The 60,948-nt window shown below is 44.2% G+C and overlaps 1 long non-coding RNA gene and 1 pseudogene across 1 annotated transcript; both read left to right on the forward strand.

Moving 5' to 3' along the window:
- Positions 1–5,228: 5,228 nt before the first annotated feature.
- Positions 5,229–36,197, forward strand: LOC130040707 (RNA polymerase II-associated protein 3-like; annotated as a pseudogene).
- A 10,359-nt stretch (positions 36,198–46,556) lies between these two features.
- LOC130040869 (uncharacterized) lies at positions 46,557–59,488 on the forward strand. The gene is made up of 4 exons (XR_008795029.1): positions 46,557–46,695; positions 54,856–54,953; positions 55,838–55,938; positions 59,405–59,488. It is a non-coding gene; the product is annotated as an uncharacterized LOC130040869 (long non-coding RNA).
- The last annotated feature ends 1,460 nt before the right edge of the window (positions 59,489–60,948 follow it).

Genomic DNA, 60,948 nt, shown 5'->3' on the forward strand with positions numbered 1-60,948 from the left:
TGCCCCGTGCACCCTGAGCCCTGGCCCTACCTCGGGCTGGTGCGAGGCTTTGGCTTGGCTTTGGCAAAGAGCTGGGCAAAGTGGGATGCAGAGGTGGGGTGGGGCTATGGTCTGGTGTGCCGGGTGCTGGCCGTGTCCCGCTGGTGTGACCAGGTGCCTGCCCAGCAGGCCAGCGCCAGCTGCAGCTGCCACTGGGTGTTCTGGTGGCGGGCAGGCGTGCGAGATAACCAGTGGCCCTGTGTCAGGAGACCCGAGTCACGTGGGCAGGCAGGAAGCCTCTCTAGAGGTTGCCAGTGTGGCACCAAATGTGACTTTGTGTTCGACTGGGCCTAACCTAAAAAGCAGCAGCAAAGCTGCTGGTAGAACACGTTATTCTCCCCCAGATCCAGTTTGCAAATGCTGAGAAATCCCGGGGCTGTTGAAAATCGGGGCTAGTTGAACTTGGGCTCACAGAGGCAAGGCCTGTGCACTATTGCTGAGCTACACCATTGGGCCCTCTAGGCCTATTTTTCTGTTTGAAAAACTTTTGGTCCATCCCCAGAGGTGCTCAGGGCTTCCTCCTGGCTCTGTACTCAGGGATGACTCCTGGTAGGGCTCAGGGACCAGTGGTGTTTCCCGGGATTGAACCCGGGCCAGACACATGCCTTACCCACCGTGCTATCACTCCGGCTCCTCGGAGCGTTCTCTCAGGGGCACTGTAGCAGTCTTTCACTTCCGCTATTGTCTGACCCACTCGGCGTGACTGCGGCGGTCTCGTGGAGAGCATGATGCCTCCGTGTCTCCTCTAGGAGCGTGTGTCCGCCTCCCCTGCCCGACTCCCCTGGCCCTGGATGAGGGCAGAGGGAAGCGAGCCCAGACTTGAGGGCCGGAGAGTCCCTTCCCTCCCCTGGAGGCGAGAGCTGGCCCGGGGACGCCTTCAGCATAGGGGTGGCTTCTGTCTCGCAGTTCCTGCAGGCGACCGTGGGGGTGTGAGGATGACGATGGATTCTCTGAAAGACCGTTTTCCTGTGCCTGGTCCCCTGCCCTAGAGGGAGGCTGAGGCTGTTGCGGAGCCAGACACGGGTGCCCCTCGCAGGAACTTTGCGCAGCATAGACGCTCAGGAGACATGAGCCATGGCCGCGGTGGTGGCCTGTCCCCCAGTGGAGGTGGAGACGGTGGCACTCTGCAGTGCGGCTGGAGAGGGGGCCTGGGAGTGGGATCCGCTGTCTGGGCTCTGGGTGGGGAGATTCGGGAGGACGCGCCTCATACTCGGGCTTGGCTGCATGCGACAGGAGGCTTCACCCCTGCGGCGCATAGATGCTCTCGCTTTGTGGGTAGCTGCACATTGAACCGGGGATCAGCCTGGGGGAGATCCCGGGCCCCACCCACAGCCCTCTGAGCACTGCCGGGAGGGATTCCCGAGCTCAGAGCCAGGAACAGCCCCTGAGCAGGAGGAGCTGTGCCCCTCCCCCTCTCCCAGAAATACAGAACATGTGTGTGTGGTTGCGGAAGCTCGGCCTGTCCCTGTCTCTGCTCTAGCTCCTCTCCTCCACGGGGGTCGCACCGTGCTCCTGGTGGGTCCTGGCATCGCCTGCGGTCCCCGAGCACAGCCGGGTGTGCCCAAATACCTCGTCCCTCCTGCGCTACCGTTCTGCGGTCACTCCCCCACCCACCTCCACATCCTCCCCCAGGAATCCCTTTCCTGCTGGTCACCGCTTCTGCCACTTTCTGCAAGGGAGCAGGTTTTCTTATTAAGGAGACATTCATGCTGGTGATTCCCAGCTTCAGGTCTTTTTATTTTCATCCTTTTTTTTTTTTTTTGGCTTTTTGGGTCACACCCAGCAATGCTCAGGGGTTCCTCCTGGCTCTGCACTCAGGAATTACTCCTGGCGGTGCTTGGGGGACCAAATGGGATGCTGGGAATCGAACCCGGGTCGGCTGCGTGCAAGGCAAAAACGCCCTACCCTGTTTTCATCCTTTTTCTGATCTTACTAAAATTCTTTGCCCAGTTGTTGGGTGACTCAATGTAATGCCCTTTCTTCTTCCCTATATGACGTTTCCAGCTTATAACGCTGCTAACTCCTGCCTTTTATTGTTTGCTAGTGGGGCGGGGATCCTCCCCTCGCTGCTGGATTTGCCGGGGTTGGGAGGCGCCTGATGGCTCGGGGCTGGGCCATTCATGTTGTGCTGCTTGGGGAAACAGCTTTCCCTATGTTGCCATCTCTTCCTGTGTACCCTCAACAAACTTTTCACCAGCAATAGACTCACTGTGTGTACCAAAACTTTTGGTGTAGGACGGGAGAGCTAGCACAATGGGTAAGGCATGTACCTTGCATGTGGCTGACCCTTGTGTGGTCCCCCAAGCCCTGCAGGTATGATCCCTTAACACAACCTAAAAATGCCAAAACAACACCTGCTCCCACCCCAAACACTGTGGTTGTAGCTTCCAGTAAGCAAGTGGACCTAAATGTGTGTCTCAAACCTTCTAAAACACTCTGCCTGTAGCCTCCTGAAGAGAAGTACTCCAGGCCAGTACTTTCAGCTGAAATAATCTGTCTTATATTTGTTCTCCAGTTTTGAAATCCTATTGTACTTTGCTGTATTTTATTTTTCCCCTTTATTATGGATTTTATTTTTTGAATTTTTTTTGCATGTGGCTAGTCACTGTTTATTTTTTATTTTAATAAATCATCGTGAGACACAGTTACAGACTTAAAAGTTTTCGTGATTACATTTCAGTCAAACAATGGTCGAATCCCCATCCCTCCACCAGTGCCCATTCTCCACCACCAATGTTCCCAGTGTCCCTCCTGCCACCCCAGTCCCTTCCCACCCCCCTGCTTCAGTGGCAGACACATTCCCCCTTACTCACTCTCTCCTTTTGGGTGTTGTGGTTTGCAACATAGGCACTAAGCAGCCATCATGTTTGGTCGATAGCCTACTTTGAGCCTGCATCTACCATCCCGAGTGATCCCTCCAACCATCATTTGCTTAGTGGTCTCGTCTCCATCCTACCTGTCTTTTCCCCCAGCATATGTGATCAGCTTCCATGCCATGGGACCACTCTCCTGGCCTTTATTTCTACTCTCCTTAGGTGTTATTCTCTTATTATGTTACTTGGTATCCCGGCAAGCTCCCCGTGGCGTATTCAATATGCCAAAAACAGTAACAAGTCTCACAATGGAGCCGTTACTGGTGCCCACTTGAGCAAATCGATGAACAGTGGGAGGACAGTGAAACAGTGATACATTCCACCAATGGGTGCAGTCATTTTGTATCTGTCCCTTTCTTTCTGACTCATTTCGCTTAGCATGATGCTCTCCATGTTGATCCACTTATATGCAAATTTCATGGTTTCATCTCTTCTAACAGCTGCATAGTACTCCATTGTGTGTAGATATGCCAAAGTTTTTTTAGCCGGTCATCTGTTCTTGGACACTTTTTTCCCCCCAGATTCTGGCTATTGTAAATAGTGCTGCAATAAACATACATGTGCCCATGTCATTTCTACAGTAATTTTTTTGCATCTCCGGGATATATTCCTAGGAGTGGTATTACTGGGGGAAATGGAAGCTCAATCTCTAATTTTTTGAGAGACATCCATGTTGTTTTCCAAAAAGGCTGAACCAGTCAGCATTCCTTCCCACCAGCAGTGAAGAAGAGTCTCCTCCCTACATCTATGCCAACACTGGTTGCATTTTTTTGGGGGGATGTGTGCCAGTCTTTGTGGTGTAAGATGATATCTCATTGTTTTGATCTGTATCTCGCTGATGGTTAGTGATGAAGAGCATTTTTTTCATGTGCCATTCGTATTTCTTCTTTGGGGAAATTTCTGTTTATTTCATCACCCCATTTTCTCATGGGATTGGATGTTTTTTCTTCTAGAGTTCAACCAGTGCCTTGTTTATCCTTGATACTAACCCCTTGTCTGAGGGATATTGGATTAGTATCCTTTCCCGTTCTGTATACTGTCTTTGTATTTTAGTCACTTTTTCTCTTGGTGTAGAAGCTTTTATTTTATGTCTTGGTACTTTCTCATGGCTTTAGAGCTGTAGGTAAGGTGTTGTAGACTGGCATTCAAGATGTTGGCATTGGTATCTTCTCTCCCATCACTCTAAGTAGTTCCTCACTCAGCCTGTCACTTCACGTTAACCACTTGTTCAATCATTTTTTAACCCTGGGGAAACATTTCAGTGTCTCGGGGGATTTTTGAGGTCGCCATCATAGCCAGCTAATTTTTGGCTGTCCATTATTTGGCCCGAGTTAGATCTCACCCCAAGAATGAGAAATCAGGCCTGGTGTGATTTTGTTAAAATTTTGCTTTCATTACCAAGTAAGGGACTTTGTCCAACTTCTTTTGCATCTTTGACCCTTTATATAGAGCCAGTCACAGGATTTCAGCGTTTAAAAAAAAAGGAGTAATGGGTTATTAGGACGTGATTTTGAATTTGAGGTGAGCAGCCAGTGTGTGCTTGCTGATTGCAGTATTTTCTTCATTACCTTTCATTCCTGTTACATTGTAGGGATGTCCGAATGGTATTTTTTAAAATTTTTAAAAATTTTTGCTTTTTGGGTCACACCCGGTGATGCACAGGGGTTACTCTTGGCTCTACACTCAGGAATTACTCCTGGCAGTGCTCAGGGGACCCTATGGGATGTTGGGAATCGAGCCTGGGTTGGCCGCGTGCAAGGCAAACGCCCTACCTGCTGTGCTATCGCTCCAGCCCTACCTCCTCTAGTATCTTAAGAGCAATGTTAATGAGCATTCTTATTCCTCTCTTAGAGAGAATGCTACTAGAATTTAACCATCAAAATTTACTGTTTTTTAAGGCAAACGTGCTATTGCGCCAGCCCCACAGGGATGTCCGAATGTTTAAAACAATTTTTTTTCCTTTTGCAAATGTTGATTGATTTATTTAGTAGTGTAAGTTATTTTCAGCATTATTTTAGGCCCTCTTTTATTTGCCTTGGCCATTTATGACCCAGTAAAGAATTTATTAGGTAGGTTTAGAAAAATAAACCAAATTCTGTTTCCCCTCTCTATCTCTCTCCTATTTTGTTTTTTGGGTCAATCCAACTATACTTAGGGATTATTACCAACACTTTGCTCAGGAATCATTCCTAGCTCCTGGGTGGCTTGGGAGACTATTACGGGGTGCCAGGGAACAAAATAGGTCATCCAGGTGTAAGACAGGCTCCTAACCTGCTATACTCTCTTCTCACTCTATTCCGTTTTTATCATAGGTTGGTTGGTCAAAGCTCTACAAGCCATAATGACTTCAACAAGTAAAGCAATTGAATTGCAACTTCAAGTGAAACAAAATGCAGAAGAATTACAAGATTTTATGAGAGATTTAGAACATTGGGAAAAAGACATTAAGCAAAAGGATATGGTACTCAGAAGACAGAATGGGGTTCCTGAAGAGGTAAATTACGTCCCTGTGTTGCATTCGGCAGAGCTGCTCATTTTTAAATAAAGCATGGTTTTTAAAGGGTTTTGTAAAATAGTAAAATTGAAGTAACTTGCTTCCTTGTCCACATTCCAGAAGTTTTATTTTAAAAGTTTTAAATGTGTATTTGTGGGATATTTAGAAAAAGCAGTATGAGAATAATATCCAAAGATATAGGAACGAGGGCCAAGAAGACCGGTCCCTGGTAGAATTTTGCCATAAGTCGTGGGGGAGGGCAGTTAGGCTAGAGAAGGGACCACAGTGACAGTGGTCGTTGGGAATGATCACTCGGGACCAGAACTGAGCGCTGCAAGGAGGTAAAATGTTTATATATCATAACCTTTGAGTAACAGCGTTGCAGACCACAGTGCCTAAAAGAGGAGAGACACACAGGCACTCTCACATCCACATTCACACACTCACCCATGGGGGCAGGGAAACTGGGACAGTGGTGGCAGGATTTGTACACTGGTGAAGGGACAGGTCTTGATTGGGGCCTTGTCTGACCGAAACCCAATCATGAACAACTTTGTAACTATTTCATGGTGATTGAATTTAAAAAAGTGTCAAATGTTTTAGTATAACATTGTTAGGAGTCATAAGTTGCTAATAGACTGATAATTCTCACGGGGTAAATAGCATAAAATATGGATTGTATATGTAGTATGTATCAAATAATTATGTATATTGAATGCCATTAATGTACTGTATTGTATAAAAATGTAACTAGCTCCTACTGTCATTCTGATGGGCATTTAACTCTAAGAAAGAACAGAATCATGCTGTTTGCAGCACCCGGGTGGAACTAGAAGATATGATGCTGCGTGAAGTCAGAAGGAAAGAGGGAGAGGACAGAAAGATGGTACCGGAGGTGAGGAGTGTGCCTTGCATGGATTCAGCAACCTGGCACCACATATGGTCCCTTGAGTTTGCCACAGGTGATCCCTGAGCACCACAGAGTATGGCCCCAAAACCAAAAGAAAAACAAGAAAAATGAAAAAAGCAAAACAAAAAAAGCAACGTTAGATACAGAATGATCTCTCTCATAGGTGAGCTTAAAGCTACATGGCAGGGGGGAGCGGACCACACGACTCTTCTGGGTCATGGTCTCCAGCACCCGCTGGGAGTAACCCCTGAGTGCAGAGCTAGGAGTAAAACCTCAGCGCTGCTGGTGTGGCTCAAAATGGGGTGGAAAAGCGAGGGCTGAAGGTAACCAAGGGGGAGCTGACCTACACAGTTGAGTGATGGAGTGTGGGCTTGGGAGGGAGGTGTATCCTGGGATGAGTGTAGTGTTGAATTATGTTCATGGGAAGCCATTGTCGTTGTAAATCACGGATCTCATATATATGTAAAGTAGAAATGGTTCTTAAAAAGTGCACTTAAATGACTATATTTTCTTGCTGTACTTAATGATAAGAGCCAGTTCAATAGTAATACTGATAATTCATGGGGGTTTTCTTAGGGGGTGGGGGGGAAGTGCACTTTAAGACCACAACCTGCAGTGCTCAGATCTGGCTCTGCTCAGGGAAAGCTCCTGGCAGGGCGTGGGGGACCAGATAGGATGCCAGGGATTGAATCCAGTTTGGTGTTTTGATGAAAGAAGCACCTGGAGGGGATTTTCAGAGTCATTTTATATATGCAGAAGCTCTGTAAGATCCTGCCAGTTTTCCAAGGTAGTGGTATTTTTCATTTTTCTTTTACTGGTTTTTGGGCCATACCTAGCTGTGGGGCTCAAGCGATAGCACAGTGAGTAGGGTGTTTGCCTTGAACGCGGCCAACCCGGCTGACCCAGGTTCGATTCCTCCGCCCCTCTCAGAGAGCCCGGCAAGCTACCGAGAGTATCTCGCTCGCAGGGCAAAGCCTGGCAAGCTGCCCGTGGCGTATTCGACATGCCAAACGCAGTAACAACAAGTTTCACAATGGGGACGTTACTGGGCCTGCTTGAGCAAATCGATGAACAACAGGACAGTGCTACAGTGCTACCTCGCTGTGATGAGGGCTTCCTCCTGGCTCTGTTCGCAGGATTATGCCAGGCAGTGCTGGGGTGCGAGGGGAATCCAGTCTGCAGTGCCAGGATTACCCCTTAGTTGGTCCTGTGCAAAGTGGGTACCTGCCCTCTGGATTCTCTCTGACCCCGTTGTATTTTTCTTATTGAATCAAGACCAATCAACTATATGAGGGAGTTGGCAGTTATTTAAATAGTCTTCATCTACTTTAGTAGGATTCCAGTATTAGAGAAGTAAATTTTTGGTTTTGAATGAATTTCTCTGGAAATCAATTCAGAACATACCATTTTTAGTATGAATCATCTAGTCTGCTTTCAGTGTTTGTGTCTTTTCCTTGTCAGAGGTTAGTATCTTCTTATAATACTCCTTAGTGAAAATCATCATCTAAGATGATTTCTTAGATGTTTTCTGTATAGCTGTTAATTCATTCAACACATAGTGATCATGACACGTTGTGTGGCCAGTGTCGTGACTGCCTTGGTTGTTAAAATCATTTCCGTTATCCTTTAAGATACTGATATTTCTTTACCATTTCCTTCAAAGGTTCAGATCTGAGCAACTGCTTTATTGACGCACGGTTGTTAGTTTTCATATATTTCAGCACAGTAGGGTTGGACAAATATGGATTTAAAGTGGTAGGCTGGTGGTATGTTTATAGTCCTCCTAAACACATAGTTAAATTTCAGTCCATCTTTTAATGTTCATTCAGTGAGTCTAAGCAGATTTTATTGTACCCTTTTTTACTTACAATAAGTAATTAAAATGATCTTATCAAATGCAAACAATTGTTTATATCAGGATCAGGGTTTTTGTTTAGATAAGGAGCTGTGTTCCTCAAGAAGATGTAAGATAAAGGATAATGTTTGTGGCTAGAGAGATAGTACAGTGGGTCTGGCGCTTGCCTTGCATGTGACTGACCTGGGTTGGAGCCCTACCATTGCATATAGTCCGCAAGTGTGACCAGGAATGATCCCAGAGCACCAAGCCAAAAGAAGCCCTGAGCAGCGCTGGGGGTGTCCCAGAAACTAATTCTTTTTTTTTTTTCACATTTATAAAAGCACTGTAGCACGGCAGCACTGTCCTCCCGTTGTTCATTGATTTGCTCGAGTTGGCCCAGTAACGTCTCCCATCGTGAGACTTGTTACTATGTTTGGCATACTGAATACATCACAGGGTAAGATACTCTCAGTAGCTTGCCGGGCTCTTCAAGAGGGGCAGAGGAATCGAACTCGGCTCAGCCGAGCCGGCTGTGCTCAAGGCAAATGCCCTACCTGCTGTGCTATAGCTCCAGCCCATTTTAATATGATATAAGTTTATTATTATTATTATTATTTAAGTTTTTGGGCTTACCCCTGGCTCTGCACTGAGGGATCACTCCCGAAGAGACTTGGGCGACCGTATGTGGGATCAAACCTGGTTTGGAACTTGCCAGGGAAGCACCTTACCTGCTGTACTATCTCTTTGAGCCCACAAGAGGGATTTTTTTTTTAAATTTTGTGTTCCCCTCTCTATCTGAGCTGCCTTTTCCTCCAGCATGTGAGGCCAGCTTCCAAGTCGTGGAGAAAACCTCCTGGTACCTATCTCTACTATTCTTGGGTTCTAGTTTCCCATTCATGTCACCAACTCTTAATTGAGAATGCTTTTTTTCTCTTTCTCAAACCTAAATGACAACTTTGCGGGGCTGGGAACCAAAGTTGAACGTATTTTTTTTTTATTCAGTACTTTTCTTGACTGCAGTTTCTTTTTTTTTTTTTGAATTTTTTTCCTTTATTTTATTTTATTTTTTTTTACAGTTGTAGATTTACAATTTTTTGTGCTTTGGTTTCAATTATACAATGATCAGATACCCATCCCTCCACCAGTGCCCATTTTCCACCACCATGGATAATATCCCCCCCACCCACATCCCCCCATCCCCCCCTGCCTCTGTGGCAGGGCAATCCCCTGTGTTCTCTCTCTCCTTTTGGGTGTTGTGGTCTGCAAAAGAGGCATTGAGTGGCAAACATGTTCAGTCCATAGTCTACTTTCTACATGCATCTCCCCTCCTGGGAGGATCCTCCAAACATCCTTTATTTGGTGGTCCCTTCTCTATCTGAACTGCCCTTTCCTCTCGGATACTCGGCTGGCCTCTAAGTTATGGAGTAATCCTCCTGGTGCTGATCTCAGCTATTCTTGGGTATTAATCTCATACTTTGTTACTTTTTATCCCCCAGATGAATGCAATCTTTCTATGTCTATCCCTCTCTTTCTGACTCATTTCGCTTAGCATGATACTTTCCATATTGTACCACTTGTATGTAAATTTCATGACTTCAACAAGAGGGATTTTTAATAGCAGAAGAGCAAGGAGAAAGAAAGGGTGGGTTGCAAACGGGTGGGTTCTAGAACAATGAATTTCTTGTAGGCTGGCTTCTTGAAGCACACATCTCAAGGTCTAGTCATCCTTGCGTCCTGGCAGTCAGGGTCCTCCGATAAGCCCTCAGGTATTTCTCTTATCACATCTATAAGCCTAAACAAAGTAAGGACAAAATGAGGGACGCTGTCCTCAGCTTTAGACTTTAGGGAACAGAATAGTAAGATAGGGACCCATATGTAGGAGTTTGCTGTTGCTAATTTCTTGGTAGGTTTTTTTTTTTGCAGTATTTTTTAAAAAAATTTATTTATTGAATCACTGTGGGAAAGGTTACAAAGCTTTCAGGTTTAGGTCTCAGTCATGCAAATATCAAACACATTTCCCTTTACCAATACTTATTTTTTACCATGAAGAACCCCAATAAAACCCCACCCCCCACCCCTCCCAGTCCCTGTGAGGCAGATGAATTCTAGTTAACACTCTATCTGCTTTGATTAGATTCATTGTTTCAATAAAAGATTCACCACTATTATTTAGAGTTTACCCCCCGCCCAAATCAGACATGCTGAAAAAGCATTGTGAAGTGATTTGCTTTCTGCAGCTGGGTTCAAGAATTAAATGTTGGTTTTGGATTTCTGCTATTTTACCTATTGACCCTGGAAGTATTTCTACTGAAAGTCAGATAGTTAAGAAATTGGTTTCTGTGTTCTGGAGTCGTGGCCGTGCTGGAGAGCCGCTCGGGGGGGGCAACTGGTGACCTCGGTAGGGCGTGAAGGGTGGACCAGAACGCCCCCCTTCCCATGAGGTTTTAGTCGCCCCCACACCCCCGGCTCATACTTACTGTCCACAAGGCTCCCATGCGGCCGCCATCTTTCTTTCCAGAGAGGAGAGGGCGAATGGGGCAACACCCTTTCCCCTCCGGACAGACATGATGGCCTGGATTAACGCATAGTCCTTTCACTTTTCTGCTCCAAGCTGCTGGTTTCTGCATTAAGTCCTTGTGCTTCTGGGGCTGTGGCTGTGCTGGAGAGCCGCTCGTGGGGGGCAACTGGTGACCTCGGTAGGGCGTGAAGGACGGACTGGAACGCCCCCCTTCCCATGAGGTTTTAGTCGCCCCCACACCCCCGGCTCATACCTGCTGTCCACAAGGCTCCCATGCGGCCGCCATCCTTCTTTCCAGAGAAGAGAGGGCGAATGGGGCAACCCCCTTTCCCCTCCGGCAGACTTGATGGCCTGGATTAACGCATAGTCCGTTCACTTTTCTGCTCCAAGCTGCTGGGTTCTGCATTAAGTCCTTGTGCTTCTGGGGCTGTGACTGCGCTGGAGAGCCACTCGTGGGGTGCTCTTGGTAGGTTTTGATTCTCCTCCACATTCTAATGTGTGGGAGTTTCCTTCCCACACTATCAAACTTGGTATTCTCTAGTTCAGCCCAGTCCTGATCCTGTCTACCCAGAGGTGGCCTCAGATTCCAGAGTTTGAAGCCTCTGCCCAAAGATCGCCCTCCATGTGCCACGCTAGTTGCGCCTGCAGCTTGGGGCGCCCTTCCCAGAGCATCTGCTAATGGCACCTGCAGCCCGTCAGTGTGAGAATTTCTTCTCAGTTGAGTTTATTTGCTAGAGCAGCTCACGGACTGAGTTCTGTGTTTATTCCAAAGAGCATCGCTTGAAGTGGGTGGGGAGAGGGATGTTGATGGAGGGGAACTGGCCCAGGTGGTGGCTTTGGGTTAGAACTTTGGATGCCTTAGACTCTTATCACAGCTTGGTAAATCACGGTGCCTAAATTAAGAGGGTCTTTCTTTCTTTTATGAGGATAACTCATAAGAAGACAGCTAGAGGCATGCCACTGGGCAGGACATGGAAAAAGGTCAAGGGATTTCCATGCTGTCTCAGCACTCCAGTCTCCCCTCTCCTGAGCCAACCTGGAAGCTTCCTGAATCTTACCCTTTTCAGAAGTTATGGAGGCCTGGGACTGGAGCAATAGTCCAGCAGGGAGGGCGCTTGCCTTCCACCCGACTGACCTGGGTTTGATCTGCGGTGTCACAGATGGTCCCCCACGCCTGCCAGGATGGATCTCTGAGCACAGAGCCAGGATTAGTCCCGAGTATAAGCTGGGTGTGTCCTCAAAAAAAATCACTGAGCTGAGTGATTTATGGAGGCCTCTTTCCATAGGCACAGTTGATTAAATCACTGACTCAAGCATTTGATTCTGATGATTAGAGAGATGGGACTTAAGGTTCCAATTCTGACAACTAGCTGCCTGTCTTAGGTACTGTCTCAGGGTCATTTTCTCCAATATAACAAAAGACAGCTTTTGTTCTCATCAGGAAATTCCAAGGGTTTTAGGAACTCTACAAGAATGAAATCGAAGACCAAAACCACTTTTTCTTATCAATCACAGTATCAGCTGATCACTCAACACCTCTAGTATTAGACAGTTCCTTGTAATCGTTCATATCCAGCCCACCAATTATAGTTCCAAGGTCACGGTAACTAGCGCCTATCCCAGCAACTCAGGCACCAGGTGGAAAGCAGCCCTGCACCAAATGCCCGTGTTGCTGGGTGCTCTGATACTCTGCTCCTATTGGGACCACTGCGTATGGGTAGGGTATGGACGGAAGCCAGAATGCCCAGCGGAAACCCAGGCGGATGTGGGGAGGAACTCCAACATTCCACACTGACCGCAATCAATTTTCATTTTCCCTCTTCCCTCTGGTTATGATGTCGACCAGGAATCGCGCGTTTGCGTTTGGTGCTTGTCCTGTTGTTTGTGGTGTGGTGGGCGCTGCACAGCTCGCCGGACCCTCATGCTGGGCTGCCGGGCTTGTGTGGCCTGCACCGCTCCCTGTGGCCCTCACACACTCGACTGAGGGGTTTGCTGGGTATCAGTTCCCTCAGTTGTGCACACTCTTGGTGGTGAGCGTGGACGGGCTTCCTGGGGGCCTCTCCTGGCTGTGGGTGCTTCGCAGGCTTCAGTTTCACGGCTGTGGGCGCCAAACCGCAGAGCCACCAGGACAGCACCAGCCCGGACACGTGGCCTGGTCTTGCCAGACCGGCACTCACTCAGAACCATCCTTTGGACCTCGGTTTTGTGTGTTTTCATTCGTTAGTGTTCTGTTGAATTAACACATTCCAGGACCATCTCTCCTTTCTTGTTTGAGTTTGTCTTTATTTTTTTAGTCGTCTGATGGTGGGCATTATTCTTGTGATTGCAGGACAGTGTCCTGGATGAGCTTCACAAAGAAGACAGTACTCGTGATTCTGTGTCTCCAGAATCAGAGTCAGAAGAAGATGGAATTCACGTAGACTCATAAAAGGCTCTTGCTTTTAAAGAAGAGGTATTCTCTAGGTTGCTTTGTTTTCCTTCAGAGGCGAAAGCTGTGTAAAACGTGGATCCCAAGATTTCTTTCTTCAAAACCATCCAGGGTCTGGTAGGCAGCAGGATGGCTTAGTGGCTGGGGGAATGGGACCTGGTATGGGAAAAGGCTTTTGGGTCACATGTGCCTTTTCTTTCTCCAGTTGTAAAATAAGCTCAATTTTATTATTAAATCTCAGTGGATTCTGACCATAAAGTGAACATTAAGTAATACATAAGTGAATATTAGTGCATAAAGTGCTTAGGACTTAGAAAATTATTCAGGACGATTAGTAGTGGACTGAAGTTAACTTAAAATTCGCATTTGTGCTTTGTCATGAATATTATGTTTCAGTCCCCTATTTTTTTTTCAGTCCCCTATTTTATAGTTCATCTTCGGTTAGGTTTTGGAAGAGTCTCCCTGAGGGATGTCTGCTTGTTTATTAAACTAGTCATTTTGCTTTTCAAAATGGTGGAAATCTCTTAGATTAAACTTTCTTTTATAACTTTCTTTGACTAAACGGTAAGCTGTTACTGACAACGATGAGTTTATCAAGCTGAGTATTTCATTTTTTGGCCAGCGGCTCCTTTAGGTTGTACCCAAGAAATGATTATCTAATGAGTTTAAACTCTTATAAAATGATTATTTTGCTTAGTTTTCTTTCTTGTTAGCCTTGATCAGACAGACAGTGAGTTAGAGAAGCATGATACTGAAGAAAAGAACTCTGGAGTTTTGTGCCACTATATAATTGATTTGTGCTTTTTATAGGGCAATAAATACTTCAAACAAGGAAAATATGATGATGCCATTGAATGCTACACTAAAGGCATGCACGCTGATCCTTATAATCCTGTGTTACCAACAAACAGAGCATCAGCATACTTTAGATTGAAAAAGTAAGGAGTTTTCCACACTATGTGAATGTATTTTTATATATATTTTGTCACACCTTGTGGTAGGCTTACTCCTGGCTCTGCACACAAGAATCAGTCCTGGTGGGCTCAGGAGACCATATGGGATGCTGGGGATCGAACCTGGGTCAGTCATATGCAAGGCAAGCCACCTACCTGCTAAACTATCACTCTGTCTTCGATGTTTTGTGTGTATGTATATTTTTGAAGAGAATTTTATGTGATTTTTATGGGAGAGACTGAAAATTACTTTTTTTAACTCTATAAATTCTTCAAAAGTCATTTTGAACATTATGTGCTCAAACTACTCTCCTGTGATTCACTTTACTGAGGTTTTCCTCTGAAAATTGAGTCATTATGTTGAGTAATTCACACACTGAAATGCTAGTGGACAAAATTTTCAGAAGTTTATTTCCTTCCATTTTGAAAAGTCATTTCACAACTTAACCTACATTTTACTCTTTAACTTTCATTATAGTAAAATATATTCCAACTTTCACTGTCTCACTGTCATCCTGTTCATCAATTTGCTCGAGCAGGTGCCAGTAATGTCTCCATTTGTCCCAGCCCTGAGATTTTAGCAGCCTCTCTTTACTTGTCTTTTCCCAACATATTGGAGGCTCTTTCAGGGTCAGGGGAATGAGACCTGTTATTGTTACTGTTTTTGGCATATTGAATACACCACGGATAGCTTGCCAGACTCTTGCAAATGGCATACTCTTGGTAGCTTGCCGGGCTCTCTCTCTCTCTATATATATATAATTCCCTCTATGATTTGTTGCCTACTGTCTGAACCCCATCAAATGTGCGATCATTTTGGAAAATGGGTAGGGAGTGTCTTAGGATGTGTCCAGGAATATGTTCACTCATGTGTGAGGCTCAGCCCAAGTGTGTGGAAAGCGGCCTGGCGCGTGGTGGTAGTTGGGTAGTGGAGGTCGGCTGCCGGGCTGGGTCCCTTGGGGTGGGGAGGGCTCTCACTTGGCCCCCTCTGGGATGCCCCAAGTGAAAACAGCCTAACACAGAGTTCAGTGGCATGGTTATGGGGTCATTCCAACTTTAAAGAATCATAAACCTTTAAGTTGAAAAACATGATAGTATAATTGGGATACTGTAATGGCATTTAAAAAAAGATAAACATTCTTGGGGCAAGAGAGACAGCGGAATAGGCTGAGTGCGTGCCTTGCATGGGGATGGCCTACCTGGCTTCAGCCCTTGGCGGGAAATGGTACCTTGGAAGACTGCTGGGGGTTGTCAGTGAGCAAAGAGCTAGAAATAGCCCCTGAGCACTGCTGGTCGTGAACCTCCTTCCCCACACCTACCCCAATCCCCCAAAAACAAGAAAGGAAAAGAACAGCAACAAAATACAGTCTTGCTTATTTTTTATTTTGTTTTTGGAGGCATGCCCACTAATTCATGCTATGCCTCGGATCTACCCAGGGCAAAAACATGTGCTCAGTCTTTCGAGTTGGCTCTCCGGCCCCTGCGTTTGATTTTCGTTACTGTTGGTCCACATCTACTGCTGCTGGGCTGTTGGGGCTCTGTGCTCAGGAGTTACTGCTGACAGCGGGTAGGACTGTATGTGGTGCTGGGGATTGAACTGGAATCCTCAGCATGCAAGGCAAAGAAATGCCTTCCCTCCTGTATCATTTCTCACCTCTAATCCCTCTATTTTATTTCTTACCTGGAAACATGAATCATATTGGTATTAGAATTTTTACTATTTGGATCATGTTTGTCTAGGTCTTTGAAATCTATGATATCCTTACCTTTTAAAACATGTGATAGCTGTGACGTAGCAGACAGTTACAAGGAATGATTTTAAGTCTGAATCTATCACGCAGTTTAAGAGTTTGAACATTATGGACCGTACCCATTGGTGTAGGGAGCAACATTGAGCTGTGCTAAGGGATCAGGCCACGTCAGGGATGGAATTGGAGTTGGCTGCATACAAGACAAGCACTTTAATCCCGTACCAGCTCTCTGTTGAGCATTACTGCTATTTTTATTTTGTTTGTTTTGGGGCCACCTCTGGTGGTGCTCAGGGCTCACTCCTGGCTCTGTACTCAGGGCTCACTCTGGCTCTGTGCTCTGGGATCACTCCTGGTTGCTCAGGGCTGTGTATAAGGCAGGTAGGTGCCCTACTGCCTTTTCTCTCTCTCACCCCTGAACATTCATATTTTCCAAGCTCACCTCAGTTTTCCCTTTCCTATTCTGATCCTTGCATCCCACTCTCGGGTAACCGCCAGTTTGTATATTTATCATTCTTTGATTTAAAGAAAAAGAGTGTTTCACTAAATAATGTGTTGTATCGCTTTGCTTTCTTTTGCCCTTTCTCCCAGCAGCCTGAGCACATGCTTTTTCACGCCAGCAGTGGTTTGATTCCCCAGCGTTGCATAGCCTGAGTGCTGTGGGTATTGCCAAAAGTCACGAACGTCATCTTCTGTGACTTGCCGATTTGAGTGTTATTTCTAAGAGACAGATATGTCTCAAATACAGTGGTATGGTAGGTCTTTCATTTTCAGAGCTGCGTCCACTGTCTTCTTTTGCTGCCGGTGGTCTGTTTCTGTTTGGGGGCTGTTCCTAGCTCTGTGCTGCTGGGAACTGAGTCTGGGCCTGCTGCACACAGATGCACTTCCTGCCTCTCGAGCTGTCTCTTCAGCGCTAGATAACTCCCTTTCAGAAGCATACCGTTGTGTGTTCATCCTCCTGTTGGCTGGATTGGTCCTTCGTTCCTTGGTCTCCTGTCCCCCACCCTTCCCTTCCTCCCTGCATACTTGAGACCCACGTTTCCTTTCTGTTTTGAAACTGTGGTGCTATGAATATTTTTGGACATGTTTCTTTCGTGCTGTTTTGCAGCCTATGCATATATATTTTTCTTTAAAGCTTGCTTGTTTTTTGGTATTGGATCAGGCACGGGGGGCACTGCTGGGGTAATCAGGGGAGCACATGCAGGTGCGGATTGAACCGGGCATACAAGCAAACACCTTAACCCCGGCACTCTTTCTTTCTGCCTCAATTGGGGGCTTGTGGGCTATACTCAGTGGTACTCAGGACTTATTCTGCCTCTGTACTTGGGAATTATTCCTGGCCATCTTTGGGACCATATGTGGATCCAGAATCGTACCTGTTTGGCCGTGTGCAAGGCAAAACCACCTAATCTCCTCTAGTATCTTTTTTTTTTTTTTTTTTTTTTTTTGCTTTTTGGGTCATGCCCAGTGATGCACAGGGGATACTCCTGGCTCTGCACTCAGGAATTACCCCTGACGGTGCTCAGGGGACCCTATGGGATGCAGGGAATTGAGCCTGGGTCGGCCGTGTGCAAGGCAAACGCCCTACCCGCTGTGCTATCACTCCAACCCTACCTCCTGTAGTATCTTAATAGCAATGTTAATGAGCATTCTTATTCCTCTCTTAGAGAGAATGCTACTAGAATTTAACCATCAAAATTTACTGTTCTTAGTAGGATTAACTGAATAAAAGGAGGTAGGAAGCAAACTTTCAGTGGAACTTTCATTTGGGAAGTTAATTCCCTTTACAGGAATTTCTGAAGCAAATTTTAAAATCTTGGTTTAATGATATTTCTATTCGCCTCTTTTTTTAAATTTCAGATTTGCTATTGCTGAGTCTGATTGTAATTTAGCAATTGCCTTGAATAGAGATTATACAAAGGCTTATGCCAGACAAGGTGCTGCTCGCTTTGCTTTGCAAAAATTAGAGGATGCCAAAACAGGTATTATATTTTACAGGTCATATTATCTGAAAGTTTCGAACTTTCAATGAAATTGGTTGATTTAACAGATGCTATGCAAATAATACTAGATAGCCATAGTTACTGTATTTGTGTTTGTTTTGGGGCCATCCCCAGCAGTGTTCAGGGGCTACTCCTAGCTAGTGCTCTGGGGTCACTCCTGGGCAGGGATTGGGAAACCATTTGGGGTGCTGGAGATTGAAACTGGTTTTGCTACGTGCAAAGCAAGCACCTTTCCTGCTGTACTATTCCTTTGGCCCCCAGAGTCACTATCTAAAGTGCTCTTAGGGTTCTAAAGATGCTTGTTTTGCCATTTATGTTGTTTATTTGCTTTGGGGCTGCACTCCGCAGTGCTCAGGGCTTACTCCTGACTCTGCACTCAGAGCTCACTTTTGGTGATGCTTGGAGGACCACATGGGATCCCGGGATCAGACCTGGGGCAGGCACACTACCTACTGTCCTATTGCTCCAGCCCATTTTTTGTCATTTAAACGGGATTTTGATGTTTGGGAACAGGACACATTGTTTGACACCAATCAGAATTTGTTCCAAATAGTCATTTTACCGTGTATTAGCTGTATGACCAGGAGAAAGTTACATATCTTCTCTGATTTTTAGTTTCCCATGTGAAAATAGGTAGTAGAACATTGCTCTGCCCCCACCTACAAAACTCTTAACGCTTTTTTATTTGTAAATTCTAAACCCTTTCACAGGTAAAATGGGGTCATGTTAGTGTATGTTACAGAATCCAAGTAAAGCTGTTATCCGGTAGGATTCTGCTGCTTCTTGGCTTTTATAAAATACAGCTTTGATATATACATTTTTTTTTTGGTTTGGGGGGACAACTCAGTGATTACTTCTGTTTTGCACTCAGGAGTCCTGGCAATGCTCAGAGGGCCGTATCGGATGTTGGGAATCAAACCCAGATCAGCTCTGTGCAAAGCAAGTGCCTTCTAAGCCACTGTACTGCTTCTCATCACCAATAACATACAACTTTTAGGGGCTGGAGCCATGGTACAGAGGGTAGGGCGTTTGCATTGCACATGGCGGACCCGGGTTCGATTCCCAGCATCCCATATGGTCCCCTGAGCACTGGCAGGGGTGATTCCTGAATGCAGAGCCAGGAGTAATCCCTGTGCATCGCCAGGTGTGACCCAAAAAGCAAAACAAAAACAAAAACATACAACTTTTTAAAAAAAATTTTTATTAGTGAAACATCATGAGGTACAGTTGTAGATTTATAAATTTTTGGGCTTGGGTTTCAATTATACAATGATCAAACACCCATTCCTCCACCAGTGCCCATTTTCCACCACCATGGGGCCCAGTATCCCTCCCACCCCCATCCCCCCATCCCACCCTGCCTCTGTGGCAGGGCATTCCCTTTTGTTCTCTCTCTCCTTTTGGGTGTTGTGGTTTGCAAAAGAGGCACTGGCTGGCAATCGAAAATCATACAACTTTTAAAAGCCACTATCCTTTCTGGGGCTGGTGGGAGAAGGTAGATTTGGTATGTTTTGGGGGAAAAATGTAGAAAGTTCAGTAGGTCTGTCAATGTTCCCTAGTTTCTTTTTATTTTATCATGGTTCATTTGACCTCTTGTCACATGTAGCAAGTGATGTACATTTTTTTTATATCCTATGTCTTTCAAAAATTGTTCATCTTCTTTTTACTAAGATTATGAAAAAGTTTTAGAACTGGAACCAAATAACTTTGAAGCAACGAATGAACTGAGGAAAATTAATCAGGTAATTTAAAAAACTTGTTATATAACTTAAGTGAATTTCTTACTAACTTTATTGGATGATGCCTTTTTACAGACTTCATAGATCCCTCGTAAAGACTTCCTCCCTAGTTTTAATACATTTTATATAGAGTTCTAGAATTAGAGGTAGGATGATGGTACTTTTAATCATCTTAAAAAATGGGGTTTTTTTTTTTTGCTTTTTTTGGTTCACACCTGGCGGTGCTCAAGGGACTATATAGGATGCTGGGAATCGAACCCAGGTCGGCCGTGTGCAAGGCAAACGCTCTACCCGCTGTGTTATCTCTTCAGCCCCCCCAAAATGGTATTTTTAATCATCTTGAAACATGGTAGTTCAATGGTTTTAAACATCTTTCATCTTTTTTTTGGGTGGGGGGCTGTCACACCCGGCGATGCACAGGGGTTACTCCTGGCTTTGCACTAAGGAATTACTCCTGGTGGTGCTTGGGGGACCACATGGGATGCTGGGAATCGAACCCGTGTCGGATGCATGCAAGGCAAATGCCCTGCCCACTATACTATCAGTCCAGCCCATCTTTCATCATCTTAAAAACTTAATCTGAGATTTTTAGATCTGTAAATGACAGAATTATTTTGGGTATTCCACTGATTTTTTTTTAATGCCTTGTAAATTGGTTTCTATAGTAAACTTATGCATATCTCTTTGATTCTGTAATTTTTAAGTTGCCCCATCTTTATATGTTATACCTTAGCAAGAATGATACTAATTTCTCCGGGCTGGAGCAATAGCACAGCAGGTAGGGCGTTTGCCTTGCATGCAGCCAACATGGCCGACACAGGTTCGATTCCCAACATCCCATATGGTCCCCCGAGCACCGCCAGGAGTAATTCCTGAGTGTATGAGCCAGGAGTAACTCCTGAGCATTGCCGGGTGTCACCCAAAAAGCAAAAAAAAAAAAACAATGATACTAATTTCTTAACAATAAGAAAATAGTTACTATTTAACTATAACATTTGTCAGATGATTTAGTTCCATATTCCTTTCATTTTGCATTAAATTGAAATTATATGCTATCTGTTAAAACTTTGAGGAAAAAAAACAATGACTGGGGAAAATTTGCTTTTCTCCAATAAGTAATATTGCCCTTCCTTATTGCACATAAAATCTGTTAGAAAACATTTAATTTAATTATGATCGTAAACTGTTGTATATCTTGTGTTTTGTCTTAGGTCAGTAATAACTAAATTGGAGGATTTTGTGTTGTTTTAATGACCTGCTTTGCCTTTGAAAATCATTCCAAGAATGGTCGTTGGCTTATTCAATAAGTATAGAAATTCAGTCTAAATCACTGTCACAGTCCCCCCATTGTTCATCGATTTGCTCGAGTGGGCCCAGTAACGTATCCATCGTGAGACTTTGTTGTTACTGTGTTTGGCATGTTGAATACGTCATGGATAGGGTGCCAGGCTTTGCCATGCGGGCGAGATACTCTCTGTAGCTTGCCGGGCTCTCCGAGACGGGTGGAGGAATCGAACTCGGGTCGGCCTTGTTGTCTGTGTGCAAGGCAAACGCCCTACCCGCTGTGCTATCGCTGCAGCCCTCAGTCTAAATATGTGTTGAAAAATAAACATCTAGGTACTGGCTCAGTGGAAAAAGTGCAACCCTTGCATGGGGTGAGTCCTTGGCATGGCAAAAGAAAACAGTATTCACTACAGGTGCATTTCTTTAAATTGAAAGATGCACATTAAATTTATTATTCATATTTTCCCTTTTTAGTAAGTCGAAAGACTTTATGATGGGGGGCCAGGCATCAGATCCAGGGCCTCATTCCTTGCTCAGCGTGGCCTCTACCACCGAGCTACCTCCCCGGTCACAGTAGTAGAAAGACTTGCAATCAGAAATAAATATTACTTGACTTGAAATATGATAGAATTTCTAATATATTTGAGTCACTAGACATTTTTAAATGCTGTTAGGTGTTGTTTTATTTGAGTCGATGCTCTATTTCCTAGGCGTTAACAGCCCAAGAAAATCCTTATCCAAAGGAAGTTGATCCTGTCATTAAGTCCACTGAAGAGAAGAAAAAAAGGAAGAAAAACAGAAAAATCAGCAGACGCTGTCACAGAAAGACCTGGTAATACATAGGGATTCCCGCCTAGCACTTATTTGGCTGAATGCTGACTTAGTTTCTTGCATGATTAGTTTCTGGTTTGGTTTTTGGTTTTTAGTTTTGGGCCCCACCCTGCTGTACTCAGGGCTTCCTCCTGGCTTTGCTCTTAGGTTTTGGGGACCAGAGGTGGTGCTGGGGTTCCAACCCGGGCTGTCTGCATGCCAGGTGAGCGCCCTCCTCACTGTTCTGCCACACCAGCCCCACCAGGTTTCTGTCTTTTCGAGTACTATTTTAAAATTCTTCAATAAGAACTGTAAATTCAACATTCCATACCTCTGGAGTCCATGATTTTTTTTTTGTTTTTTTTTTGCTTTTTGGGTCACACCCGGCGACGCTCAGGGGTTACTCCTGGCTCATGCACTCAGGAATTGCTCCTGGCGGTGCTCAGGGGGCCATATGGGGTGCTGGGAATCGAACCTGTGTCGGCCATGTTGCCTGTGTGCAAGGCAAACACCCTACCTGCTGTGCTATCACTCCAGCCACTGGAGTCTGCGAATTTAAATTTCGAGTAATTGAAAAATTAAGTAAATGGCCCTGGAGCGATAGCACAGCGGTAGGGCGTTTGCCTTTCAAGCAGCCAACATGGTCGACCCGAGTTCGATTCCTCTGCCCCTCTCGGAGAGCCCCGCAAGCTACCGAGAGTATCTCGCCCACACGGCAGAGCCTGGCCAGCTGCCCGTGACATATGCCAAAGACAGTAACAACAAGTCTCACGATGGAGACATTAGTGGGCCCACTCGAGCAAATCGATGAACAATGGGAGGACCGGATAAGTAAATGACCATACAGTTTGGGTTTTTTTTTTTTTTGCTTTTTGGGTCACATGTGGCAATGCATAGGGGTTACTCCTGGTTCATGCACTCAGGAATTACTCCTGGCGGTGCTCAGGGGACCATATGGAATGGTGGGAATCGAATCCGGGTCAGCTGCTTGCAAGGCAAACACCCTACCTGCTGTTCTATCGCTCCAGCACCAACCATACATATTTAAAGAGATTTAAGTTTAGGAAAGAAACTGTTTTTGAGTTTTTAAACATATATACGAATTTAGCATGAAAATAATTTGCAATTCTCTACTTATTTTTATTTTTTGCTTTTTGGGTCACACCCAGCAATGCTCAGGAGTTACGCATGGCTCTGCACTCATGAATTACTCCTGGCAGTGCTCAGGGGACCATATGGGATGCTGGGAATCGAACCCAGGTCAGCCGCATACAAGGCAAACGCCCTACCCTCTGTACCACGGCTCCAGCCCCAGTTGTAATTCTTTTAATGTTTGAAACTTTATTTAAATTTACAAAACTGTGATTGACAAAGTTGTTCATAATACAATTGTTCAGGTATTCATTTTTTAAATTTAATTTTGTTTATTACATTCACGATTCCAACACCTTACCCACCACTATTACACCTTCCAACAACTATTGTTTCCAATTTTCCCAACAAACACCCAAGCCTGCCTCAATAGCAGGCCTTAAATAATTTATTTTGTGTTGATTGTTATGAAGAATTTCTTTAGAAGAAAGCATGTGAAGATTATTGTATCTCAGCCTGGAGCCAGTAAGTCCTCGTATAAGCGATTACTAACCTGTTGTTACAGGTTGGGCCTTGTGTGCTGATATTTTCTGAATCAAGATGGGCTGCCTTCTACTTTCCATCCCATCCAGTGTGGTGTGCCTACATATCAGTGGTGTAGAGTAGATGTCGCTCAGGAATTCTAAAAGTTTGAATGGGTTGGTATAGCTGGAGTTGAATTTTTAACTGGATGATGACTTTGGGGTCCAGAAGAATCTCTGCAGTTTGTTGATCTCTTCCAAGATTTATTTATACATCTTTGGATCGTGGTCAGTTAGTGAGCTTATATGGCGCCAAAGATAGTTCATGGGCGTGACTGCCAGGGGCCTGGAAGAACAGAGAGATGGGGGAGGTGGCCTATTCCCACTCCATGAGAGCCTGGAGATTTTATTCACAAAACCCGCATGCCTGAGTTTTTCAACAGATTCATTCCTGGACGAGGCTTGTCCTGAGCCTGTGGGGTCCAGTGGTGAGCATAGAGGCAATTGGGTTCTGGAGCATTTTGGCAGCCGGGGCTCTTTTTGGGCAAGTGGTGGGTTCAACTGCCCCTCCTCCGGGGTGCCCCAAATGAGACTACCTGGTGTGGGGTCTGCTTCAGGTATTCAATGTTCCGACACTAGTCCAACCACTGTGTGACCTTCGCTTCACCAATGTCCCATCCCCTCCCCAAACCTGTTCCCTTAGCAGATACAAAATTATTTATTTTGCTTGTTACGACCATTGTCTCACAATGGTGTTACTAAAGTCATTTCTAAGGGTTTACTCAACTGTTAGGTGCCAGTTGAGCCTTCTGCTGAATGTTTTCACTCACTGAACTTAGTGGGCTTCTGTGCAACGTTCCCATCTAATTTGCTGTCAATGCTATGAAGTTTGGAGTCACCAGGGGCTGTGAAACTGGGGTGATTCAGCAACTTGCCATCTCTTTGGGATTTGCTGTGGAACTGGGCCATTTATTTGCCAGAGGGATTTGGTTGAAGGCGGGGACTCGGCTTGTCCCCCTCCCAGTAAGGCTCCAGAGATCCCGGCCCGGAGACAGAGCCTATCTCTGAGCCGTATCTCTCTTAAGCTTAATCCTGGAGCTGGGCTGTTTGTATGCTGGAGGATTTGGGTTCACCACTCGTTAAGCTGAGCTTCAGTACCTCGGCCAGCTAGGATATGAAGGCATCTACTGCCCCTATGACCTGGTGCAAGGAAGGTGGGCAGGGCTGCTTCAAGGCTGTGCTGCTGCCTCTTCACGCCCTCGCCACAGCTCCAGGTGCCCCAGACACCCTCTGGGTGTCTTGGGAAACTTAAGCCTAATCCCCCGCCCTGGGGCCTAATGTGAATCACAGTTCTTATATTAAGATTCTTAGTTTTGGGGGGAGCATTGGGTCCGACTCTGGTGCTCAGGTCTCACTGCTGGAGGTGCTCAGGGGACTCTCAGGTGGTGCTGGGGCTTATACCATATGCAAAATAAGCACCTTCATCTCTGTATTTTCTCTAGCCCCGTAATTTTTTTTCGCTCCTGAGGTATCTAGAAAAACTGCGTTGAGATTTCACTTAATCACTTAATCACTTAACTTCCCGTTAGTCGTCGATTTGCTCGAGCGGGCGCCAGTAACGTCTCCATTTGTCCCTGTCGCGTGCTAGTGTAGCCCAATGGCATCTCTTCGCTCCGGGAACATGAAGGGCCTCAAACCGATCGTTCATGATCCTGACGAAGAAGTCTGATCATCTGGTAGGTGGGCGGCCACGCTGTCTTTTGACATCCCATGGAATCCAGTCGGTAACAGCTCTAGTCCAGTGGTCGTCTTTAAATCTCATTACGTGACCAGCCCATCTGATTTTCGACACCTTGGCAAATGAGACAGCGTCCTTGATTCTTGATCGTCGACGGATGTCAGAACTCCGGATTCTTTCTCTCATTTGAGTGAAACGTGATATTCCAAGCATAGCTCTTTCTATTCTTCTTTGGGAGACCTGAATAGCATTCTCATCCTGTTTGCGTAGGGCCCAGGTCTCTGAGGCATATGTTAATGCAGGAAGAACAGTGGAATCAAAGAGATGTGCCCGGAGCTGGAGGTTCTTCGTCCTCTTAGCTATTTCTTCGACGTTCTTGAAGGCGTTCCAAGCCGCTCTCTTCCTCCTGCGCAGCTCGGGTGCCAGGACATTTGTCATGTTGACCTCTCGACCTAGGTACACATAGCTGTTGCATTCGGAGATGGTGGTTCCATTGAGAGCGAATGGGGCGTCAGGAACAAGGCTGTTTCTCATAAACATTGTCTTTGTAAGATTCAGCTGTAGTCCTACCTTTCCACACTCATGGTCAAAGTCGGCCAGCATTTGTGCCGCTTGGCTGATGTTTGGTGTTATTAAAACAATGTCATCAGCAAAGCGGAGGTGGTGTAGTTGCCGACCATCTATCTTCACTCCCATTCCTTCCCATTCCAGTCGTCGCATGATGTTCTCGAGGGTGGCACTGAAGAGTTTCGGTGAAATGGTATCACCCTGCCGCACCCCTCTCTTGACATCAACGATCACATCTTTGTAGAATGGTGAGATCCTGGTAGTGAATCCGCAATACAGCTCACGGTGGATCCTGATGTATTGGGCTTGAATGCCTTGATTGGCTAGGGCTTCAATGACCGCTTCCGTTTCAACAGAATCAAAGGCCTTCTTTAAATCAATGAACGTTAAACAGAGCGGCATCTTGAACTCCCGAGAAACCTCAATGAGCTTGGTTATCGTGTGGATGTGGTCGATGGTGCTGAATCCTTTGCGGAACCCGGCTTGCTCGCATGGTTGTCCTTCATCTAGTGTTCTGCCAATCCTATTTAGGATGACTCGAGTGAACAACTTGTAGATGACAGACAGTAGGCAGATGGGGCAATAGTTGCCAATGTCATGGATGTCTCCCTTCTTGAACAGTAGTACGGTCTTGCTGGTTTTCCATTGGGGCGGAACCTTGCATTCAGACAGGTAGCGAGTGAAGAGCCGAGCCAGTGTATTGATGAGTACTGATGGCAGGTTCTTCAGGTGTTCAGGTCTGACCTTGTCTGGGCCAGGTGCTGTTTGTTTCTTTACCGACGAAATGGCGTGTCGGATTTCAGAAGGGAGAACCTTGGGAACGACATATCCATCCTGTGGAATTTGATATGTCGGCAAGTGGACATGGCTATCGAAGAGATTTGAGTAGAAGTCATTGATAATCTTCTCCATTGCCGTTCTGGAGGATGTGATGGATCCATCAGGACGTCAGAGGGCAGTCATCTTGGTCTTGTAGTTGGCGAAGTCCATCGAGGACCTGATGGTACAAGCGCGAATGATCAAGTACGACATCATTGGTCTGACCGAGACAAGAAGGCACGAATCTCACCATGCCGTTTTTGACACTGGAGAAGAGTTGTTCCTCGGAACATGCGATAAAAGAGGTGTTGGAGGCGTCGGTGTCCTTGTCAACACAAACTTGGCCAAGAGCATTGATTCATTCGAATGCCTAACAATCCGAATCGGACGTTTACATTTGAATAGATGTGGCTCACTGCCTGCGGTTTCTATCTTCGTTGTCTACGCACCAACATCTCATTATGATGAAAGAGAAATCGAGAAGTTCTACATGGAGCTAGAGAAGTTCTATAAAGAAGACCACACCTTCTACAAGATCATTGTGGGTGATTTTAATGCCAAGATAGGACCGAGAAGATCAGCTGAAGAACTTCACATCGGGACCCATGGCCTAGAATGGAACGAACAGGGTGAGAGACTGTCTGAGTTCATCATGTCGACCAAGACTATTCATGGTAACTCACAGTTCCAGAAGGCAGAATCTAAACGATGGACATGGGAGTCTCCTGGTGGACAATTCCACAACTAAATAGACCACATCATATTCAGTCGACGGTTTTGCCTGACTGATGTCGCTGTTGTCCGAAAATTTTGAACGGGATCGGACCACTGTCTCCTTCGTGCAAAATTCTACTTCACAGAGCGGGGAGAAAGGGCTGCAAAGTTCAAAAAGAGAACTCCAAGAATGACCACCAACTGGGAACTCTTTGGTACTATTGCGGCAACATGGGAAGATGCCATTGTTGACAACATTGACGAGGAATACGATTGACTGGTTCAGTACCTCCATGAATGTGCGAGGAATGCCAAGAGAGAGATAGCCACAAAAAATCGGCTATCTTCGAAAACTCTTGAGCTAATTCACCAGCGTGGTTTGGCGCATGCCTCAGGCAACCGCAAGCTAACGTCCGAGCTCACAAAGCAGTGCAGAGATGCGATCAAGGAAGACCTCAAAGAGAGAAGAGCAGAAGTACTGGTAGATGCGGCAGAAGCCGGGAAAGAGTTGAGATTTAATTTAGTAAAAATTAGTTGACTTCCGCCCTCCCCACTCTGGAAAGAAAGATGGCAGCCGCATGGGAGCCTTGTGGAGAGCAGGTATGAGCCGGGGGTGTGGGGGCGACTAAAACCTCATGGGCCGGGGGGGGGGGGGGCGTTCTGGCCCGTCCTTCACGCCCTACTGAGGTCACCAGTTGTCCCCCAAGAGCGGCTCTCCGGCACGGCCACGACTCCAGAGCACAGAAACCAATCTCTTAATCATCTGACTTTCGGTAGAAATACTTCCAGGGTTAATAAGTAAAATAGCAGAAATCCAAAACCAAATCATTTAATTTTTGAACCCAGCTGTAGAAAGCAAATCATTTCACAACGCTTTTTCAGCATGTCTGATTTGGGGGGGGGGATAAACTCTAAATAATAATGGTGCATCTTTTATCGAAACAATGAATCTAGTCAAAGTAGATAGAGTGTTAACTAGAATTCATCTGCCTGACAGACATTGGGGGGCGTGGGAGGTGGGGTTTTATTGGGGTTCTTCGTGGTAAAAAATAAGTATTGGTAAAGAGAAATGTGTTTGATATTTGCATGACTGAGACCTAAACCTGAAAGCTTTGTAACTTTTTCCCACAGTGATTCAATAAATAAATAAATTATAAAAAAATTAGTTGAAAATGAGTTGAGATTTAATTTAGCTTTTCAGGGATGCACAGAGGATTCCTAATACATTCTATGGAATGATTGTTGGTTGTGATGTCTCTGTGACAGAGGCCACTGAGATAGTACAAGAACTGAGGCACATGGCTTGTGTGTGGTCATCCCTGGTTCCGTCTCTGGTGATAACCTGGTTCAAGCCTTGCTGGGTGTGGCCCTGGAGACCCCCAGCATCACCTGGGTGGTCTACGTAGTCCTCAGCACCATAGGACCCAAGCAGCAGCAGTCTCAGGCCTTCACATTAATCCCCCAGCCCAGTTTGTGGAGCAACTCAGGGAGGGTACCCGCCTTCCCCAAATGTTACGGTCAGATCAGGGTGTACAGCCCAGAGGTGGAACATATGCTGCCCATTCTGGAACTGTTGCTTTCACATGGATTATTGAAGCTGTGAAGTACTGTGATAGCTTCTTGTTTAACTTTAATAGTGTCTCTAACAATGTTATTTGCACTGATGGAAGAATGCCTGGGGGGACCGGAGAAATAGCGCAGGGGATAAGGTGTTTTGTGGTTCAATCCCTAGCACCACATTTGATCCCCTGACCTTTACCAGGAGCGATCCCTGAGCAGAGAGCCAAGAGTCAGCCCTGAGCACCTGCCAAGTTATAGCCCCAAACTAAAGTCACAGACAATAAAAATAATTTTGGGGGCTGGATAGTCTGGGGGGGAGGGTGAGGCACTTGCCTTGTATGTGGCTGACTGGTTTAATCCGTGGTTGGTATGCCATTGGTCCCCTAATACTGGTCTCCAAGTCACTACCAAGAGTGTCCTCTAAGGGGCCAGAGGGATACCACAGCGCGTGGGGCATTTGCCTTGCATGTGGCCGACCAGGGTTTGATCCCCGGCATCCCATATGGTCCCCAAGCACTGCGAGGAGTAATTTCTGAGTACAGAGCCAGGAGTAACCCCTTAGCATTGCCAGGTGTGACCCAAAAAAAGCCCCTATCAGCCCCCAAAATAGTGTCTCCTGAGTATTGATACCCATCAATATTGGCTCCAATCTCTTCTAACAATGTAATGATTAATGTTGTATGTTAATATAGTAGTAGTCTTTTAAAAAAATTAATTAGGAACTGAATTATTAGGAATCACAGTAGAACTTATTAATAATGAGTATCCTTGTGTTTTTTAAGATTTGGATTTGACTACACTCTTTGTTGCATATAAAAACATTTTTTCCCTTTATTCTTTTCTCCACAATTACAGGGAAATATATTTTTCTAAGAGGGAAAATATGAAAGAGCAATTGAGTGCTATGCTCAAGGAATGGCAGCAGATGGCGCCAATGCTCTTCTTCCTGCTAATAGAGCGATGGCCTATCTGAAGATTCGAAAGTAAGTATTGGTTCCACTTAGCTGCTTTTCAGAATGAAAACCAAGTTTTATCTAACCGAAAAGCTATAAATTACTCCTGTTGTGGTTGAGAGAGAGAAAGGTAAGTGTGTGTTTGTACTAAGGACTTAGTACATAGTGAAGGGTAGTTCTCTATAACATGTGCCCCCCTTTTAGTAGTCTGGTACTAGACATTTTAATTGTGTTTTGTTTTGGGGCCACATCCAGAAGTACTTAGGGCGCTCTCCTGTTCCGTACTCAGAAGTCACTGCTGGCAGGCTCCAGGGACCACATGGGATGTTGGGGATTGAAACCCAGTTGACCACCTGCAAACCAAACACCTGCCCGCTGTACTATAACTTTGTCCGCCCCCACTCCCCATTTTAATAGTTTCAGTAGTTTTGTATGTCTTGGACATTCACGATCACGATCACGACCATCCTGTTGTTCGTCGATTGCCTCGAGCAGGCCCTAGTAACGTCTCCTTCGTCCTAGCCCTGAGATTTTTTAAAAAAAGTGCCATATTCAAGGCTCTTTCAGGGTTAGGAGAATGAGACCCATCATTGTTACTGGTATTTGGCATATTGGGTATACTACGGGGAGTTTGCCAGACTCTGACGTGTGGGCAGGTTATATTCGATAGCCTGCCAGTTTGTCCAAAGTAGGAATGAGATGATAAGAATTCGTGGCCATGCGCTTCCGGGAGCTGAGTGTGGAGAGTGATCCCAGCATGGCCTTGACTGGGGCCCGGAGGTCTTCAGCTGTTGGGCCCTGGTGGAGACAGTCAGGCACAGGGTAGGAGACTCTGCCTTGTTCTCTCCCAGGAGCTGAGTGTGATAATCTCTGGATCCTGGCCGTTGTTGGGGTTACACGGCAGTTGGTGGGTGTAACTGTCTGGCTACTGGCAGGTCCAGTCCCAAACCATGCAGACTTGGAGATCTCAGCCCCGGGTCCCACACACCTGGGTTCCTCTGCCAGTTCTTTTATGCGTGAGGCTCATCCAAGTGTGTGGAGAGCGGTCCCAGCATGGCCTTGGCTGGGGCCCGGAGGTCTTCAGCTGTTGGGCCCTGGTGGAGACAGTCAGGCACAGGGTAGGAGACTCTGCCTTGTTCTCTCCCAGGAGCTGAGTGTGATAATCTCTGGATCCTGGCCGTTGTTGGGGTTACACGGCAGTTGGTGGGTGTAACTGTCTAGCTACTGGCAGGTCCAGTCCCAAACCATGCAGGCTTGGAGTCCCACACACCTGGCCTCCTCTGCCAGTTCTTTTATGCGTGAGGCTCATCCAAGTGTGTGGAGAGCGGTCCCAGCATGGCCTTGGCTGGGGCCCGGAGGTCTTCAGCTGTTGGGCCCTGGTGGAGACAGTCAGGCACAGGGTAGGAGACTCTGCCTTGTTCTCTCCCAGGAGCTGAGTGTGATAATCTCTGGATCCTGGCCGTTGTTGGGGTTACATGGCAGTTGGCGGGTGTAACTGTTTAACTACTGGCAGGTCCAGTCCCAAACCGTGCAGGCTTGGAGATCTCAGCCCCGGGTCCCACACACCTGGGTTCCTCTGCCAGTTCTTTTATGTGTGAGGCTCATCCAAGTGTGTGGAGAGTGGTCCCAGCAGGGCCTTGGCTGGGGCCCGGAGGTCTTCAGCTGTTGGGCCCTGGTGGAGACAGTCAGGCACAGGGTAGAAGACTGTGCCTTGTTCGCTCCCGGGAGCTGAGTGTGATAATCTCTTGGACATTGGTGATTTTAAAATAGTTTTTAGCAGCAGAACCTTTAGGCAAGTAGTCAATGGAGAAGTGTCACCGTCATACTTGTCTGGCTGGAGGCATCGCTGTCTTGATGCACTTGGTCACGTGTGCATTGAAAGCTCGGCCCTGTGGCTTCAGCGTTTGCTCAGGAATTTCAAGCTAGACGGTAGCATAATATCTGTTTTGGTTTTGACTTTTGGTTTGGGGGCCAAACCCTGTGCTCCACAGGGATTTCTCTTTGCTCGGTGCCCAGGGCTTGCTCTTCCTGGTACTTCGGGGATGTGCAGTGCCTGGGGCTGGACCTGAGACTTTCATCTGCTTGTACTCCAGCCTTTGAGCTGTCTCCACAGGAACTGTCTTCTAGGTCTTTGTGTATCTTGTAATGATGCTTCACATAGTAGTGACCAAAAACTAAAGGGCCATAAGCCATGGTGTTTAAGTTAACAACAACAACAACAATAACCTAAAGGAAAAGGGATGTAGCTCACCGGTAGAGCCTTGCATATATGAAGCCCTTCATTCAATTCCCAGTATTAGAAAAAATGTGTGGTTTCTGGGGGGATGAAACAGAGGAAATCAAAAAAAGTTAACCTGGTAGTGCTCAGGGAAAAGTACTGATTCCGACTCAGGAATTACTCCTGGAGGTGCTCAGGGCACCATTGGGGTGCTAGGGATGGAATCTGGCTCAGCTGTGTGCAAGGCAAACGGCCTATCTGCTGTCCTCTCTCTCCAGCCCTCACCCCCATATATTATAAATAGGCACTCTAAGCTATTTGTTGTGCTATTATCCGTTGGCCGCATGGCATACCTTTCTCAGAACAATATTTTTCTTTATTATATAAAATTGTATGTAATACATAGTTTCTAACAATATATCTAGGATTACAAAAAAATCAAGTTACACTGAAGTAGAGTTATAAAGAATATTAAGATTCTGGTATAGTGCTATGTACTATTCCCCCTCGCCCCCCGCCTTCCCATATTATGAAATGGGAAGTTTCTACTAAGCAGGCTAAAGCTAAAATAAAGCTAAAAATCTCTTTTAAATCAGGACAGTAAATGTTGGGGTGATTGTTAGCATATGTTCTCCAGTTCATTGACTAATGGAGGCAATAGGGAATGCCCAAAGGCAACTTAGGTAGGTGATTGTGTAAACAGTGACAAGCTCTGACCTCATTCTTGAACCTGAGTCTGCTCGGGTCAGAGCTGCTCAGAGTTGGCCAGCTGTGTGGCTGAGTGTCTCCAGGCGGGAACTCTGCAGTCAGATACAACAGCAGGTTCAGTGACTTTGGGAATTCTGAAATGGTGATGTACATCAAGAATATTCTCGGTCACCTTTCACAATTGTAAAGTGGTCTAAAAATATTTTTTAATTAGGGACAGTCCTAATTAACTACCATGGTTTTGTCTATATTTGCAATTGAAACAAAGTTTGTGTGAAGGTTAGTGAAAATTAAGGCTGTAGTTTTTCCCACTCAAGTTTTCAGATCTCTCAAATGACCTGTCAGGTTGGGAATCCTTAGCTTGTCCTGAAAGTACATTTGGTTGTATATTTAACCATAGACATTATTTTGATTAGGGTAGAGATCACTGCATGTCTTCCTATCCTAGTTTCTGAAAATATTGACTTGCTATTTAAGAACCGTGTGTTGGTTTGAAATTTTCAGATCTTAATTTTGACTAATACTAAGAATAATGTCTCAGATAAGAAATTGTTTTCATTTATGAGTTTCAGGAAAGGGTAAGGAATAAAGAGTTGAGGGGCCAGAGCGATGGCACAGCGGGGAGGACCCTTGCCTTGGGGACGGCTTACCTGGGTTTGATCCTCACTGCCAGGAGTAATTCCGGAGTGCAGAGCCACGGGTGATCCCTAAGTGCTGCTGAGTGTGGCCTGGAAACCAAAAGAAAGGGGAAAAAGGAAAGAAAGAAAGAGTGCAGAGGCTGGGAGGTGGCTCAGAGGGCGAAACACGCTCTACCTCTCTGGTGGCACGAGGTTTCCTACCAGGAGTACCCCTTGAGCACTGAACTGGGAGTCCCTGAACACTGCTGAGTGGGGTTTTTTATTGGGGGGGGGTATCACACCTGGTGAAGCTCAGGGTTTAGTCCTGGCTCTGCGTTTGGGAATTCTCCAGGTGCCACTCAGGGACCCTGTGGATCCCAGGGATAGAACCTGGGTCGGCCACGTGTAAGGCAAGCGCCTTACCCACTATACAATATCTCTGACCCAAAATTCAAAAGTTTTACAGACTGCTTTTGCTTAGATGTTGCATTCTAGAAGTGAATAGTTGTTTTATTAAAAAACAGTTGCCAATTAGCCATTGCCGGTGCAGTATGTAAATGTTGCATTGAGTATTGGAAGGCAGTAAGTAGACTGCTGGCTTTGGTATTCTTGTGTCCTTCCCGTTTCATCATCATCCTCTTCCCTAGCCGTGTCATTTCAAGATTGGACGAGTGAAAAATTTGAACAGCGTGGGCTGGAGAAGGGAGATAATAGTACAGGGGTTAGGGTGCTGCTTTCTCTGCACCCCAGCTTGATCCCAGGCACCATCAATGTTGCCTTGAGCAGCAGCATCAGTCGGCCTGGAGTAAAACTAAAATCGGCCTGTGTGGTCCAACTCCCCACCCTCCCCAACCCCGAAATGATTAAAAAGTAGTCTTTCCTTCATTCACAGGTAATTGAAATGATATGCATGATTTTCACATAAAAATGTTTTCTATTACTTTGCTGCAGTTGGTGTGTTTATTTGATGAGCAGTTTCCCCTGCTGGTTATTTTTAATAGGTATGAAGAAGCCGAAAAAGATTGCACGCAAGCTATTTCTTTAGATGGCTCATATTCTAAAGCTTTTGCCAGAAGAGGAACTGCAAGAACATTTTTGGGCAAGTTAATTGAAGCCAAGGAAGGTATGACTTTTATAACAATTGTCATTCATCCTCAGGGAACCCCCAAATTACGGAAAAAAGACATTTACAGAGCTTTTCCACAGTTCAAAGGTAAAGAACTTGAACCTGGAAAAGTGCCCTTTCTTTCAGCTTAGGACACGAATATGTTTGTAGATTTAAAAAAATACAGTTTTCATAAGAAGCTAGTAATATGCAGTTGAGTCTGACTAATATAAATTAAAATTAGTGAAAAAATCTGATTTTAGGTGAGAAAGAAATTAAGTAAATGGTAGGAATGAAAAGAACAAAAATAGTAGTGAGAGATGGAAAATAATGTGAATCAGTAATAATTTTTCTTTTTTATTCTTAGAGATAGTTAGGATCCACTTTTAGAAATCAGATTGTCGGGGATGGAGCAATAGTACAGCGGGTAGGGCGTTTGCCTCGCATGCGGTGGACCTGGGTTCGATTCCTAGCATCTCATATGGTCCCCTGAGTACCACCAAGAGTAATTCCTGAGTGCAAAGCCAGGAGTAAGCCCTGTGCATCGCCGGGTGTGACTCAAAAGCCAAAAAAAAAAAAGAAAGAAAGAAAGAAATCAGATTGTCCATATCTGTCCATATCTGTCAGACTCAGTTTGCTTTTGCGATAGCACAGCGGGTAGGGCGTTTGCCTTGCACGCAGCCAACATGGCCGACCCGAGTTCGATTCCTCCGCCCCTCTTGGAGAGCCCAGCAAGCTACTGAGAGTATTCGATATGCCAGACACAGTAACAACAAAGTCTCCAATGGAGACGTTACTGGGCCCGCTCGAGCAAATGGATGATCAACGGGAGGGCCTTTGTCAATTATGTTTTCTTTTTTATTTCTGCTCCTTCGTTTCATCTGTCTTCAGGTTGAACTTGCTGTCTTTCTAAGTTCTTGACATAAATACCTAAATATGTGAATTTTAGCCTTTTTTTCTGATGTATACCAGTAAATGTGGCATGTCCTCTCCAGGCCTGGATTCAGTTGGGACCCATGTATTTTTATTGTGGTTAATTTTACATAACACAAAATTGACCATTTTGGCCATTTCTAAGTGTACAGTTCAGTGGTATTAGGTATATTTACACTATTGAGCAAATTTTTAAGATTATTGATTGTCGGGGCTGGAGCGATAGCACAGCGGGTAGGGCATTTGCCTTGCACGCAGCCAACCCGGGTTCAATTCCCAGCATCCTATATGGTCCCCTGAGCACCGCCAGGAGTAATTCCTGAGTGCAGAGCCAGGAGTAACCCCTGTGCATTGCTGGGTGTGACCCCCCCCAAGAAAGATTATTGATTGTTGAGGCAGTTTTTCCCTCTCAGAGAGCCCAGCAAGCTACCGAGAGAATCCCGCCCGCATGGCAGAGCCTGGAAAGCTACCCCTGGCGTCTTCGATATGCCAAAAACAGTAACAATAACGGGTCTCATTCCCCTGACCCTGAAAGTTCCTCCAATATGACAGCGTTGGGAAAGACGAGTAAGGAGAGGCTGCTAAAATCTCAGGGCTGGGACGAATAGATATGTTACTGGCGCCGGCTCAAGTAAATTGATGAACAGTGGGGTGACAGTGACAGTGATTGTGATTAATTATTGAGAAGCTGTAACAACTCCACACCCAGAATGTTTTCATCACACCGTCTGAAGACTATTCCTGTATCTAAGCCCTCGCTTCTAAAATTGTTGGTTGTGACCCCTGTAGGAGTTGCAAGCAGTTTTTAAAATGAAATTTTAAACCAAATTTCTTGTGCTTTATTATCAGTAAATTTTTGATTTATATACCTGTGGTCATGTAGAAACTTCTCAGATGCTAAGGGTTCACAAGTGGAAAAAGTTAAAAAAAATAAAACCCAATGTAAGCAGTAATTCTTCTCTCTTTTCTCCTTTCAGCCCTGAAAATCATTCTGTTTTCTGTCTCTAGGAATTTGACTGTTCTTGGTATCATAAGTATATGGAGAGAGAGAGAGAGAGCAAATTATACAACATTTGTTCTTTTGTGGCTGCCTGGCTTCTGTACTAAGCATAGTGTCTTCAGTATTCATTCATATAACCATAGATCAGAACTTAATTTTTTTAAGACTGAGTAATATTCTATTATATGGAATTTTCATAGATTCTATCTTACGCTTGGTGAGTTACTTTGTAATTTGTGGGAGTTTTATAAAGTCATAACTTTATGTTATGTTATGTTAAGGCATTCAACACTCCAATACCAGTCCAGCCACCATTGTTATAATAGAGGGCCTTAAGTGACTTTTAACACTAAATTTAAATATTGATACATATTTTCTAATTTTGGGCTGGAGAGATAGCACAGTGAGTAGGGCGTTTGCCTTGCATGCAGCCAACCCGGCCGACCCGGGTTCGATTCCTCCACCCTTCTCGGAGAGCCCGGCAAGCTACCGAGAGTATCTCGCCCGCATGGCAAAGCCTGGCAAGCTCCCCGTGACATATTTGATATGCCAAACACAGTAACAAGCCTCACAATGTTACTGGGCCCGCTCGAGCAAATCGATGAACAATGGGGTGACAGTGACAGTGATTTTCTGATTTTCTAATTTTAAAGGAATTTGAAGCTATTGTACTTTTTATAATTGTTTTTTATTTTGTGACTATTTGAAATTAGAGTTTTAGTGTTATAGCCATTTATCATGTGTAGGGTTATATCTAAATTAGTGCTGTAGGCAAAAATCTAGTGTAGGCATAATTATTCTTGAAATTCTACATTGCCTGGGATGAGAGAGATGGCTTAAGGCTTATGCCTTACTTGCAAGCGTTCTGGATTAAGTCCCTGGCACAGGTGATTCCCTGAGCCCAGCAACTGGATTCGTCCCTGAGTACAGCCAGGTGTGGCCCAAAAAACAAACACACAGTACAGGTTATTGTTTATGGCATAAATAGAGGCAGGTTGTTTATTTATTGGTGTTTTTTGTTTTGTTTTCTCTTTTGGTGCTTAACTGCAAAGAGGAGCGGGCATGAATTTAGTGGTTTGTTTTGTTCTGAACTTTAAAGTTGTAGTAATTCAAAGCACATACGTATGTGACTGTTAACTTCTAACTTTTATGTATCGTATGTGAATTTTGAACTATAAAGCACATAGGAAAAACAACAACTAACACATCAAGTAATTGTGAAGCCATTATTTAAAAAATTACTAATCCAGGCCAAACTTTTATGGCATTAACTCTCCAGACGTGTGTGTCCTGCACAACCCATGACCGTGTCAGATCTGTGTGCCCCTCACAACTTACTATCCTGTCCTGCCCCAGAGGGGTCTGATAGGTTTTATGCATTGATGGTGATTAAGAATTACAATTTTAGAAGAGAGTCAGAGCAGATGTACTCATCAAACTCTTACAAAGGAAGAAGGTGTTTTTACAAAGTATAATTGTAGAAGTTTCCTTAATTTGATACCTTTCCGTGTCCCTTGTTTTGGGTCTGGGGGTGAGGGGGTCATACCCTGTGGTGCTCAGGGCTTATTCCTGGGTCTGCACTCAGAAATCACTCCTGGCGGTGCGTGAGGGACCATATGGGATGCTGGGGATCTAACCCAGGACAGCTGCATGTAAGGTGGCTTACCCATTGTAACACCTTACCCATTGTACTATTCACTCTTTTCAGTAGTTTTGTTGTTTATTCTTGAATTTTTGTGTGTTTGTTTTTTGGCTACCCAGGAGCGATAGCACACCGTCGGGCATTTGCCTTGCATGTGACCAACCTGGGTTCGGTTTCTCTGTCTCTCTTGGAGAGCCCAGCAAGCTGTCGAGAGCCTCCCACCTGCACGATAGAGCCTGACTACCCATGGCGTATTCGAAATGCCAAACACAGTAACAACAAGTCTCACAATAGAGGCGTTACTGGTGCCCGCTTGAGCAAATTGATGAACAATGATACAGCAGTGCTGACGTGCTATAGTGTTTTTTTGGGCTACACCCAAGCGGTACTTATGGCTCTGGCAGGCTTGGGGGACCATATGAGATGCTAGAAATTGAACGTGGGTTGGCTGCATTCAAGACAAGCATCTTATCTACTATACTGTTTTTCTGGTCACCAATTCTTGGCTTTTTAAAAATGATAATATTTGGTTTTTATCATAAGTTATACTCATCAAGACCCTGAACGATTGGCTTGAGGCTCTTTGTGTTCCTAGAACGAACAGATGCCATTGGGCTACACGAGCACGGGTCAGGGACAAATGGAGACGTTACTGGCGCTCGCTTGAGCAAATCAATGATTAATGGGAAGTCAAGTGATCAAGTGATACTCTTTTTTTTTGTGCCAATAAAGCACTTTAAAAAAAAATTTTTTTTTTAATTAGTGAAACACCATGAGGTACAGTTGTAGATTTACAATTTTTTGTGCTTGGGTTTCGATTATACAATGATCAGATACCCATCCCTCCACCAGTGCCCATTTTCCACCACCATGGATAATATCCCCCCCACCCCCATCCCCCCATTCCCCCCTGCCTCTGTGGCAGGGCAATCCCCTGTGTTCTCTCTCTCCTTTTGGGTGTTGTGGTCTGCAAAAGAGGCATTGAGTGGCAAACATGTTCAGTCCATAGTCTACTTTCGACATGCATCTCCCCTCCTGGGAGGATCCTCCAAACACCCTTTATTTGGTGCTCCCAATAATATTGCCTGTTAGAAATGAGGCTTTTTAGTTTTTCTTCTTTAAATGGCAACATACATCCATTCTTGGTCAGTCCTTTTTGTTTTTGTGTTTGGACCGTACCCGGCAGCATTCAGGGCTTCCTCTTGGCTCGGTGGTCAGGGATCACTCCTGGCAGTGCTAAGGGGACCACATGGGGTGCCCGGGATCGGACCTGGGTCTTCTGTGTGCGAGAAAAGTGTCCTACCTGTCTTGATAGAAAATTTCTGCTACTGATATTTCTCAATAGAGACCTCACTTATTCATGATTAAAAGAGAACCGCTAACAGGATTCTGTCAGAAAATTTGCTATCATCTTTTACATTTTTGTGCGTTTATCTAGTAACAGTCCTTACCATTAGGCCTTAGTTACGGGATAGAGTGGTTTTAGCATGGAAGTAATACATGTGTCAAAACTTAGTTTACTTAAGCTCTTGATTTGAATTTGGCAGTCTAGTCCCGGGGAGAGAGCTAAAGGGGCTGGGGCACGGGCCTGGCATGGACAGCACCCTGGGGGCAGCCCCTGACATGGCTTTGCCACCCACGAACTGCCAGACATGGCACCCCATTCTTTTCAGGAGGCGCCGTGTTCTCCACTTCACCGAGTCCAGCTGTGCGGTCGGAACAAACATTTGGAGTGCCTTCCGTTCCTTCCGGGTATCACTGTATCACTGTCATCCTGTTGTTCATCGATTGTAACGTCTCCTTCGCCCTAGCCCTGAGATTTTAGAAAGTGCCACATTCAAGGCTCTTTCAGGGTCAGGAGAATGAGACCCGTCATTGTTACTGGTTTTGGGCATGGTGAATATGCCACGGGGAGTTTGCCAGACTCTGCTGTGTGGGCAGGGTACTTTTGGTAGCCTGCCAGGTTCTCCAGAGTAAGAACGAGATGATAAGATATCATGCGGCACTTCAGGGTATGTTTCCCCTTTCCGGGGCAGTGGCCCCTGTCCGCCTGAGAGGTGTGCTGGGCATATTCTCTGTCCTGGGAATTCACCTTCTCTTCTGACCCTGAAATGTTCTTTCCCTTCCTTCAGTTCCCAAAATAACTTACCTTACTTTTAAGAAGTATTTTTTCTTTTTGAGTCCAAAGGAAGAGAATTTTTTGTTTTGTTTTTGGTCTATACCTGGCATTGCTCTGGGCTTACTCCTAGCTCCGTGCTCAGGGGTCAGTCCTGGTGCTGCTCCAGTGTGCATTTCCTGAAGGACCACAGCACTCTTATCTCTCCATTCTCCTCTGGTTCTCTCTCTGGATCCCCCTGCTTCTCACTCACTCTTCATTCTCACTCGCCCCCTTCCGATCTTACAGTCTTAGTTTATAAGCAATCACACAGGGAGGTGATACAAAGGTGGGTTGAGCATTAACAGGTCAACAGAGAGGGGGTAAGACCACTCCTCCAGGAGATTGACTCAAGGACAAATCTCATCTAAGGAGATGACTCCGGATTACTGGGAGATCGCTGAAGGGCGGGATCCCATCCAGGGTGTGTGCTTTCTTCTTTCCTCAGCTAGTAATCCACTTGAATAGTTGTAGTAAATCTGCTTCTCCTATTTCTAGCAATGTCTTCTGTATGAGCCCAGTAAGAGATGTATCAACTTAAAGTTTGGTTCTTCCTGAGAACATCTCATTGTATCCTCCAGACCAGAGTCCTCAGGCCAGGTTCGGCTTTCTTAACCCCAGCAGGGTCCTTAGTCAGGTACTTCTTGGGTTATGACAGAGTTTGTCCTTGACTGTGCTCTTAACTTATGGTTAAGTATCATGGCACTTGGCCTTGCCCATTTCATTGCCAGGGTAGCTCAGAGCTTGCCCTGGGTCCCTTTCGTCCCTTGTCGGGACCCTGCTCTTGGGGTGCTAGGAACTAAGGGCAACTGAGTTGAGAAGGCAGATGCCCAAGAGTAAATATCATTCGGAGTCAGTTAACTCCCAAGTTACAGAAGCATAATATTAACTGTCTTGCTGTGTCCATACAAAAAGGACATTGCTTTAAAGTAAACTATGTAAGAGATGGAGAAAAGCAACGTTTCACTTACAATACAAGTTCAGTGTCCTAGAAGGATTTGATCCTACAAGTTAACAGAATCTGATTAGGGAGAAAGGTGATTAGCTGGTTGGGGAGATCACAGAGAAGAGCCTACAGATGAACAGCCTCGTATGTTTAGAGCTATACTCCGACACTCAGGAGCCATATGCTGTGCCTGGGGTCCAACCAGCGTCAGCTGATGCCAAGAAGATGGCTTGAGCCCCTTGGTGTCTCTCTGGGCCCCAAATGAGTATTTATTAAATGTGAAAGAGTATCCTGTAGAATTAAGAAATTGAAGATATTTATTCCCCTCATGATTGAAAGAGTGAATGCTAGTTATTAAAATAAAATGCACCATGTCTAAGTCTTGCCAGCTTTAAAAACCTGACTTGTTTTTATTTAGCTGCTACGTATTTAGAGACTGTGCTTCAGTTTTAGTATTAATTTCATATAATACAGGGGCTGGAGCGGGGAGGGCGTTTGCCTTGCACGTTGCCGGCCCGGGTTCGATTCGCAGCATCCCATATGGTCCCCCGAGCACCGCCAGGAGTAGTTACTGAGTGCAGAGCCTGGAGTAACCCCTATGCATTGCCAGTTGTGACCCAAAAAGAAAAAAAAATTATGCAATACACTCCACTGGTTTTACCTGGTCTGCTATATGCTGCCAAACAATCCTTAAGTGATTGGGTGTATATGAGTTTGTTACCTTTGGAGAAGTCCAAATGTGACCTGACACATAAGAGCCTTTGTAGTCTGTTTTAAGGCATGTAGGCTTTGCTTGTTACTTCTCTGCATGGGCCTTCTCACCTTTTATGACCTGTAGAACCCGCTGCATTGCCCACCTGTGGAGGCTCACCTCATGCCCGTGCTGATTCCTTTTCACGTTTGCTAGTGTTAGGGCTTTCCCTTCTATAGTAGTAGTTTATAGTATAGTAAAAGACATTGTCTTTTATTCTATAACATATATATATATTCGTCTTTACAAGTATATACACTTAAATGCATATAACAAAGGAAGTCTACTAAAGGTGAATACGTGTGTGTATTTTTTATAGACACCTTCCTTTCATCATATATATGGTAGTGCTGTGCATCTTTGTATTCTTGGTGTGTTTTTTGTTTTTCTTTCCAGTGCTGGGGACCAAACTTAGGGCCTCACACATGCAAGGCCAGTGCTCTGCTACTTCGCTCTACCCCTGGCCCATATTCTTTGTGTCCTTAGAGTTTGATTTCTAAGTTGTCTAGCCATCGGATTTAATTTAGCTAGAACTGAAATACGGGCTTTCAGAACACTAGAGCCTTTTCATTTCTAACCCATAAATAGAAAACCTTTATATGTTGATTTTAAAAATTATTTTAATTGTTCTAGAAACCACTCAGGAAGATTATTATAGAAGAAACTGGTAATTTGATACAGACTGTGGATGAGCCAGATAGCACTGCTGCTCATCCTCCAGAGAGTAATCCTATTAATCTAGCAAATGTCATAGCAACCACAGGCACTGCAAATAAGAAGAATTCAAGCCAAGAGGATCTTTGGCTCACAAGCGATGTTCCAAAAGCAAAAGTATTAAAAATAGAAGAAATCAGTGGGACTTCAGCCGTTCAGTGAGTAGAAATCTCTTTTTTATAGTCACGCATATGGTAATAATTCCATTAGAAAACTGATGTTACTGATGAGACTTCCTTTTTTTTTAATGTCTGAAATTTTATTTTAACATCCTGATTTACAAAGTTGCTTGAGATATGCAGTGGTCCACCACCAATCCCACCGCCAGTGTGATTTTCCCACCCCCAGTGCTCCAGTGCCTCTGCCCCCGCCTGCCCCTGAGCATGCGTAAAATACTTACGTTATATTGGTCGTCATAACATATGTCTCGTGATGGTGTTACTGAAGTCATTGAGTATTTCTTGAGCTGGGTGATGCTAGTTGAGTTTTCTGTGTTACAGATTTCACTTGCTGAGCTTAGTGGGCAACTTTCCCATCTAGTTCCTGTGCCCTACTGGGCTGTTGGTATTGTGGAGTTTGGAGGTGTACACTGCCATGTGCTTTGAGGAGCAGTGTGGCATCTCAGCTGGGCTGTTTTTATGCTGGTGGAGTTTGGGTGTGGATGGAGCGCTTGGGTGTTCCCACAGGGTGAGGACTCGGTCCCCCCATCTGAAGAAGGCTCCAGAGATCTGGGCTGGAAACTGAGCCTGCCTGGCCCTGCTCAGCTGCAGCCTCTCTCCAAGACCAGAAGTGGGACTGGGCTGTTTATTTGCCCTGATGAGACTTCAGATTTGTGTTTGTCAGTGTAATTTGTTTTCAGGTTTTTTTTTTCTGGGTGAGGGGGTTTGGGTCATAGCTGACTCTGTTCAGCTCTGACTTTTGGCAGACTTGGGGACCTTACGTAATATAAGGCAAATGCCCTACTTGCTGTACTATCTTTCCAGCCCTTGTCAATGTAAATTATGTTTAGCTGGGGGGGGGGGAGGGGGAAGAGGGTACATTTTGCAGTGTTCAGGGCTTAATCCTAGTTCAGTGCTCAGGAATCACTCCTGAAGAAGCTCAGGGGTCATATGGGGCTCTGGGGATCGAACCCAGGTCTGCCATGTGCAAGGTCGTCACATTTGATTTAGTAGCCAGAAGTGCCCTAACCCCCATACTATTGCTCCAGTCTTCTAAATGTAATTTTTTTCTTGCTTTTTTTTGGGTGGGGGGGAGTCACACCCAACAACGCTCAGGGGTTCCTCCTGGCTCTGCACTCAGGAATCACTCCTGGTGGTGCTAGGGGGACCCTATGGGATGCCGGGGATTGAACCCGGGTCGGCCGCGTGCAGGACAAACACCCTACCCGCTGTGCTATTGCTCCGGCCCCTGTCAATGTAATTTTTAAAAAGACTGCCTCACTTTATCTGCTAGGCCTTTTTATTATCATATTTTTTCTAATTGAAGAACAATGTTTGGTTTGTGTGTAAACTCACACAAAGTGGGGCTCGCGGCACCCACACGGCGGTGGCTCTATCTCCCCCGCCACCCGCGTTCGGTAGTCTCACCCTCCTACCACCCTGAAGAGGTCGATGGCGATGATCAGGCAGAGGAAGGAACGAGGGCCAGGCTGGTAGGTATTAGTCGTAGTTTATTCTGGTTCTCTCCTCATCTGTCTCTCTATCTCTGCCCCCATTCTTCCTCCCCCAGCTACTTCATTCTCCTTCTCCATTCCCCTTCATCCTCCTTCTCTGGAGTCTGGGTTCTGATCCTCTCTGAACTCTCTTCTTCCTTCTGCCAGCCGGCTCCTACAGTACAGTTAAATCCTCTCTCCATGAGGAATTGGGGAAACAGTTAGGTGCGGTCGCAATCAATAGGGGTAGAAATCTTAGCCTCAGGGAAGACCTCTCCTAGGACAGATCCTTCCTCAGCAGGAGGACCCACCCTAGAGCAGAATCCCATGGGCGTGCCTCTCCTCTCCTTGTCCGACAAGCATACAAGAATATAATATAAATCATTTTGTATGGATACAGTAAGAAATATCTTAAACTTATAGAATTGCTCTCCTAGGGCCATCTCAATCTCAGACTACGGTGCTCAGGCCAGATAATCTTTCCCACCCCTAGCAGGATCCTAGTCTTGTCGTTACCTTTGGATCATGACAGCATTTGTCTATGATCAAACTCTTAACTTATAGTTAAGAATCGTGGCACTTTGGCCTGGCCCATTTCGCTGCCAGCGTAGCTCACCGCTTGCCCTGGGTCCATTCAGTCCCTCGTCGGGACCCTGCTTTTGGGGTGTTAGGAACTAAGGGCAACTGAGACTTAAGTTGAGAAAGATGCCCGGGAGTGAACAATATTCAAGGCCAATCAAATCCTAAATTACAAAGCATAATGTTAACGGTCTTCCTGTATCTATACAAAAAGGATATTACTTTAAGGTAAACTATTCATAAGGCATAGGGAGAGGAGAAAGGCAATATTTCACTCATACATATAAAATCATAGATTTCTGGGAAACTGATCTTACAAATTAACAAAGTCTGATTAAGGGGAAAGCTGATTAACTGGGTGGGAAGGAGAGCATAGGGAAGAGTGTTTACATGTTTACATGTAAACACAATGGAAGTGGAAGTGCCTCTGGAGCACTGTGGTGGGTGTGACCAGATTGATGGGTGTAACCAGAATAATGGGTGTAACCAGATAAAACCTAAGCTTCTTGAAGGACAAAGCAATGTTACTCAACAGTTTGGGGGCCACACCCAGCAGAGCTCAGGGACTTGCATCTACCCTGTGCTTGGGGGATCCTCCCTGGTGCCGAGGAAACCTGAGCTTCCTTCAGCCAGCGCAGACCACTGACCTGCATCTGTGGTCCCAGGTTTTCCTTTCAAATGTTCTCTTACTCTAAAAGATTTATGTATTTTTTTGATGGTAAGAATATAAAATACACAGATTTAGTTTGTTTGGTGTAGTGACATTTTAAATATATTTGAATTGACATTTGATAATCCTCTTAGCACTGTAACACTGTCCTCTCATTGTTCATCCATTTGCTCGAGCAGGCACCAGTAACATCTTCATTGTGAGACTTGTTACTGTTTTTGGCATATCGAATACGCCGTGGGGAGCTTGCCAGGCTCTGCCGTGTGGGCGGGATATGCTTGGTAGCTTGCCCGACTCTTCTGAGAGGGATGGAGGGAAGAATCAAACCCAGGTCGGCCGTGTGCAAGGCAAATGCCTTAACCACTGTGCTGTCACTCCAGCCCTACCTAATCCTCTTAGATGTTTCTTTTTCACTTTGAATTTTAATACTACTTCTATTTATTTTTTATTTTTTGGGCTTTGAGCCACACCAGGTGGTGCTCAGGGCTTACTCCTGGCTCTGGTCTCATGGATCACTCCTGGCAGGGGCCCCGGGAATCATATGGGATGCTGGGGATTGAACCCAAGTAGCCTCACTCAAGGCAAACACCCCACAGAGTCATACTTTGGTTTATAGTGATACATGTGAGTTGATGGATTGTGGATTAACATTTTACATAGTTTTTGTTCTGTTTTTAAGAAGGAAGAACATTCTTTCCCTCTTGGATTATCTTTCCTAAAACTGTTCAGGATTCTGAAGGGCTGAGTTTTATGTATATGTAATGTAGTAATGAGGGGTATAAAAATGATGTGTTTAAATGGCTTCCAGCTTAATAAGGCCGAACATACAAGAATAGATTATTTACTCTGCATGTGGGAATTTTCAGAGGCTTAATCTGTCTTGTTAAAAATATGTATGCTTCAGTTAGAGTAATCCAGTCATTTTTAAGAATATGATATTGGGGCCAGAGAAATACTACAGCAGGTAGGGCTCTTGCCTTGCATGTGGCCCTCTGTGTTTTGGCTCCTTGGAATCCTACATGGTTTCCCGAACCTACCAGGAGTGATCCTGAGCACAGAGCCAGGAGTAACCCCTGAACGTGACTGGGTGTGGTCCCAGAACAACACAATATATACAATACTAATCGTCGTAGAAATTAAAATGATCCCTTCCTTATGTAAACTCGTAACTTTTTATATGGTTCTTTTGTGATTGTTGACTGGTGCTTCTGCAATATTTCAGACCTCCAATTAGTTTGAGGTCGAATGTGTGTCCGGCATTCAGTGAGATTTCTACAGAGGCAGACAAAGGCTTGACTCCGTTTATCACAGCTGTTCTTCCGCCTCTTCCTGCAAACTCATTCCAACTTGAATCTGATTTCAGACAGTTGAAAAGTTCTCCAGATATGTTGTATCAGTATTTGAAGGTAAGGAGCAGCTAGTAGTTGCATTGTAGCTAGACGTTCAGGGACCCCTTTTGTTACTAAAGTGTCCTCCGGTTGTTCATCTGTTTGCTAGAGTAAGCCTCCGTTGTGAAACTTGTTCCTGTTTGGGGCATATGGAATAGGTCAGGGGTAGCTTGCCAGGCTTTGCCACACGGGCAGGCACTCTCGGTAGCTTGCCGGGCTCCCCGAGAGGGGCGGAGGAGTCAAACCCCAGTCTGCTGTGTGCAAGGCAAACGCCCTCCCCACTGTGCTCTCGCTCCCCAAAAAGGGTTAAAAAACAAGGAAGGAAGGCAGGTGCAGGGAGCAGGAGCAGGCCGACTCACCCAGACTGCAGGATGACGTCCTCATAAGAAGCTTTCTGTCGGCTGGAGAGGTGGCACTTCAGCACATGTTCCATACTTCTTCGTTAAGTGCTTCTCCACAGCTCTCTTCGTCCTCCTCAAAATAAAACGCTGCATCACCCTGTGCAGCCGGATGTAGTAGTAGAGGTTTTTTTTTTTTTTTGTATATTTATATAGAAACCATTCTTACCCGTTGCCTGATAGGATATATTATCCTGACAGGACCATTGCAAATACTTGCACCCAGGGAAATCTTTGAAAATAGAGTCTATAGAAATTCCAGGAAAATAATATAAATTTTGGTATCATAAATTTATTACCTTTTTAACTGGGGAAAAATGCTAAAATACATTGTGTACCGTCTATGTTTTAAGCAATGCTTGCAATATCTGGCCTAAAAGCAAGCTTCTGGTTGCTTCTAGAAAAATAATCAAATCATAAGAAATTTGCTAAATAATGGATTAATGGATTGCTAAATAATGGATTTTTCAGGAAAATAATTTCAGATTATTTCTTGAAATTACGAAGTATGCCATTGCTTCCTAAATCTATATTCTCATGTAATTTTATTTTTTAATATCTTAAATTATTTTATTGCTTCTTGAACTTTCAGATTTCCTGTCTCAGGGTAGTATATCTGTCTCTCTGCTAATGAATTTTTTCTTTTTGATCACACCCGGCAGTGTTCAAGGGTTACTCCTGATTCTGCACTCAGGAATTACTCCTGGTGGGCTTGGGGGACCATATGGGATTGAATCTGGGTCAATGTCATGCATGGCGAGCACCCTACTTGGTATGCTGTCTCTCTAGTCCCTGTTTATGAAATTTTTAACTGGCTTAAACAGAGATCCAAGTATCTTTAGTTACTTTTATTCTGTCATAATTACGTTCAGTGTCAACCTCATTATTCACTCAGTGCTTTTGCTTATAGTGCTTATGGTAGTTATTCTTTGCTATATTTGCTTATCATCTAATCAGTTATATAATTTGTGGTCCCTGAATGTTTTCATAATTTAATTTTATCTTTTTTTAATTTAATTTTTATTAGTGAAACACCATGAGGTACAGCAGTAGACTCACAAACTTTTGTGCTTGGGTTTCAGTTATATAATGATCGAGTCCCCATCCCTCCACCAGTGCCCACTCTCCACCACCAGTGATCCCGGTAGCCCTGCCATCCCCCTCCCCATCCCCCCACCCTGTCCCGCCTCTGTGGCAGCTCATTCCCATTTGCTCTCTTTCCTTTAGGGTGTTGTGGTTTGCAGTAGAGGTATTGAGTTGCCCTCGTGTTCGGTCCATAGTCTACTCTCAACACGCATCTCCTATCCCGAGCGAATCTTTCAAAGACCCTTTATTTGGTGTTCCCTTCTCTATCTGAGTAGTCTTTTCCCCCAGCATGTGCTGCCGGCTTCCAAGCTGTGAAGCAGACCTCCTGATACTTACTCTTGGGTGTTTGTCTTCCATTCTGTTACCTCATATTCCCCAGATGAGTGCAGTCTTTCTATGTCAGTTCCTCTCTTTCTGACTCATTTCACTTAGCATGATACTTTCCATGGAACCACTTGTATGCAAATTTCATGATTTATCTTTTCTAACACCTGCATATATTCCCTTGTGTAGATGTACCAAAGTTTCTTTAACCCATCATCTGTTCTCGGGCACTTTTTTTTTTCCCCAGATTTTGGCTCTTGTAACGGTGCAGCAATGAACATAAAAGTGCAGATGTCATTTCGACTGTACTTTTTTGCCTCTCCGGGTTATATTTCCAGGAGTGGTATTGCTGGGTCAAATGGGAGCTCAATTTCTAATTTTTTGAGAATCGTCCAAAAGGGCTGAACCAGTTGCCATTCCCACCAGCAGCGAAGGAGAGTCCCTTTCTTCCCACATCCTGCACCAACACTGGTTGCTTTTGTTCTTTTGGATGTGGGCCAGTCTCTGTGGTGTGAGACGATATCTCACTGTTGTTTTGATCTGCATCTCCCTGATGATTAGTGATATAGAGCATTTTCTCATGTGCCTTTTAGCCATTCAGATTTCTTCTTTGAGAAAGTTTCTGTTCCATTTCATTACCACATTTTTTGATGAGGTTGGAAGTTTTCTTGTTGTGGAGTTCAACCAGTGCTTTGTAAATTCTTGATATCAACCCCTTATCAGATGGGTATTGGGTGAATATCTTTTCTCATTCTGTAGACTGTCTTTGTATTTTGGTCACTGTTTCTTTTGAGGTGCAGAACTTGGTTTAATATAGTCCCATTTGTTTATCTCTGTTTTCACTTGCTTGACCAGTGGCATGTCATGTTTGAAGATACCGTTAGCTTCAATGTCGTGGAAGATTTTGCCAACCTTGTCTTCAATATACCTTATGGATTCTGGTCTGATGTTGAGGTCTTTAATCTTTTTTGATCTTACTTTTGTACATGGTGTTAGGTAGAGATCCGAGCCCATTTTTTTGTATGTAGCTGTCTCGTTTTGCCAGCACAATTTATTAAAGAGGCTTTCCTTGCTTCACTTCACATGTCTTGCTCCCTTATCAAAGATTAGATGGTCATATATTTGGGGCGAGGAGGGGTGTCAGTATATTCAACCATGTTCCATTGGTCTGTGGCTCTGCCTTTGTTCCAGTACCATGCTGTTTTAATTATTACCGCTTTGTAGTAGAGTTTGAGGTTGGGGAGGTTGATTCCTCCCATTTTCTTTTTCCCAAGAATTGTTTTAGCTACTCGTGGGGGCTTACTGTTCCATATAAATTTCAGGAATGTTTGCTCCATTTCTTTGAAGAATGTCATGGGCATCCTTATAGGGATTGCATTGAATTTGTACAATGCTTTGGGGAGTATTGCCATTTTGACAATGTTAATTCTCCCAATCCATGAGTAGGAGATATCTTTCCATTTCCTTGTGTCTTCTTTTATTTCCTGAAGTAGCATTTTGTAGTTTTCTTTGTACAGGTCTTTTACCTCCTTAGTTAAGCTGATTCCAGGGTACTTGATTTTCTGAGGCACGATTGTGAACGGGGTTTCTTTTTTCCCTGTCATTTTCTTCTCTCACGTTATTTGCATCTAGGAAAGCCATGGACTTTTGGGTATTGATTTTATAGCCTGCAACTTTACTATAACACTGTAGCACTGTCCCCCATTTGTTCTTCGATTTACTCAAGGGGGCACCAGTAATGTCTCCATTATGAGACTTATTACTGTTTTTTGGTATACCGAATACTTCATGGGTAGCTTGCCAGGCTTTGCTATGCAGGTGGAATACTCTCAGTAGCTTGCCGGGCTCTCCGAGAAGGGCAGAGGAATTGAACCTGGGTTAGCTGAGTGCAAGGCAAAGGCCCTACCCGCTATGCTATCACTCCGGCCTGCAACTTTAGTATACAAGTCTATTGTTTCTAGGAGTTTCTTGGTAGAGGTCTTAGGGTTCTCTAAGTATAATATCATGTCATCTGCGAATAATGAGAGATTGGTTTCTTCTTTTCCTATCTGAATGCCTTAATGTCTTTTTCTTGCCTATCCGCTATTGCAAGTACTTCCAGTACTATATTAAACAGAAGTGGAGGGAGTGGGCATCCTTGTCTTGTCCCTGATCTTAGAGGGAAGGCCCTTAGTTTTTCCCCACTGAGGATAATGCTTGCCATAGGTTTGTCATAGATGGCTTTGACTATTTTGAGGAAAGTCCCTTTTATACCCATTTTGGTGAGAGTTTTCATCATAAACGGGTACTGGATCTTGTCAAATGCTTTCTCTGCATCTATTGATATGATCATATGGTTTTTATCTTTTCTTTTGTTGATATGATGATTATGTTGATTGATTTCCGAATGTTAAACCATCCTTGCATCCCTGGGATGAATCCCACTTGGTCGTGGTGTATGATCTTTTTGATGAGTTGTTGGATTCCGTTTGCTAATATTTTGTTGAGGATCTTTGCATCTGTGTTCATCAGGGATATCGGCCTATAGTTTTCTTTTTTTTTTTTTGTGGCGTCTTTGTTTGCTTTTGGTATTAGGGAGATTTGTGCCGCATAGAAACTATTTGGGACGGTTTATTGGTCTTTGATTTCTTGGGAGAGCTTGAGGAGAACTGGCAATAGCTTTTGGTAAGTCTTTAAATGTTTGGAAGAATTTGCTAGTGAATCCATCAGGACCCGGGCTTTTGTTTTTGGGAAGACTTTTGATTGCAGTTTCAATTTCCTTGATATTTTAGGTCTACTCAGGTATTCCAGATTTTCTTGGTTCAACTTTGGGAGATTATAGGAATCCAGGAATTTATCCATTTCTTCTGGGTTCTCTTGTTTCGTGGCATACAGACTTTCAAAGTAGTCTCTGATGATCTTCTGAATTTCTTTGGTTTCTCTTGTGATGTCCCCCTTTTCATTTCTGATTCAGTTAATTAGAGTTCTCTCTCTGTCTTTCTTTGTGAGTCTCACTAGTGGTTTATCAATTTTGTATATTTTCTCAAAGAACCAGCTCTTGGTTTCATTGATCTTTTGTATTGTTTTTTGGGTTTCCATGTCATGAATTTCTGCTCTACGTTTTATTATTTCTTTCTTTCTTCCTGGTTTGGTCTCCTTTTGTTGGTCCTTGTCTGAGATCTTGAGCTGTGAAGTCAAGTTATCTATGTGGGCTCTTCTTTCCTGAGGAATGCTTGCAGGGCTATAAAATTTCCCCTTAATACTGCTTTTAGCTGCGTCCCATAGCTTTTGGTAAATCGTGTCTTCATTCTCATTTGTTTCCAGGTATCTTTTGATTTCTTCCTTGATTTCCTTCCCGACCCACTCATTGTTCAACATTGAGTTGTTTAATTTGTTGGGTTTGCTTCTCCACGTTTTCGCATGATTAACTTCTGTTTCTAGCACATTGTTGTCTGAGAGGATAGTTGATACACTTTCTGTTTTCCTGATTCTGGTGAGGTATGTTTTGTGATCCAGTACATGGTCTGTTTTGGAGAATGTTCCGTGTCAACTGGAAAAGAATGTGTATTATTTCTTTTGGGGGTGTGAAGCCGTGTATAGGTCTGTTAGCCTTCTCTCTTCTGTTTGTTCCATCAAAGCCAATGTTTCCTTGCTGAGTTTTGTTCTTGTTGATCTATCCAGAGGTGATAAGGCGATGTTGAAGTCTTCGACTACTATTGTATTGGTAGCAGTGTCCTCCTTAAAATCTGTTAGCAGGTGTTCTAAGTATTTAGCTGGTCCTTCGTGAGGTGCATATACATTTAAGAGTGTGATTTCTTGCTGTTGTACATATCCCTTGATAAATAGAAAATGGCCTTCCCTGTCCCTTCTAATCTTTTTTAACCTGAATCTATGTTGTTGGATACTAGTTTGGTCACCCCAGCTTTTTTGAGGGAGTTGTTTGTTTGCAGGATTGTCTTCCATCCTTTTACTTTGAGTCTGTGTTTGCGCTGACTGTTGAGATGAGTTTCTTGTACGCAGCAGAATGTTGGTTTCAGTTTCTGGATCCATTTTACCACTCTGTGTCTCTTGATTGGTGCATTTAGACCATTGACGTTGGGAGAGATTATTGTCACAGGGTTTTGTGCCATCTTTCTGTAAGGGTTTGTTGTGCTTGTAGGGGATTTTCTCGTCTTACGGAAGCCCCCCTAGTCCTTCTTTTAAGTTTTGAAGCTATGAAGTTCCTGAGCTGTTTAACCGCGAAATAGTGTACAGTTCCTTCGAGTGTTAGTGAGAGTTTAGCTGGATAGAGTATTCTTAGTGAGGCGTTTGTTTCATTCAGTTTTTTCACTATATCCCCCCATTGTCTTTGGGCTTGGAGGGTTTTCTCTGATAGGAGTTCTTCTTTGTATGTGATTCCCTTCTTTGACCTTGCTGCTTATAGTATTGCGTCTCTATCGGTATCATCCATCATTCTGACTATGATGTGTCTTGGAGTGTTTCTGTTAGGGTCTCTTTTAGTTGGTACCCTTTGGGCTCCTTGGATTTGGTTGCCTGCATTCTCTAGCTCTGGGAACTTTTCGGCAGTGATATCTTAACTGTGGCTTTTTCATTGCAGTTGCCTCCTTGTCCTTCTGGTACTCTGATGATTCTCCTGTTGTTCCTCTTGGATTCATCCCCGATTCGCTATTTTGAGGTCTTTTCCCATGGTTTCTTGTTGTCTGTCAACTTTCTGCTGCTCATCTTCAAGCTCACTGATTCTGTCCTCGGCTGTAGCCATTCTACTGTTGAGGGCACCCACTGAGTTTTTTATTTCATCTCTTGAATCCTTTATTCATGATTTCTGTTTGTAGCTTTCCTATTTCTACTATCATTTCTTCCTGATTCTGTTGACTGCCCATTCCACTGTTTCATTCAAGTCCTCTTTTAATTTCCTGGATGTCTTTTCCACTGTTTCTTTGAGTTCATTGAACATCTTCAACATTTCCACTCTGCATTTCTTATCGGAGAGACCATATTTGTGAGTGGCCTCTCTTGGGGCTTCTGGACCTTTTTCTTCATCTTCCCCTCATGGCGGGGATTTGTGCTGTTTCTTCATGTTCTTTTTTATTTTTAAATTTTTTTATTAGTGAAACACCATGAGGTACAGTTGTAGATTTACAAATTTTTGTGCTTGGGTTTCGGCTATACAATGATCAAATACCCATCCCTCCACCAGTGCCCATTTTCCACCCCCATGGATAACATCCCTCCCACCCCATCCCCCCCGTCCCACCCTGCCTCTGTGGCAGGGCATTCCCTTTTGTTCTCTCTCTCCTATTGGGTGTTGTGGTCTGCAAAAGAGGCATTGAGTGGCAAACATGTTCAGTCCATAGTGTACTTTCAGCATGCATCTCCCCTCCTAGGAGGATCCTCCAGACACCCTTTATTTGGTGCTCCCTTTTCTATCTGAATTGCCCTTTCCCCTAGAATACCTGGCTGGCCTCTAAGCTATGGAGTAATCCTCCTAGTGTTGATCTCAGCTATTCTTGGGTATTAATCTCATATTTTGTTACTTTATATCCCCCAGATGAATGCAATCTTTCTATGTCTATCCCTCTCTTTCTGACTCATTTCGCTTAGCATGATACTTTCCATATTGTAGCACTTGTATGTAAATTTCATGACTTCATCTCTTCTAAGAGCTATTACATAGTACTCCATTGTGTAGATGTACCAAAGTTTCTTTAACCAGTCATCTATTCTTGGGCACTCAGGTTTCTTCCAGTTTCTGGCTATTGTAAAGAGTGCTGCAATGAATAAACAAGTGCAGATGTCACTTCGACTAGTTTCTTCATGTTCTTGTGGTAGTATGGAGGTGCGATCTTCCAGTCTCTCAGTTTTCTATCTTCACTATCAGTTTTCCCTCTTGGTGCGATTCGGGATTCTTGGTGAGCTCGGTCTATGGGGGTCACCTTTTTCCCCTTCAGCTTCCTCTCATGTGCTCTCTGTGGCTTATGTGAGGCCTCTAGTGACATTTCGGGGGATGTATTCTTTTACATTGGACTTGTACAGGTTCTTGTGTCTAAGGGTATTATGGTGCAGTTGGGGTAAGCTAGTGGATTATTGGCATAATGTGTTTGAGATGGCCAGGGTATTCTCCCCCAAATTACCTGAGTCCAAAGAGCTAGGAAAGGGGAAAATAAGAGTGGCTGGTGCCCTCAGAGGAGGCCCTGCTCCTAGCCACGCCCCTAGCTCAGAGGCCACGCCCCCTGGCTCGAGGCCACACTTGCCTGCAGGACAAGACCTCTCGCTGGTTCCTGGGACTAGGGGAGTCCGAAACGGTGCGTGGGGGGGGGGGGTGCTCCTCCAACCCACCTGCGGGACAAGGTGGCGCGCTGCTTAATTTTACCTTTGTATTTTTTTCCCCAAGCAAATTGAACCATCCTTATATCCTAAGTTGTTCCAGAAAAATCTAGATCCAGATGTATTCAACCAGATCATTAAAATTCTGCATGACTTTTACATTGAGTAAGTAGGATTTTTTTAAGTTAACTTCCTATTGTAATGTATATTTTTTCTGGTGATTTGGAACATTAATTCTACTATCACAGTACTGCTTATATAGTCCAACTAACTCTCCATTTAGTTTTACTGTTGCAGAAATTGTAAAGAGATGGTGTGTTTTAGCCATAAAAAGGGCATTATTAGTTTTGGGGAAAAGTAATCTTGAATGTTATTTTAATGGGAAGGCTAATAATGTGATAGAAGTGGCAAGGTATAGCAGAATATCTGTGTCAAACCGCCTATTTAAGAATAATACTATTTCGGGGCTGGAGCAATAGCACAGCGGGTAGGGCGTTTGCCTTGCACGCAGCCAACATGGCCGACCCTAGTTCGATTTCCGGCATCCCATATGGTTCCCCCGAGCACCGCCAGGAGTAATTCCTGAGTGCATGAGCCAGGAGTAACCCCTGAGCATCGCTGGGTGTGACCCAAAAAGCAAAAAAAAAAAACAAAAACAAAAACAAAAAGAATAATACTACTTCTCGGGCCTGAGCAATAGTACCAGCGGGAGTAAGGCATTTCTCTGCCTTGCACAGGGCCAACCCAGATTCAGTCCCTAGCACCACACACTGTTTCCAGTGCTCTGTCAGGAATAACCCCTGGCCAGAGTCAGGAGTAAGGTGACAAGGTGGGCCAAAAACAAGAATATTATAATTTTCTTCAGTTGACTTGGTAAGTCTTTCTGTTTGGGCATTTAAAATACAGATGGTCTCTAGTTTTGTTTTGTTTTGTTTTTAAAAAGACAGGGGAAGACTTCATATATATTTACTAGAAAAATTGTCTTAGTAAACAGAATTCAGTGAATTACTTTAAGTTGCTTATTGCTTTTTATATTTGGCTTATTTCAGGAAAGAAAAACCATCACTCATTTTTGAAATTTTGCAAAGGCTCTCTGAATTATGACGATTTGATATGGCCGTGATGTTTATGTCAGAACCTGAGAAAAAAAGTAAGTTCTTTGAAGAAATCTTTATAATTTCTTTGTTTTTATATTCGTACATGTCTCTTTATTCAACAAATGATTGTGAATATTTAGTATTTACTGTGTGCAAGGTACATACAATCGAATTTAATTATAATAAAATCAGTTACTTTAAGTAGAGTTAAGACCGATTTATTTATTTATTTTGCTTTTTGGGTCACACCCAGCGATGCTCAGGGTTTATTCCTGGCTCTGCACTCAGGAATTACACCTGGCGATGGTTGGGGGACCATATGGGATGCTGGGGATTGAACCCAGGTCAGGCACGTCCAAGACAAACGCCCTACCTGCTATGCTATCGTTCTGGCCCCTGAAAACATTTTTTTTTTTTTTTTGGTTTTGGAGGGCCAGCTCCTGTTGGTTCTCAGAGCTTAGTCCCCGCTCTGCACTCAGAGATCATTCTGGTGGACTCGGGGGACCATGTGGAATGCCAGGGACCGATGCTGCTTACAAGGCAGTATGCTACCCACAGTCCCATCTCTCTGGCCCCAAAGTTAAGGTTTTTAGTCCTGTCAACAACGTTATTATGACATATAAGATTGATTATGATTCTTCTGTTGCAAAGTGGGAAACCAGGGCATAGGGAGGAACTTGACGAGGAATTTGACCAAGGTCCCATAGGTAGGACTCTGGACCCTGGATTTAAACATAGGCCACCTGTCTCTGTAATCTGGTCTCTCTATTTGAAAATGCAGTGATGGTGTAACGGTTTCATTTTTATTGTTGGGAACCTGTATAGAGTTTCTGATGGCTGCAGGCGCAGGAGGGGGGGGTGCACTGGAGTATAAGCCATTGCATGAGAGCTTTGATGTCAGCTCAACCCCTGAAGAAGTACAAGAGTCAGGGGAAAGGAGTGAAGGAGAGTCTTGGATGGGAGATATAGAACAGAGGAACTGCAGCAGGAAAGAAAAAACTGAACTCAGAATATTGAAAACAATACATTGTAGAGGGGACAATGAGTGGCAGGTGAGGAACCTCAATAATTGATTCCTTATTCGCTAAATAAGCATCTAAATAATTAGATCCCTGAAATCTCAGTTTTCAGCATAAAGTGTCGCTTTGGAAAACTAAGTTTAATCAAACTATGCAGAAAGATTATTACCTAGAATTTTGGTTTATACTTTGGTTTGAGAAAAATGATTAGCATTCTTTTATTTTTTAAAATGACAAAAACTCAGTGTACTATATTCAGGTACTTTTAGCTTGAGAAGCTAAGTTCCTAGCAGTGAAGTGGAATGAGTCTGAGTCACTAGGAAAAATATTTTTCAGGGGCCAGAGAGAGAGGCTGGGGCAGGGCACTTGGCCTTGCCTGCTGTTGGCGCCTGCTCAGAGCCCAGCACCACATACGGTCGCCTGGGCCTCTGGGAATGCCCTGAGCACCACTAGATACGGCGCCAAACCAAACAAAAAATAACAGTATAAAGCTTTAGATTGTACTTGGGAAAGTGGATGTGTGAGCACTGTAGAGATTTGGGGGTTGGTGCCTCATGAGCAGTGCTTGGGGTGGGGGGTTCAGGTGCTGGGAATCAGACTTGGGGGCCTCTTTGGCAGCCACGCGTGCCAGCCTCTGAACTATCTCCCCTCCCTTTAGAGAGGTTCTAAAGAGAAGGTCTTAAAACATCGCAGTTTCTGTTTTTCAGATTGCTAACAGCCCCTAAAAATTTCATTAAGAACCATTCCTTTTTTTAAACACTCTTCTGACCGGGTTTGCTTCCGTTCAATCCTGGTGCCCAACCACGCCATCTTTCAATATACAAAATTGCTAATCTTATTTTAGATTCCTTGCATTTGCCTCTCCCCCAGTTTGCAGTATCTTCTCTCATTCTTCATCTTGTTGTCTTCCTCATCGCATTCAGTTTCCCTCTCACAATCACCCCCTCAGAGGCCTACTTGGAGGAACTGCCACTTCCTCTCCCTCATCACTACTTATTACTGTTTCATTTTTCTTCCTAGTATGTAAATGAATAATAAATACACATAATGTTGTATATTTATTATAATATACAAAATACCTTTTAAAGAATTATTATTTTCTTATAATAAATATGCAGATAATGTATTTATTCTTATATACTGAATTTTGTATATTTATTATCTCCCCGGGCTGGAGCGATAGCACAGCTGTAGGGCGTTTGCCTTAGGCTGAGCTGGGTTTGATTCTTCCGCCCCTATCAGAGAGCCTGGCAAGCTACCAAGAGTCTCTCACCCGCACAGCAAAGCCTGGCAAGCTACCCATGACGTATTCGATATGCCAAATTCAGTAACAGCAAGTCTCAAAATGGAGACGTTACTGGGCCCGCTCAAGCAAATCGATGAACAACGGGACGACAGTGACAGTGATTATCTCCCCATAATAGAATGAAACTCCCTCAGAGCAGGAACCTTTCCTTGTTTTTTGGGCATCAGATTTGAGAACAGTGCTTAGTCTATAACAGCCTCTCAGCATGCATTTGTTGGACATACTAGAGTCTGACCACTTGTATAAGTTCAGGTGTACCCAAAGAATGTGATATGCTTTTCAGAGTGACCTGCCCAGATTACTGTCTTGCTTGGGTTACTGCTGTCAGCTAAATTCAATTTTGGTCCCTTACAGTGGTTCCTGGCATGTGACGAAGAATCCAGTTTCTCTTGGTTATTATCTTTTATTAATACTGTCATTAAAAGATAATGGAAAGACAATAAGTAACTGAAAAACTGAACCATAACCATGTTTATTCTAAAGCGTTGAGTTTGAGGGGCAGGAGAGTTACCACAATGGCGGGGTGCTTGCCTTGTTTAAGTAAATAGCTCATCAAACATGATTTGTAGCGATCACTGCTGATGCTCAATTTATAGGAGTATCACTGTCACTGTCACTGTCCTCCCATTATTCATCAGTTTGCTCAAGCGGGCCCCGTAACATCTCCAACATCTCCACACTTGTTACTGTGTTTGGCATAGGGAATATGTCACAGGTAGCTTGCCAGGCTCTCTGAAGGGAGTGGAGGACTTGAACCCGGTTTGGCCAGGTTGGCTGCATGCAAGGCAAACGCCCTACCTGCTGTGTTATAGTAGTATAAAAATTGCAAAATAATGATTATAAGTTTGAAAAATAATTTATTGACATAGTAGTATATAAAAGTGTTCTTGTTACTCAGATGAGGCACACTTTTAAAAATTTCTACATTGAGTTAATTTATATTATGTCATTAAAGATGTAGACAGAAAGTGAAATATTCTAGCAAAAAAGAATTTCATTGGAGTGCTGTACAATTTCTTATTCTTGGGTTGCCTTTTTGAAATATTTGAATTAGAGTTATAATAATACTAATGATCATTGCTTTAAAATGTAAAAAGTTTTTGTTTTACATTTCAGAGTATCCCTTTTAATTTTTGTTCCAGTTAGATTTATAAAATGGTGATTTAACATGGAGAATTTTTTTCCCCTTTCCAGTTGCACGTGTATTGTTCAATCACATAGATAAATCAGGATTGAAGAATACGTCTCTTGAAGAACTTAAGAAAAGATATGGTGGTTGACTTCCATTTTTACTGAAATTAGTTACCTTTGATCTTAATAAGTAAAATTTTCTCTACTGAAAATAGTATGTGTGGCTTTTTAAGGAAATGGTATCATACAGAAAAGGACTGAATATAATTAACTATAAAGTGAATTGTAGTTGAAAACTGAAGTGAACTTAAGTGAAATATTTAAAGGTCTTATTCTGAAACAAAACTCAATAATAAAATGTATTTGTAAAGATAATAGTTTGTATCATTTAAAAATCTTAAATCTGTGAGTGGAGATAGAGCTACTAGTGGTACAGCATTTGCCTTGCCTATGTGAAGCCTGAATCTGATTCCTAGCATTGTAAAAAAACAAATTTTTTAAGTCTAGATCTAGGTACACTCTTCTGTATCTCAAAGTGTTCCATTATTTCTGCACTTTAATGAGTCTTATAGCCACGGGACAGAGCTGTTTATTAGCGTATGAACTGAGAGGCAATTAAATAGGTAACCAGGTTGTTTATCAAACTTTTTAATATTGTACCACTTCACTAACGTAAAATCTGTTAGCTGCAGGGTATTTGCTTTCAGTATTAAGTTGAAAGAAGACTGACTTCAGCTCATTTGAAAAAGTCCAGTGATGTCTTCGTTCAACTCCAGTACTTTTACTTTCAGTAGTTTACAGTCCACATCCATCGGCAACATAGGCACAAGCAGTGAGCTGATGCTGCTGTAAACATACTAGTCTACAAATGTTTTATATCTGACTTTGTTTCCTACCATTGGTTAACCTGAGGAAGAATTGGCATTCAAGTGGTTGTGTGTTGACTTTTGAATGATTTGAAGAGGTTTTCAAGTCTTTAATACACGGTATCTTGATATGTAAATGTCCTTTTATTAATTTTTTCGATATATGTATAAGATAGGTTAGAGTTATTATTGCCGTTTCTAATATAAAACTGCAATAAGTGTTCTTCTTATGATTACAGAGCTTTGAAAGTATAGAGAAGGTTCAGAAATTGCTGTCTCTCTCTCTTTCTCTCTCTCTCTCTCTCTCTCTCTCTCTCTCTCTCTCTCTCTCTCCTTCGTTTTGTTTTTTGTTTTGGGCCACACCCTGCTGTACTCAGTGCTTGTTCCTGGCAGGGCTTGGGGGACCATATATAGTGCAAGAGATCAAACCGGGGCTGGCTGCTTGTAAGGCAAATGCCCTCTGCCTGCAGGACTGTCTCTCCTGCCCCTGTCTTCTAACTCTTCGTGTGTAGCTGCTTGAATTGCTCCAAACTGTATATTAATATGTGTTACCAGCATAGGGATCAGGGACCAAAGATGTAGCAGTCCCATAATTTACCTTAGAATTTGCATTAATTAAAAAAAAACAAAACTGAAAAAATTTATGTGCACTTGTTTTTCCTTCAGAAACAATTTCATGGTGTAGTTAAGGCAAAAGGCTCTGGACACTGACTCTCAGGTCTGGATTCTGGCTTCATCTTC

Source organism: Sorex fumeus, unplaced genomic scaffold (assembly GCF_029834395.1).
Source record: "Sorex fumeus unplaced genomic scaffold, SorFum_2.1 ptg000095l, whole genome shotgun sequence".
Lineage (NCBI taxonomy): Eukaryota > Metazoa > Chordata > Mammalia > Eulipotyphla > Soricidae > Sorex > Sorex fumeus.